Here is a 71,257-nt window from a genome sequence, read left to right on the forward strand (position 1 = left end):
CGTCCCTGTAAGCAGGCCCTTGGGACCCCCACTAAATGCACCCACACACACCTCCCAGAATTGCTTCCCTGTAGTTGGCAGCTCATGAGGCCAGATGCCTGCTGCTGCATCTCTCTAGATACATATGCACAGACACACACACACACACACACACACACACACACACCCAGGGCAGGCCCTGCAGGCAGCAGGAGGAAAAGCTAGAGCTGGGAATTAATGGAGGCCTCCTGCAGGCTTCAGAGTCAGCATCTGCGCAGCAGCCAGGAAAGCAGCAGGGGCTCCTGCAGGAATTTCCCCCGCCCCCTCCCTACCTGGTGGGTGAGGGCTGGGCAAGCAACTAGCCCAGATGTCCCTCCCAGGCTTGAGGGTGTCCCTCTCAGAGGCTCCTTCCCAGCCCACCGCCCCATGAGTGGGTCAGTCCCTTCCCCTCTCAGAGCTTCCCTTTCCTCATCTGTAAGATGGGCTCGGTGATGCTTGTTCTGAGAGTTGAGATAAAATGAAGACTAAAAACCACAAGATGACCCCAAAGGATTTGCAAACAATCGAGTGCAATGCCCTGCCCACGTCAGAGTACTGGTGATACCTGAGGGGTGGGAGGGGAGAGTCCCAGTCCTAGGCCTGGCTCTGTCTCTCGGCTCTGTCTCTCAGCAGACAGGTCCCCCTTCAGTCATTCATTAATTCACCAGTATACCCTACAGATTTTTATTAGGCACCTACTGTGTGCCATGCTTTGTGGAGGAGGTTAGGACACCATGCCAGACCCGGGTCCTCAGTTTCCTCCTCTGTGAAATGGGGCATCACCTGGGTGGTCCAAGGGCCTCTCCAGCCAGCCCCGAGCCTTTCTTCTAGAATTAGTCCCTGAGGCCAGGCTGAGGGTGCAGCTGGCAGAGCCAGAGCCTGGGCAGAGGGTTGAGAAGCGGTTGCAGTCTGCAAAGTGGCCAGAGGGACAAGGAGGGGGGACATGGCTCCTGAGCCCGTTTCACCCCTAGGACAATGAGAGTTTCCAGAAAAGACGAGACATGCTTCCTACCCCACCCCTCCTGCTCAGCTCAGTGACCTCTGGTCAGTGGCTGCTGTGACCTCACCCTCCTCTGGGAGCCCTGGGCTGGGAAGGAGCTCTGGGCCCTGACATGGACTTGGAGCCTGACGCCATGTCTGAGCAGGGAGCTCCCATATCCCTCTGTGCTCAGATGGGAAAACCGAGGACAGAGAAGAAAGCAGCTTTCCCAGGTCACACAGCAAATTAGTGATGATTAGTTCCCACTGATGTGTGTGCTTCTGATGAGGAAACTTAAAATACAATAACAACCATAATAATAAACAGTGCTGAGCGCTTTACAGGTGAGACTGCATTTCACCCTCACACCCTCCCCTTGGGGTGGATGCATGGCTGGCCCCATTTTACAGACAAGGAAACTGAGGTTTCACTCCCATGGCTGCCCCTCTCACCACCCCTGCACGGTCCCCAGTGGGTTTTCTATGCTGTGGTGGTTATTTATCCACGTCTGCCCTCCCTGCTCATCTCTGACCTCCAGGACGTTCAGGGCCTTCCATGTCTGTTTCACTCCCCACAATACCCCAGCAGGTGCCCAGCATGTAAGAGGGGCCCAACAGAGATGTGTGACAGGGCGGTAAAGTGAGAACCTAGGAAAACCAAGTCTCCCAGAGGAATTGTGCCCCCACCCTGACCCCCAGCAGCGGGCAGACCCCAACTCCTGGCTCCTGTTGGCACCGCCTGCCACGCCCCATGTACCCACGCCTAGCGCTGCCGAGACAGGCTGACTCAGAAGGAGTTAACAGCCCGAGTCTCGAGTCTCGGGTCTCGGGGTGGGATTCCTGGCCTGCCTGGTTGGCTGAGCCCCATGATTAAGCCCCGCACGGGGGAGAGCGGGCTGCTGACGGAGGCATGGCCGTGCACTCTGGGGAGAGTCAAAGCCAGCCCCTTCCCCTCCCGAAGCCCTGAGCACCGGTTCAAAGCAGCCCCACATCCCTCCCCTCTCCTCCCTTCATCTTCAAAGCAGCCCTGGAGCTGGAGCACACTGTTTACTCCTGAAAAAGAGGCCCTGTCGGGAGGTGAAAGGCCCAGGGTCACACAGCTATTGGTGGTGGACCTGGGGCCAACGGCCCCTCCTCTGATTCACTGGCATCTTTCCTCCTCCTTCCCAGCCCTGTGGGTGGTTGAATACCAGGCTCTGGCTTTCAAAGTCCCTGAGCATGTCCTGCCCTCTGGCCATCCTACAGGGCACTCTGCCTGCCCCCCAGCCCGGGGACATCAGTGAGGGACCCTCCAGGAGACAGACACCACACAGGAATGTGAACAGGGAAAGTTTAACACAAAGAATTTTAATTGCAACAGTGGATCAGAGTAACAAGGGCTTAGCTAGTAAGAAGTGAAGAGAATGCTATCAGTCTATGGAATCCAGAAATGCAAGTATAAGGACACCTACTACCTCAAGGACTGAGAGAGGGCACCCAAGGAAGAGCCCAGACCCTGTTGGAGAGAGCAGAGTTGTCGGGAAGTGGCAGGGAAGTCCCTGTGATGATGCCACATAGGTGGAACATCCTGAATTTGCCCTCCAGAGCTTGCCAGAAATCCACTCTTTAGGATGCCAAGAAAAGCTGTTTCTAGGGAGGTGACTCGCTGGGCGCACCTGCTATGAAATCACCTTCAGAGGTTGCTGGGAGAAACCTCTGGCCACTGGGTGCTGCCGACCACCGTCCACTACGGGGTCAGGTCCCAGGGAAGCCGCCTGCGCTGCAGGAGCAGGGTGCTGGGGACACTTGTGCTGCAGCGAGTGAGCGCTGGGGAAGCCACGTGTGCCCCGGGGCTGCTTGCTGCTAAAACACCCATGTGCCCTGTAGGACCTGGGTGCTGGGCAGGCCGCTGCCCTGAAATAGGCTGCTGAGCCAGGGTGCGCGCCAGAACTGGAATGGATGTGTCTCCACTGCCCCCTACTGACAAAGTTTAACACCACGCCAACTGGAAAAGGGAAAATCTTCAGAGTGATGCCCATTTCCATTCCCACAAATCAAGCAGCAAACGACCTAGAGGGGTGGGATAGGGAGTATGGGAGGGGAGATGGGGACATATGTATACTTATAGATGATTCCCTTTGTTGTACAACAGAAACTAACACAACATTGTAAAGCAATTACACTCCAACAAAGATTAAAAAAAAAAAGAGTGAATTGGAGCTGAGATGCAGTAACTCTGAAACCCGCATGGTGCCTCAGCTACTCATCTTCCATAAGCACACGTGTACACATCTTTTAATTTCCATTCAACAGCAAAAGAACTCTCTATATCTCCACCCAACAAGAGGCAGCGATGTATCTTATAAGTGAACGAGCTTTTTCTCTAAAACAAGGAGACCCACAGTCCCCAGACGCACTGTGTCCATTGGTAGCTATAACTTACTCCTTTGTTTAAGACACGCTTCGCTGACTGTTCTGTCACCAAAGACTAAATTTCTAAGTTAACTTGCAACCCCTTGTATATAAAATAAAAATGAGAAAAAAGAGAGGGAAGAAAGTGGCTAGCATCCATAGGTAACCACAGACATGTAGTAAGCAAACTGAAAATACGCAAAGCTACTTACCATAGTGATTTTCCCAGCTGATCACGAGGCCATAAATGGCAGCTATGGCTTCCTTCTTCCATGGCTCACTCCATGGCTCCCTACTCACCCCTTTCCTCAGCCAAATGCTCAGATGATCAGGGCTCTTTACCTGATGGAGTGACCAAACCTTCATTGCTAAAGAGTCTTGAGTCCTCAGTCATCTTGCCTTTACCTGGGGATGTGGGGTAGGCTGTACTTTTCCTTTAACCTTCGCTATGGAACATGAAGGCACTAAGAGGCGCCTTGCAGAATCTCCTGACCCAGATTCTCCTTCCCCCTCCCATGTAGCAGCACTCCAGTTTCCCTTTGGCAACTGAGATCAATCATTCCAGATAATCGAGTAGCCTCTTTCTTGACTGCTGGTTCAAGTCCAAAATGGCCAGGTGGCAGTCTTATCTTCCAATTCAGTGGAACCGTTGCTGTGTCCCCCGGTGGAAGCCTTATTCCCTTGGGAAAGAAGCCCTCCAAAGCAGCAGCATACGAAGTTGCCAGGATGGGACCAAACTCTGAGTCATTAGGCGTAATAGTGATGGGAGCCACTCCCACCTCCACCCCTGGTCTCCTGAACCCAGGTGTCCTGGCTGCAGGGGAGCCAGCACCCGATGATGGTCTTAGATTCAAAACATACTCTGCATCCTATGAGAGAAAACCCCATCTTTTCAGGGCATTGTCTCCCGATTGGCTCCACAACTGAGCCTTCTGTAGCCATTCCACCTTTCAATTAGACCAGCCACTTCCGGGTGTGTGGTAAGACCAGTTAATTCCACGGACACGAGCCGATGGCTGTGCTTCCCTTGCTGTGACATGAGTTCCCTGATCAGAAGCCGTGCTGTGAGGAATGCCGTGATGGCAGATAAGGCATTCTGGAGTTCACAGGTGATGATGCTGGAAGAGGAATTACGGGCAGGAAAGGCAAACCCAGATCCAGAATATGTATCTATTCCAATGACGGTGAACCTCTGCCCCCTTCATGATGAAGAGGTCCAATGTAATCAACTTCCACCAGGTGGCTGGCAGCTCCCGCTGGGAAGGGGTACCATGTCGGGGCCTCAGCGTTGGCCTCTGCTGTTGGTAGATCAGGTTCTTATCAGTAGCCTTAGCCAGGTCTGCCTTGATGAGGGACAGCCCCGGCTGATGAGCCCACGCATAGCCTCCACTCTGTCACCATGGCTACTTTGTTCACATGCCCATGGAACAAGCACTGGGGGGCCATGGGAAAAGCGGCTGTGTGGAAAGTGTCATTTTCTCCACCTGATTATTTGGGGTCTCATCCACAGTGGATTCCCTTTGTGTAACCATGTGAGAGGTCCAGCCACAAACCTCTTCCCCAGACCTTCTCATCACTGGCCTTCAGTCCTGCTCCTTCCACCTCCCTGATCATCTGCCAAAGCATTGGCCACGCATGTGAATCTACCGCTTTCTCTTACTCTAGACATGGTGGACTTCTAAACGTGCCACTCAAAATTCTGCCCCCTAGGAGGATTTCTGTCCACCACTGTCCTTCAGGGTCACCCCTGCATGGGTGCCGTTGTGGAGCAGCTGTCTACTTTCAGGAGATACCAGCCTACTGTGCAGACACATCTGTAAACCAGGCTCAAGTCCTCTCTTCTTCAGTCGGCTGGTCATAGAGAAGCCCCAGGAGGCCATACGTAGGGACCGAGGGGAGGACGTGATGTGGCAGCAGCTGGTTTTGAAGGAGTCCGAGCTGCCTGCCCACACGACTTGCTGGCGCCTTCCAGACCTGCCTGAGCTCATCTTCCATGACTCTTCCATTTGATAGATTACATACTCCCAACCTTAGGGCTAGAAAATACCAAGGTCGTGATGGAAAGCTCAGGCTATACAGTCATCTGATGTCCCCTGGTTAAATGTTTAGTTTCTACCAAGGCACTGTAGCAAGCCAGGAGCCATTTCTCAAAAGGAGTGCAGTCATCTGCAGCAGAAGGCAGAGACCAGCTCCAAAATCCAACAAAAATCTGTGTGGTGATTTCCCTGCCCATACCCCCAGAGGCTCTGTACTGCCCCCTCTCGGCCACAGACACTTCAAATGCCATTAGATCTGCTGGGTCACAGCCCCTTACAGCAGAGCAGCCTGCACTGCAGGCTGGACATGCTGCAGAACCTTCTCGTGCTCTGGTTTCCGCTCCAAACTGGCAGACACTGAGGTGGAGGGCCCCCAAATCTAGTTTGTCTGGCACGTGTCACTAGGGCATCTAAAGTACTTGTTACTCCCAGCTCCTCAGAGCCAGTGGGCACGATGCCTTCAATGCAGGGGCCAGGGTGTCATTCTGCGAAGACAATCGCATTCTCTGCAGACTTCGTCACATCAGGGGACTCCTCTGACTCCCCAGGCTCCAGCTGCACCCTCTCCCGGAGGCCTGCGAGACTGCAGAAAATTCCCCCAGGAGAGGCTGGCAAAGCCCACAAAGAAGACACGTGAACTCATAGTCCAGTCCTTTTATGTCACAATTTTTCATTAATTGACTCACTCACCCATCCACCTGTCCTCCCATCCCACTGGCATTTAATGAGCAGCTACTATGGGCTTGGCACTGGGGTGCAGCAGTGGGCAAAAGACACCCAGGCCCTCCCTCACAGGCCCACATGGTCATGGGGAGAGGTGACAGACATACTGACTGACCCACTTTATGACGGGTGGGTGGTCATGACAGGAAAGGAGACCGGTGAACAGGACAGGGACCCAGAACAGCGTGGAGGCGCAGGGGTGTGGGATTGAAGGTGGGGCCTGGACTTCAGACAGTGCTCAGCAGGGGGTCAGGGGAGGCAACATCCCAGCTGAGACCTGAAGTGGAGGAGCCTCCCTGTCCAGGCACCCTTTCACCCTGGGAAGTGTCCCATTGGGATAATAAATCACGCGGTAGTCTTGGTCAATAGGGTTAAACAATCTCCTGGGCCTGGCATACAAGTAGGTGCTCAGCACATAAGAGCCATGAGATCGTGATCACTGTTACTGTTACACTTTGGTTATTATTGTTTGAAGACACCGCCTGTTCTGAGGTCTCAGAAGCCACCAACGAGGGGTGTGGGGTGAACACTGCTTCCCCTGGATGAAGCTGCCCCCCCCCAGGGGCTGCCAGGAGCCACAGAGCACCCTGAGCACCCATGGGTAGGGGATGCACCCAGGTACGGGGTCAATCCTTCCCATCCCCCATCCTTGCAGACAAGGCAGGTGGCTCCTGCTGACAGACTGCAGTGCCAGGAATCTGGGGAAGGTCTAACTAATTATGACAATTGACACCTTCGCCAGATGTCCGCCGTGAGATGCCGGCTCTGATGATGAATGGTTTGGGTGATTCTGTTTGAACAGCACTTTCCAAGCAATATGTTTTTCATCTGGGTCACCAGGAAATGGGGTTTATTTTCCAGGATACCACCAGGGGAGGGTTGGTTGGCACTTGGGCCTACTTATTCCCATCCTGGGGGTCTCAGAGGGTGCCAGACCTAGGCAATGGCCATGTTGTCCCTGGGGCTGACCTCTGGGCAGGCGGCCTGTGCCCAGATGACAGGGAGGGCATTTACAGAGAGCGGCGACAGAGACGTTTACTGAGCACAGACTCAGGGGTGGGTCTAAGTGCAATCCTCACGCCATCCCCTGAGGGAGGGTTAGCATTACCTCTGATTTCTTTTTTTTTTTTTTTTTTTTTTTTTTAGCTGTACGCGGGCCTCTCACTGTTGTGGCCTCTCCCGTTGCGGAGCACAGGCTCCGGATGCGCAGGCTCAGCGGCCATGGCCCACGGGCCCAGCCGCTCCGCGGCATGTGGGATCTTCCCGGACCGGGGCACGAACCCGTGTCCCCGGCATCGGCAGGCGGAATCTCAACCACTGCGCCACCAGGGAAGCCCCCCTCTGATTTCTTAGATCAGGAAACCGAGATTCAGAGGGGCAGTGATTTGCCCTGGGTCACCCCTGCCCCCTGCCACCTTCATCCGTCACCTGCCGGAGGCCTGGCCCACTCAGTGTCCTCCAGTTCCTGCCCAAGCCCCGAGAAGACACCTCAGGGTCCCCAAAGTGTGGTCGGTAGCCTCCCGAATGGAGGAGGGGCTTGTGAACATGCAGATTTCCTGGACCCTCCCCAGACCCAGGCACCAGGACCTGTGGGATGGGGTGGGGTCTGGGAGTCTGTATTTAACCACACCCGGGGGTGAGTCTGCGCACTCCCACCTCTGGGAACGGCTGTCCCAGTTAGCGCACCCCTTTCCCACCACGCCCAGGCTCTCCCGGTGGTGCCAGCCCTCGCTGACCTCTGCGCACGTGACCCAGGCCGCCCCCCAGCAGCCCTGCGGCCCGAACCACCACCGCCCTTCTCCGGGGTGTCAGGCGAGGCTCAGGGGGGAATGACTCGTCCAGTCTCTGCCCTCGGCTCCACCCCCGCCCTGCTCCTCCCCCTGGACCCCATCCCTGGGCCGAGGACCCTGATAGGCGCAGCTTCCTGGGTGGGGAGGGCCCTGCTGACTCGCTCACACCGGCCCCCCAGGAGGACTGAGGGGCCCCGGCCTCAGCTTCAGAGTCCTGCGGCCGCAGGAAGAAATCGGGAAGCGCTCGGGCGTTTGTGACTCAGCCAACCCAGCAGTGCTCCACTGCGGAGGCCGCAGCCCCCGCTGGCCAGGCCGGGCCTCGATCCAGCCGCGGGAGCCCCGCCGACCCGCGGGAGCCCCGGTCAGTCAGGGCGGAGCCGCATCTCTCCTTTCTCCCGGTACAGTTCCCGGACCTCACCTCAGGGTCCAGGTTCGCGGTTCAGTGAGAGAGAGACAAAATTACTATCGGCTTCCTAACTTTCCGTCACCAGGCGATTGGGGTCTCATGGAAAGTTCTGGAAGCCAGGCACACAGACCTCATCTGCATCGCCTCACTGAACCCTGGCCACAGCCGCACGGGGTGTGCTTCTGTCCCCTGTCCTGGCTGGGACGTGAGGCCCGAAGAGGTGTGCCTCCCGGCCACAAGGCACGCGGCCACTCAGGGGACAGAGCAGGCGGTGGACCCCGAGCCCCCGCCCGCGGCGCTGCCCCCCGTCCAGCACCTCCGGCTCCGCCCGCGGCCCCCAGCAGCCCCTGCGCGGTGACGGTGCCCCGGGCTCAGCCCGCGCGGGAGAGAGGAATCACAGCCCCGCCCGATGCGGCTGTGTCCGCCGCCGGGGCCGCCGCTGCGGGAGGAGCCGGCAGAGACCGGGTGGGGGGGGAGCCGCCCGTCAGCCCCGCGAGCTCCGTCCTCCGAAGACCGTGTTGCGCTGGCTCCTCGTTCTGTAAATTCTGCAGTGGCCTTTGGGTAAAAGCAAGAAAATCCTGACCTAGAAAAGGTAAAAGGCCTTTGAATTTATGAGCCCGGAGCGCTGGCCTGATGTGTGGCCGGGGACAAGGTGGCTGAGGCGGCAGAAGGAAGAGGAAGAAAGGCGCGGCCGCAGTTCCCTCCCCGCGACTCCTCCAGGTTTGCGCTGACGGCCGCGGGCCCAGAGCCCCGACCTGACCTGCGGGTGGAGAGGAAACGAGGGGGTGGTGTTGGGGGGCGCCCAGTGTGGGGAGGGGCACGCGCAGGGTCACCTCGCCCTGAGGACCCCCAGGTCCTCCAGCCGGGACGACCGTGCAGCCATGAGCTCCGCAGTGAAGGGGCGGCTGCCCACCTGCCAAGGTCACGGGCTCCGAGCGCTGCTTCTTCATGCGCTGGGGCTTGCGTCACTGTGGAATTTACAGGAGTCCACTTGAAAGTATCCAGAGCCTCAAAGGCCACCAAGTCTTCCCCACGCCAGGGCTATGCTGGTGACATCGTTGACAGTGCCACCGTGTTTTGCCACGTCCACCAAAGAGACCAGTCCCTTGTAAGCGTGTTACCCTCTGCTCTGTGTTTTTCCTTTTTCTTTTTTTTTAACTTAAAACAATAGAAATTTATTGTCTCACAGTTCTGGAGCCCAGAAGTCCAAGATCAAGGTGTTAGCAGGACCACGCTCCCTCTGAGATTTCAGGAAGAACCCTTCCTTGGCTCCTGCTGACTGCTGGTGGTGTCTGTTGATCCTTGACTCCTGCTGACTCCTGGTGGTGTCTGTTGATCCTTGACTCCTGCTGACGTCTGGTGGTGTCTGTTGATCCTTGAGTCCTGCTGACTTCTGGTGGTGTCTTGATCCTTGAGTCTTGCTGACTTCTGGTGGTGTCTGTTGATCCTTGACTCTTGCTGACTTCTGGTGGTGTCTGTTGATCCTTGGCTCCTGCTGACTTCTGGTGGTGTCTGCTGATCCTTGGCTCCTGCTGACTTCTGGTGGTGTCTGTTGATCCTTGGCTCTTGCTGACTTCTCGTGGTGTCTGTTGATCCTTGGCTCTTGCTGACTTCTCGTGGTGTCTGTTGATCCTTGGCATTTCTCAGCTTGTCACTGCATCACTCCAATCTGTGCCTCTGTTGTCACACAGCCTTGTTATCTCTGTGTCTGGGTTGCTCTGTGTCTTGACTTGAGGGACCCCCTCCTGCCTGGACGGTGGCCCTTCTCTGCTCATGATGCATCACAGGCAGGGACAGGAAGTGGAAGAGAAGGTTGTGAGGGAGGGGATGTGTGACCCTGACGCCAGCGCCCATGCCCACTCAGAGCTGACAATGAACCCGATTAGCAATGTGTCCTCTACTGTGGGGTGTGGATGGCTAGGAAGGGGGTGAGAGAGATGGGTCTGGACTGGGAAGGAGAGAGAGGCCCCCTCTCCCTCCATCATCCCACTTTGTGCAGATGTGGTTGGTGCCTCGCCCACATCCCCTTGGTCTCACACTGCAGAGCATGCTGGTGGGCGTGGCTGTGAGCATGGGTGGTAGCCTCCACACGAGGGCCGGCTGGGAGTGCCAGGGCATTCATGAGCTGGGAGCAGCCTTCAACCACAGTGGGTTGGAGGATACATACCCAGCTTACTTGCCCCCCAAGGTGGGATGACTCCCCTTGGAGGTGCTCACCACTTCCCTGGGGGGTCTTTCTGGGTGTCAGAACTTCAAGCAAAGGGTTTTGGGATAAGCCATTCACGTCTGGGATATTGAACGTTAAGGAAACTGGTTTGAGGAAGTTTATGTGGGTTCTCAGTTTCCTCATTTGCTCGGGTCTAGATTTCACAGTACCTGGCAGAAATGCTTCAGTTTATGGATGGAGTTGTGGCTGATGACTGGTGGAAACAATAATGAAAACAAACCCTCCCCTCCCTATGTTTCTTTATATGCTGTCTTCCATTTGTTTAGAGAGAGGGGAGTTGTGACACTCCTTCATCATTTTCATCTAGATATGAAGTGCTTTCTCACCCCTGATCTCTTTCAGTCCCAGTGCTAACCCAGGGACATGGCAAGGCAGTGTCCCCATGGAGCAGAGAACTGGGGGACCCAGAGCCTGAGAGTAGAAGAAGACTGCACGGCCATCACAGGCAAGAGCAGGCAGCACTCACAGGTACCCTGTCCCACCTGACATGTGACCCAGTGGGTTTTGGCATGTGTGAGGTTTCAGCATGAATGGCAAATGCAGGCACTCATGTCCTACCTCTGTACTGCCGTGGCATCCATCCCAGCACTCTTTCTTTCTGACCTTGAATTCAGCCCCAAACTCCTTTCCAAGGCAACATATCAAGCAGATACAACCAACCGACTGGCATTGTTTTGTGAGATGAACCTGTTTGCCTGACCAGCACGAGAAACTCCAGCTACATAAAATGTTGGTAGTGGAGTCAGAGAGTCCTGAGTGTGAAGTCCAGTCTTATGAATGACTAACAGGGTGGCCTTGGACAAGCGTCTTTATCACTCTGAGCCTCAGTTTTCCCATCTGTAAAATGGAGATCGGTATCACATAGGGCTGTTGAGGGGATCACATGAGAAAACCCCTGACCCAGCACATAGCACAGGGCAGATGTTTAATGATAGGATCCAAACTGAAGACAGGCTCTTCTTTGGCCAACATGGGTGTTTCTTGATCACCTGATGACCATCTGGTGGCCATTTTTATCACCAAAGTTGAGGGGAACCAGGATTCCTTGGTGTGTTGGGGCCACTGGGCAGGGTATTGGAGGCCTGTGTCCTAGTCCTAGGTCTCCCATGGACCAGCTACAGTTGTAGGGCAGGTCCCCTCCTCCCTGGGGGTGGGAGGTGGGGGGAAGGGTGACAGTGGTAGAGAAATGTTGTCCCACCTGGAAAATGGGATTAGCCTAGATCTCCATTGTTCCTTTCAGATTTAACAAATCATTTTTTTTAATGCCCTGCCACCAAATCACCACCCCCACCCCCTCCACCTCCCCACCTTCCCCATTTCCTAAACAAACCCTCAAAGGTCACTGTTGGTCCCCATGAGTTAATGGGCACGAACCTGCCTCCTAATTTAATGCAAATCTAAGCCCACCTTATTGTGCGGGAGTTACAGTTCATTTGTACTTTCTTGGTGACACAGTTCATCTCTGTCTCCAGTGGAGTCTGTAATCCCAGCAATTTCCATAGTGCTAGTAATTATGAAAAAAAAAAAGTCTGAAGCACAGAAATTCTGCATCCTGTCTATGAGATTACACACTTTAATGGAGTTTATTAAATGTATTCTGCAGTTACTGAGGAGATTAAACTCACTGTGAGGCTCTGGAAGGCAAAACAAGGACCAACTGACAGAATCTTCCAGGAGTCAGGTAGGAATTCAAAAGGAAGCAGCACTTTCTGCTCTCAGAGCTGGTCAGCATCCAATGAGCCCCAGGAGGCTGGGAGAGAGGCCAGCAGGGTCCGGAACCTGGTGTGGTCACTGTGGGGGGCAGTGAAGATCGAGGACTGAGGGTCATACCTGGGTCCACTTTCCAATTCTCACCTCCAAACCCCTGGGAAGTGAGTTGATTTTTCTAAACCTCTGTTCTCCCATTTCTTCCTCTGTAAGATGATGACCACCCTGCTTAGCACAGAGCGATGTTCCATGAGTGGTCGTCCTATTATTTCGTTATTTAGAGCTGGGAGGAGGCTTCCTCCCACTCCTAGTGTCCTCCGGGAGGGGTGTCCCACAGACGCTCTGGCCTCCCCTTCCCACAGAGCTGGGGAGTTTGAGGAGGAGCAGGACCAATTCACAGGGCCCGACCCTTCTTGCTGTCTCTTTGGGAGCCTGGCTGTCTTCGGGGAGTTTGCCATCTGCCCTGCGTTCCCACTGCCGGAGGTTTTATAGCAATGGGCCCCAAAACCTGGACCTTGAGGAAGCCTTTGGGGGTCCAGTGGTGCCTCTGATGGTGGGGTGAACACCGTCTAATCCTGGAGCTTGCAGTAGGGGTCCACAGGCTCACAGGTATGAGCCCTATCCTCCAGCAACAGCTTTATCAGTGATAAAGGGGAGACCACTTCTCCATCCACCGTGCCCTGGATCCTCTGGTGGCTTTAGAATCAGGGCAGCAGATGCCTCTATGAGGCCCCCTAAAGCCCCAGCATTATCAGAAGGGCTGAGAGCTTAAGACACCACTGACAAAGCAGCTGAGAACTCTGTTTCTAGAACTTCCACTCCCCAAAGGCAGGAACCATGACACATGTCTTTATCACTAAGTCCAGCCCCAGCACAGTGCCCAGCACATAGGAGGTGTTCAGTAAATAATGCTGAGTTAATTTTACCACCACGTCAGGGATATGCAGTCTCTTTAAGAAAATAAAGAATGTCTGCGCAACACCTACATCTAACTTACTTAATGGTGAAACACTGAATGCTTTCTGACCAACATTAGGAACAAGGCAAGGATGTCTGCTCTTCTCTCTCCTATTTAATAAAGTACTGAAATTTATATCCACTGCAATAAGGTAAGAAAAAGAAATAAAAGACATACAGTTTGGAGAAGAAGAAATAAAACTATCTCTATTTGCATATGACGAGTTCCCTGTGTAGAAAATTCGAAGGAATCTGCAAAATACCTCCCAGAACTAAGTGTGTTCAGCAAGGTCTTGGGATACAAAATCAATGCACAAAAACCAATTATATTTCTATAAGCTAACAAAACACGCAGACACAAAAATTAAAAATACAATACTATTTACCATTGTATCAAAGAAAATGAAACATATAGCTATGCACTTAACAAAACGTGTCCTGAATCTGTATGCTGAAAATTATAAATTACTGATAAAAGAAATTTTAGAAGACCTAAATACATAAATGGAGAAACAGACTGTGCTCATGGATTTGAATACTCAACATAGTAAAGATATCAATTCTCACCAAACTGATACACAGGTTTAACACAGTTGTTATCAAAATCCTAGCAAGACCCACCCAAATGTGCTCAATTGCAATTCCATGGAGGAAGCAATTCCATGGAGGAAGGATAGCCCACTCAACAAGCAGACCTGCAGCAATTGCACATCTATAAACAACAAAATTAACCTCGATACATTTCATACAGAACTCAAAATGGATCATACACATAAAGGTAAGACATAAAACTTTTAGAAGAACTTTTAGGAGAAAGTCTTCATGATCTAAGGCTAGGCAAAGAATTCTTAGACTTGACACCAAAAGTGTGAACCATCAAAAGAAAACATTGATTAAGTTGAACCTCACTGGAATTTAAAAACTTTGCTTTTGTGAAAGCCCATGTGAGGAGGATTCAAGGAAACAAACTCAGGAGACATAAGAGTGGGAGCAGGGGAGCAGGACTCTCCAGGAAAGTGTCCATGGAACTTGGACCAGGCAAGACAGAGAAAGGCAGAAGATGTTTTCAAGCCGCACCTGGATGAAGGTTTTTCTTTCAATTGCTTAATGAAGAGAAATTGGAAATTTATGTAGAAACTTCAGTATTTCATGCATTCCTTCATCTGCTCATGCATCCTGGATTTATTGAATACCTTCTATGTACCTCCTACTTTTCTCTGTACTGGGACCAGAAATGGACAATGTAGACAAGGTCTGTCTCTCCCATCTGGGACCCTGTGGTCACCACTGCAAAGGAAGAGAGGAATGCAGGCATCACACCCACTCTTAACTACCTCAATCCGGGAACAAGTATATTACTTCTGCTCTCAGTCCATTGGCCAGAACTCGTCACATGGTGACAACCTAACTGCAAAGGATCCTGGGAAATACAGGAATACTTAGAGTCTCCTATCTTGAGCACAAGCTCCATTATTTTTCAAAGCTTATTACACTGAATTACCCATATGATCAATCGCCTATGGTTTTCATCTCAGAGGCTGACTTGACTTCATCTTTCTCAAGGAATTCAATGCATTTCCTAAATCTATGAATCAAGAAGCTGCTGCAGCTCATGCCACACACAGCCACAGGATGGGGAAGGCACCACACGATGACCACGGTTATGATTCCCTCAGAAAGCGCCACACCAGAAAGACAGCCCCTAGAGAATGTCACCTCAGCAAGGCACCAGTTTTCCTCTGGCTGACAGACGAACACCACCTTTTTCCTGGATGTGACAGAAAGGGCAAAGAGAAACAAGATTGGGGTGAGGACTGAGTCTCCGAGAAGAGCCTCATTAGCGGGAAGGACCCAGGTGCTAGCTCTGGAATGTTCCATGACAGTGACTGAGTGGCCAGGCTTGGAGCCTGCATTAAGCGTGACAGCAGGAGAATCAGGAGACACGGCCAATGCATCGCATCTCCTCACCTGAGCGGTGCTAACGTTTCTGAGTGACCAGGGCCCCCTTCTCAGGAGGCTGCAGGAAGCAGGAAATCAAAGGGCACAGAGTCATGGGCCCGGCAGGGACCCCAGAACAGTCGCCAGTCCAGGCTCCTCATCTTCTCAGTGGCCCACGATTGTGCTATGCTCTCACATTCATTTCCTAATTATCTCAAAAATCCAGATAAGTGGTATTATGGGTTTGTGTCCCTCAAAAAGGTAGAGGGAAGCCCTAAGCCCAGTACCTATGAATGAGACTTATTTGGAAATAGGGTCTTTACAGACGTAATCAGATTAAGATGAGGTCATTAGGGTAGGCTTAATCCAACAGGACTGATGTCCTTGTAAGAAGAGGGAAATTTGGACACAGAGATGCCCAGGGTGAATGCCATGTAAAGATGGAGGCATAGACTGGAGTAGGCATCTACAAGCCGAGGAACGCCCAGGCTACAGAAGCTGGAAGAGGCAAGGATGGCTGCTCCCCAGAGGCTTCGGGGGAGCATGGCTTTGCTGACACCTTGATTTTGGACCTCTAGCCTCCAGAACTGTGAGACAATAAGTTTCTGTTGCTTTTAGTCACCCAGTTTGTGGCACTTTGTTACAGCAACCCTAGGAAACTAAAACAGCAGGTTGTCACCCCCACTTGTCAGAAGGGTAAACTGAGCCACAGACAGGGCAATGCCTCGCCTAAGATCACACGGCCGTAAGCGGAAGAGCAGGCTGAGGAAGCCGGGCTCTGGCCGCCCTCCCTCCAGGGCTGCTCAGCAAAACCATGGCCTCCTCCAAGTGCCCAGGAGAGATTTTGTCCTTGCCAGAGTTCTCTTCACTGTGAGGAGTGGCTCTGTTTTCCCCTCCCAGATGCAAAAGAGAATTGTAACCCAGTTTTGAGGCTGACGTCTCATGGACTACTCAAGTGTGGATAGCAGGTGGGTGACTGAGAGTTCAAGGCTGAGCAAGGTGGGGCCACCTCACCGGTCAGTCAGTCCTCAGATTCCTGGAGCAGAGCCTGAGCTCGCAGAGGGAGGGAGTGGCTGGGATGACCTCACCTTTCTCGCTGGATGTGTCTTGTTTCAGTCTCCCTCCCCCCAGCCACTAACCAGTTCAAGCCCTAATCCTCTGCCTTCGGAACGTGTGCCAGAACCTCTGCACACCCCACTAACCATTTCCTCCTTCAGCAAACATTTATTGAGCACCTACTGTGTACCTGAGCCTGTGCTGAGGGCCAGTGGTGGGCAACACTGAGCTCCTACCTTCAATTTCATCACATTTACAGTGAAATGAGAATCAGCACATAAATCCATAATGATCACATGATACATGCCAAGAGAGAACGCAACAGGGACTCAGAGTAGGGGAGCCCGAAGCAGATTGGGGGATGGGGTGGGGCAAGCATCCATGAGGAGGGGGGCTGACCTTGGTTTTGGTGATTAGGAGATGCGGATGGGAAGATGAAGGAGAAGGGCACTCCAGGTGACAGCAACAGCACGTGCAAATGTGCAGAGTGCAGAGTCATGGTCAACATGGGAACCAGGCCACAGTAATGGGTTCAAGGGTAGACACATGACTCAGCCTTGACTAATGAGACTCCATCCGGGGACTCTGTGGGAATACTGAGTAAGCAGAGTGCTCTTTTCTCCTGAAGCTGCTGGGAACCTCCAGGAGGAGAGGGGCTATCTGGGAATGAAGCCTACTCAGAGGAAAGCAGAGCCAAAAGATGGGGTGTAATGGATGCCTGACAACCTTAGCTGAGCACCTTGATCCAGCTATACCTGAATTCCCTTAAAGTGCTCAGTTACATGAGCTTATAAATTCCTTTTTTTTTTTTTTTTGAGCTTTAAGTTTAAGCCAGTTTGGATGTGTGTTTCTTGTAACAGAAATGGAATGGACCCAATTAAAACAATTATTATTCCCATTTTCCTGCACCACCATTAGCCTGCTGGCAGTGGCACACCAGTTACCACCTGGATATTCAAGCCCAGACCTGCTGTCTCTAGTGGTGATGGTCTTGGAGAGAGCTGTAGGAGCTGAAGTCTGAGAGAAGCACAGTGACAGGCCTGCTGCGAGTCAGGGCAAGAAGAGCTCAAGATGCAATTTGCAGAGTCTGAAATCACTCACTGAGCCAGTCTGATTTGAGAAGGGCTGCGTGGCAGACAATCTCCACGATTTCCTGGACTCCTCACTGTTCACCTCCCACGGCTGGTCTGACCGTGGCAGTTCCACTGTCAGGTCTGACAGGACTGAGGTGTCCCAGTGCCCACCTGCTACATCAAACAAGGAGGTGGGAGAGAAGTAATTTCACTCCCTTAACATCCGGAGCAGCTCCTCGGCTGCCATCAGGACCGCCTGGTGGGGGATGGGAGAGTCTCTGGGAGACCACAGGCTCAAATGAACCTTGACAGGTAATCATTCCCCAGAGCAGCAGGTGAGTAGTGATTAGCGCTCCCAGGGAGAGAGAGGTGGCCGTGCCTCCGCCAGTTCCCTAAGACACCAGCCTGGAAGTTGCTGGAACCAGTGCAAGGGAGAGGAGGCTCCAGGTGCTGTGGGATCATCTTTCTGTGACAGCCCAGAATCCACCACCAAAAGGCCCTTCTAGATTGATCTTTGCTCAGCGGTTGAGGGTTAGAGGTCAAGGTGAAACAGATGTCTCTCCTTCTACACCAAGAGCTCCTAAGGGCAGGAATCAAATCTCATTCGTGTTGGATCCCCATGACTTAGTACAGTGCTGGCACACTGTAGGGTCTTATTACATGTTCCTTGTATGACTGGATAAATTATGTATATAAGTATAACTAATGAAGGGATAAGGTGACACATGGATCGTGGAGGCCCATTCAAGGTTTGAGAGTGCAGAATGGGGAGAGGGTGGGCTGTGAGTAGGATCCTCCAGAAAAGCCAGTGCTCTAGCTAGTCTTGAGACACCCTGAAGAAGGAGGATCTGAGCTGGGCTCCTGGAGGATGGGGAGGATTGGGGAACCAAAGGGGGGAATGCATTCTAGATGCATTCTGTGGCTGCATACATACGTGCCTGGTGTGTGTGCACATGTGCGTGCATATGTGTTTGCTCAGAGGCTGGTGGGGTTGACCTTGTCGGGGCAGAAATGAGATTCTGATTTCAAGGGACCCACTAGGTTTTCCTAACAGTCCTGGGAGAAAGGTGCTATTATACTCACTCTGCAGATGAGGGAACAGAGGCTCAGGGAGGTGGGGTGACCTGCTCTAAGTCACACAGTGGCAGAGCCATGATCTGAGCCAGGTCTGACCAAGGGCTGCCCACAGTCAGCCCAGCTCATCCAGGGAAGTCGGGTCCCTTCTCTGCAGAGGCCTGGAGTAGTCAGCTGCTGTGCGCCATGAGGGGGCAGGAGGGTCTGCAGGTGGAGCCCTGGGGGGCACAGACCTCTCCCAAGGGCATTTCTACTTCTGTCGCAAAGGGCCAAGAACAGCAGCTTTCAGGATCAGCTCATGGTGGAGGGGTGGAAGGCTGGGGTCCAGCAGGTGTATGCCCATGTTCCGTCCCTGAGTGCACACTTACCTGGAGAGGCAGAAGGCAAGGTTGGATGGTCTGTCAGAATCTGAGTCCTGGCTGGTTTCCACAGCCCCTGCCCACCCCACGTGAAACCGTGCACCTCAGATTGGGACTTGAACCCACGTGGCCGGGACTCAAACCCGCCAAAACCCTGAGTCTTCCAACTGAGATCACACACCTGGTTTCAGGACTTAATGAAGCTCAGGTTCTTGATGTCTCATCACAGAAAGAATTCAGTGAGAGGCAAAGCGATAGGTAACAAGTGGATTTATTGGGACTTCCCTGGTGGCACAGTGGTTAAGTCTGCCAATGGACACGGGTTTGAGCCCTAGTCCGGGAAGATCCCACGAGCCGTGGAGCAACCAGGCCTGTGCACCACAACTACTGAGCCTGCGCTCTACAGCCCACAAGCCACAACTACTGAGTCCACATACCACAACTACTGAAGCCCGTGTGCCTAGAGCCTGTGCTCCACATGAGAGAAGCCACCACAATGAGAAGCCCGTGCACCGCAACAAAGAGTAGCACCTGCTCACCATAACTAGAGAAAGCCCGCGTGTAGCAACGAAGACCCAATGCAGCCACAAAATAAATAAATAAATAAATTTTTTTAAAGTGGATTTATTTAGAGAGAAACACACTCCACAGACAGAGTGTGGGCCATCTCAGAAAGGGGGAAAGGCCTCAGGGTATGGGGTTGTCAGTTTTTATAGGGGTGGGTGATTTCATAGGCTAATGAGTGGGAGGAGTATTCCAGCTATTTCAGGAAGGGGCGGGGATTTCCAGGAATTGGGCCACCGCCCACTTTTTGATCCTGTGGTTGGCCTTGGAACTGTCATGGTGCCTGTGGGTGTGTCATTTAGCCTCCTGATGTGTCACAGTGAGTGGAAGTTGACTTGTCCGCCATCTTGGACCCATTTGATTCTAATCAGTTTATGTCATGTCCTCAGGCTATGTCATTCTTTCAGAGGTTGTGCCCTGCCCCCTTCCCTCCCGTTTCACAGGGACTCACCCACCAGGGCCAGGAGGCAGCTTGTGCTCTGCAGATGGGCATGGGGCCTTCCTATCCACAACCCCACCCTGCCCTTCCCCACGGAGGTGAGAGGGAGGGAGCAGAGGCATCAGAGTCTGTGATAAGGGTAGGGCAGCCACAAATCCCACTTGGCCTGGGACAGTCCCAGTTTATGCCTGTTGTCTGGGTGTGATTCATAGCGGTATCCTCTTGCTCTCTCAAATGTCCTGGCTTGGACAGTCATTAAAGGGTCACCTAAGGTGGGGTATTCTCTAAAGAAAAGGAGAACAAACACCAACTGGGCTCCCATCAGTGCCCAGGGGCCCTGACGCAATTTCCTTCATTTAATCCTCACAGGCATCCTAGAGCCTATAGGGCTCTTCCCACCCCAGCCACTGTCAGAGGATAGGTAACAGATGTTCCAGGAAAGATCATTTCCTGGGCCAAATACACCTTCATGGGGTGGGAGAAAACACTGCACACTGCCTGGGGGCCGCTCCAGCAGGGCAGGAGGAGGTGGATCTCTGTGGAGCTCTCTCTGCCTCACCCAGGCAGGTGGGGGAAAGCAGTGCATCCTGTTTGAGGCAAAACAACAACAAGAAGAATAACAGTAATAAATCTTCAATCATGTTTTGTGATACTGAAAATAGAAACTCAAAATAGATGGCCCTTTGTTTCGCCAGGCAGGAGAGAGGGTTTGGAGAATTCCAGCTTGGGCCCCAAGCTCAGTGTAGGGCAGGATGGAGAGAGACTTGCAGAGGGAGGAGAGGGGTAACATTGAGCAGAATCGGGGAAACAGAGGGAGCAGGGTCACAGGACCCTAAGCCCTGTGAGACTGGCCATCCCACAGTGCCCGAGAAACGGCTCAAGCCAGCTCACCTCATAGGAAGGGTAAGGAGTCGGGAGGACTTGGGGACCCCATAGAGACCCATGAGGCCTAGGGGGCTCCCTGACTCTGCACGAGGGGCCTAAGTCTGCAGTGTTAAGGTGGCAGGTGGGATTCGTTCCCAGTTCCCCCCTCCCTCCCTCAGCCACATGACCCTGGAGTGGGCAAAGCACATTTCCTGTTCCTTTGATGTTCCGTGTGGCCATGGAAATCACGGTGGCCAATGGAATGTGACACTTGCCAGTTCCGCGTCTCAGCCTTAAGAGACGCGGTTCGCTCATGCGCTCACCCTCCTCGCATGTTGGCCATGGGCCCCAAGAGGACGGGGAGCCCCTGGGTCCAGGAGAGGCCGAGGAACAGCCCTGGAGCTCACCCAAAGCCTGAAGCAAACCCCACCCCAGGCAGCCCACTGACTCACAAGCAAGAAAGATAAATGTTTGCAGCCATCAGCTCCTGAGGTTTTGAGGTTGTTACAGAAAAGAAACAAAGGCAAAAACAAAACACTAATGCAGTTACCCTCGCAGATTTCACAATGGATCCCTTTCCCTAGAAGCACCTGCTAGCATCTCTCAGCGCATCGCATCCCTCAGAAGGTTATTCTCCTGGAAGGTTATCCTCCTGGCAACAAGGATGCCTCAGCCTCCCCCACCTGCAAGAAATAAAGGGGGCCCGTTAACCAACAACCGCAGAACCTCACTTCCTGCTTGGGTCTCCCCTATTGGCTCTGAGCATCCACAGTGGGCAGGCTCAAGGCTCCGTCCATCCTCAGCGTCCACCTGGCCTCCTCCTGGACCACTGACCCCTGCAGGCCCTCGGCGGGCACCCCGACTTCTGCCACCAGTGCTGTCTCCGGGAGCCTGCGCCTCTGCTGAGGGCTGAGGTCTCTCCCTGCTCCAATAGGCAGTGACCCCAGAAGGCCCAGGAGGTGCTGGGCGGGTGGCCTGCTCTGGGGAGAATGCCCCATCTCTTCTCTCTGGATGCTACCTGGCCCCTGAGCTGCACTGCTCAGAAGCTGAGGCTCACACAGCGTGTCATGAATATAGCCAAGCTCCGGCCTTCGCCTGTCTCCCCATGGAACTGGAAACCTGTCCCTGAGGCTGGGAAGGGAAGGAACACGACGCAGGCAGCACCTCCCACCCCACATCATTACTTCCTTCTTTATCCCCAGGCACCCACCTCCAGAAACAAATTCTTCTCTTTTCCTTTAATCCAATGTATTTGGGTTCTACCTGCCAGGAGAACTTGGGTCCCAGTTCCTATTCATCCAAAGCACCTCTGCCCATTTAACAGATGAAGAAACTGAGGCCCAGGGAGGCAACACAAGTTACCCAAGTTTGTACGACTGCTAACCTGTAATGATGGGGATGAGCCCATAGCCCTGTGCTTCCAAAGATCTTTTCTCCACCCATGCTTCTTAACTTTTCCTAGGGAAAAACTCTTGAAGTCTTGTGTTTACCTTTAAAATTCATGTGACTTGCAATCTACTCCGTGATATTTCTATCTTTATTCTAATTCAAAAATATGTTTTACATTCCTTGTCACCTGAAACAAAAAAAAAAGTGCAGCTGCTTCTTCTGTAGTTTCATGTACCCTCTGGTGCAGTGCAAATCCCCAGGGATGAGGCACAGAACACACTGCCTAGAGGTGGGGGGGGAATGTGCCAGGGACAGGGGGTGAACCTGATTGACCTGCTATTAGACACTCAGGAGAATTAGGCTAAGGGGTGTCAACTTAAAAAAATGCACAGTATGAGAGTGGCTAGTTAAGCTTTATTGGGGGCAAAGTGAGGACTGCAGCCCGGGAGAGGGCACTTCAGATAGCTCTGAGAAACTGCTCCAAAGAGGTAGAGGGGGAAGTTCAATCTATGTGTGATTTTGCTGAAGGGGGAATACATGCAGTCAAGCACGTATTTTTGCAGAAGGTCTCATGAGGGTCACTGCTAGTCACGAGGAACAGATGTCACCGTGAAGGAATTTAGTGCTTTTCTAGATATGAGAAGATGCAAGAATTGGGCTCATGAAGTCAGCTCCTGAAAATATCTAACTATCTGAAGACCCGTTCTGCCAGTCTTTCTCAGAGCACAGAGTGCCTCATTCCTGATCTCCAGCCTGAACTCCTTTCAGGGGGTGTTGAAGGTCAGCGGCCTCGGTGGCATCTGATTTAATCCTGTAGAGTAGGTGACAAGTGCCAATCTGTAGTTGACAGGGGGAAGGAGGAGTGTCTGGGTGTCATCCGCCAGCACCAGGGGCAGAAACCAGGGACTTCAGCCCGGAAATCTAATGAACAGTCCTGGACTCTGATGTCTCCACTTTACAGATGTGTTTCCTCTCCTCCCCGGCTCTGACCAGCTGTGGCCGGAGGACTGCATCCCCAGGCCCTGTTCCCTCCTCTGAAGAATGAGGTGCTGGTCCGAGCCTCTCCTCCCTGGGCTGTGCTCCAGGGGCCCCAGGGGCCAGGAAGCAGTGCTTCTTTGTCTGATCCTCCATGAGAGCCCCGGCTCTGCCCCGCCAAGTTGGCCCCAATTTCCCGGCCAAGCAGTGTCATCCCAAACACCAGCTCAGGCAGGTGGCCTAGGGAGCTGCAGGCCAGCTAAGAGGTGGTCACCACTGGGCACATGCTACCTCAGCGAGCGGATAGGACCTCAGGCCAGCCTGGCAACCCCCTGCGGGGGTCCCAACACAGGGCCCTTCCATAGCCCTGCCAGCAGCGGGGGCGGGCGGGTGTGGGAGGGACAGCGCTCATTCCTGGAGGGGCGTTTGGGGGTGCATCACCAGGTTCATCACTTTCCTTAGCATCTTCGAGCCTCAGTTACACGTCTGTAAAATGGGATGAACATTTGTACCAATTCCACTGGGTAGTCGTAAGGATTAAATAGGAAACTAGCATAAGTGCCTGGCACTCAGTAGTAAGTGCTTAGTATACAGTGTCTGATATTAGCCGTAGTAGTAATAGTAGTGGTGGTATTCTCTGCCCCTCCTCCACGCTCACCCATTCACCCTGGTTCGGGCTTCATCTCTCCTCTGTCCTTGCCTAATGAGATGGCCTCCTCCCCAGGTCCCCTGCCTGAGGTGTCCCCTCCCACCCCGCCTCTCCTCGTCCATCTTGCTCACTGCTGCTGACCTTCCTCTCCTTCAAGACCTTCAGGGGCCCCCACTGCAGGGTCATAACCTGGCACTCGAGGCTCTGCCTCTTGACCCCATCGGCCACCACCTGCGTTGCAGCCTTGGCTCCCACCACTTCCTTTCTGGTGACCAGTGCACCAGGCCAACAAAGCTTGTCCTCAGGATCCCTGACCAAGGTGCCCCACTGCCAGCCCTTTGCTCAGACTCTTCCCTGGGCTAAGCGAGCCCTTGTGCTTATCTCCACATTCCACCAAACGTCAGGACCCAGCTTGAGTGCCTCCTCCTCCAAGAAGTTGGCCCTGATTCCTCAAAGTCCTCTTGGCCCTGCCCCGTGCTGGCTGGGTTAGGCCTCCCTCTGCCCTCACTTCCATAGCAGTCCAGGACTTTCTTCTCTTTGAATCTCCAATCAGAATGAATCCACACAATCAGTTTTCACACAGGCTGTTCCCCCAGCTTGGAGGCTCTCGTCCACACTTCCGGCAGGTCAGCTCCTTCCCACCCAGCGGCTCTGTGTGCTCATCATCCCCTGTGCTCCTCCATGACAGGGTGGAGATAGAGAGACAGAGGGAGACAGAGACAGAGACCAATGGAAAGAGGAAGCAAGTACAAGGAGAGATGAGGGAGAAAGAGAGGGCCACAAGCTGTGGGGAGAGAAAAAGGAAAGAGATTCACACAGAGAGGGGAAAACAAAAAAAGAAAGAGAAAGAAAAAGAAGGAAAGAAAGAAAGAAAAAGAAAGAAAGAAAGAAAGAAAGAAAGAAGGAAGGAAGGAAGGAAGGAAGGAAAGAAAAAAAGAAGGAAGGAAGGAAGGAAAGAAAAAGAAAAAAGACACGTAGAGGGAGGTAAAGGCAGAAAAATACATAAAAAGAGAAAGATACAGAAACACATACATGCAAACGCACACAGAGAGGAAGAAAGAGAGCCTTTGGGAACAGGTATAAAAATAAGAGTGTAACAGAGGCATAAAGAGAATGACAAAATATATTCACAGCCCCCCACCTCTGCCCTAGCGCACACATCCAGACAGAGATGGAGAGAGAGAGACAATTCAAACAGGCAGGGAGAACAAATGGAGTGTGGAGGCAGAGAAAAAAAAGGGCACAGATAGCAAGACAGAAAAAAGATAGGGAGAGATTAATATGCACAGAGAGAGAGAGAGAGAGTGATGGGGAGAGGCCGTGAGAGAAGCTGGAGAGGAAGGAGCTGGAGGGAGGCGGGAGCCAGTAGCGCCCAGAGTATCAGACACTCGGAGTCCAGCCCTCTCCTCCGCTGCCCTGCAGCCCTCTTTCCTCCACCACCTCCTGACTGGTTCACAGGAGCCTGAACTGTCAGTGGACTTCCAAAGGGGTAATACTTATTGGATTTGATTTCAGTGATAAAACACTTGCTGGCCCAGCCATTCGGGTGGGAGAGCTGGGAACAGCGGGGCCGGCTGCAGACACACGCATCAGTCTTGCTGCTGTCCCAACATGAGACCCCAGAGGTGCTGACTGGGGGCTTGGGGCCAGCGGCCCTGGGGTTGGACCCTCTACTTCCAGGCTGTGTGAGCCTGGGGACGTCTCTTCATCCCCCGGGAGCCTCAGCTTGCTTCCGTGTAAAGTGGGGCACCACCATGTACCCCGCAGGGGTTGTCGTGAGGACTGGAGATGCTGAGAAGTCAAGCACCACATGTGAATCAGCGTCTTCCCGGGCCTGGGGGTTACACTGTGGCAGCAGCTGCCCTGGTGCCGGCACGTGGTTGGCCATGAGGTCGTGAGACTGACTCAGCTTTGAAGGCCAGAGTCCCGGCACCAGCCACAGTCAGGGGGTGAAATGATCTGATTTATCATTTTTAAAGACCCCGCCCCCCGTAAACTCAGCCTCCCCTTGCCCTACACTGAGCCCTGACCTGGGGATCAGGGTGGGAGAGGCTCAGCCCCCACTGAAGAGGTGAGAGTAGGGCCTGGCAATAAAAAAATGCTGTGTGGCCTTGGGTGACCTCCTGACCTTTCCTGAGCCTCAGCTCCCACCTCAGGGAGACTCCCTAGTTTACAGGGCTTGGGTCAGGCAGCCAAGGCTCTCTGGGCCTCAGTCTTCTCATCTGTACAATAGGGTTGTTCTCATGTGACCACATGTATGGGGCTGTTGTGAGAACTCTAGGAGATGGTGTGGGTAAGGGGACCTTCCTTGCACCTTCATTTCATGCTCGGTAAATGGTAACTGTGGTGCTGGAATCTGGGACTTTCCCAGCCTGTCAGAGGCTCGGAGTGACCAAAGCCACCCCATGTGTGAGCCCCGGACTGGGAAGAAGCACTTGCTGTTCCCTCTGCCAGAAACATGCTTCCCTCTGCTGTAACCAGGGCTTGTCCCCTCACTTCATTCAGGTCTATGCTCAGATGTCCCCAAAAGTATCACCCAGCCCAGCCTATCACTGTCTGCCCCGATCCTGCTTTATTTTTCTGTAAAGCACTTATCCGCCCTGACATTATTTAGATATGTCTTTGTTTAGTGTTTGTCCCCTCCCCATCCCATACAGCAGAAGCTCCATGAGGCAGAGACTTGGCCTGTTCTGGTCCCAGCCCTGTCCCCAGGCCACAGGACAGCGCCTGGTGCATAGTAAATCCTCAGTAAATGAAGAGGCTGGGGCCAAGATCCCTGAGTTCAAGCCCCTTCACTCCCTCCTGCTGTGACCTTGAAAAGAATCTTTGATATCTCTGAGCCCAAATGTATCTCCTGTGTAAAACAGACCTAATAATCATGCCAAGCCCAGAAGGGTGTGTGACACGATGGTGGGTCTTGAGGAGTGAGTAAGAGCCTGCCAGGCCATCAGGGAGGAAAAATCATGCAGGCAGAGGAAAAGGCAGGTGCAAAAGCAGGGGCAGGTCCCTGCCTGGTGTGTACATGGCTGACGTCCGTGCCTCTGTGTGGCTGGCGCAGAGTCAAGGAGTTTGGCCCATGACCCGGGGACACTGTGGAGCCTGGGAAGGGTTTCCAGCAGGAGGGACCCAGTTGGTTTCGTGCAGCTGAGGATCACGCTGGGGCAGAGTGGAGGGTTGGATGAGTTTGAGGTCCAAGAGGCTGTCAGTGTGTGGAAGTGTGGCATGAGGGGGGCTTGGCCAGAGGACCAGTGAAGCCGAATGCGGCCTCTGCACCCCGACAACGAATGAAATCTAGGAGACAGAGTTTTGGGTGAAGTAGAAAAGAATAGCTTTATTGCTTTGCCTGGCAAAGGGAGCTGCAGCAGGCTAATGCCCTCAAAACTGTGTGTCCCAACGTGGAGAGGGTAGTGAGAAGTTTTATAGTAATGGTTTAAAGAGGGCGTGATCAGCTCGTGGACATTCTTCTGATTGGTTGGTGGTGAGGCAATTGGAAGTCAGCATCATCAACCTTTTGGTTCCAGCTGGTCTGGGGTCTACGTGCTCGTGGGCAACATACCATCGTTAACCATTTATTTCTTCCACCTAGTGGGGGTTTCAGTATCTGAAAAACAGCTCAAAAACAGCTGTTTTTGAGCTCAAAAACAGCTCAAAGATACTGTTGTGTGTGGGGAACCAGGACCTTGCCCCAAGGCTGACTATTGTTTCTCTTGACTGTTTGTTTCTCCCTTGTCTCCACATCCCTTCCCTTCCCTGATTAACAACCCCTTGAATCTGCCCGTTGGAACTCAGGGAAGGTCACGGAGGCTGAATGAAGCCTATTTCCTGTAATCGAAGAAAATGGGGGACACAGAAAGGCTTTTGTGCCCTGGAGCTCCACAGGGCCCTACTCGGTATCACCAGGGAGGGGCCTGGGGATCAGGACAGGCCCCAGGTCAGCTCAGAAGCAGCAGCCAGGCCAGAGAGATTGATGTGGAAATGTCTAAGCGACAGAACAAGGCTTCTTCCAACTCCCAACCAACTTTGGGATCTCCCCAGCAGGCAGAGCAGCGCTGATGTTTGGGCTTGAAAAGCTGGAATAAAGGAAAGGTCAGCAGGGCATTACCATGAGGCAGGGAGGAAAGGATGTGAGGAAGGAATGTTCGGTCAACCAGAACCAGCTCAAGGAAACCTGACAGGACTGGAGAGAAGTCTCCTCCCACCAGAAGGTCAAAGGGGAAACACATTTGTTTCCACTACACACGTGTTTTCAGGAGACCATGTGACTGTTTTTGCACTGGAAAGCCATGAATGGAAAATTCCACCTGCTGAGACAGCCGCTTCCTCCTCCAGGCACTAAACAATGGAGGAAGCTTCTGTCCTGAGTTTACTGGTGCCTGAAATTCAACCACTGGAGCCTTATTCCTATGGCCTTAGGCTTTGCCTTTTGTCAAAATGCAAACAACTTCACAGAAGTATTCAACACAGGCTTATTTTCATTAACTCAATAAATACTTTTTGACTTCCTGCTCTAAACCACGCAGTCCCTAGAGGCTGGGAATAGAAAAATTAAGGCTTGTCCACGTACAAGCCTTCAAGGAACTGGCAAGTTCTGTGAGTAGATACTGAGCAGACCCTGTGGGGCTCCTGGGCACAAAAGCCTTTCTGTGCCCACCATTTCTTGATTATAGGATATAGGCTTCATTCAGCCTCTATGACCTTCCCTGAGTTCCAACGAGCGATTTCAAACAGCTGCAAACTAGGGAAGGGATGTAACTAGGGAAGAGATGTAACTAGGGAAGGGATGTAACTAGGGAAGGGATGTAACTAGGGAAGGGAAGGGATGTGGAGACAAGGGAGGAACTGTCAAAAGAAACAACAGTGCAGCCTTGGGGCAGGGTCCTGGTTCCCCCTCAAGGGATATACAGAAAAATATTTTTGAGCTGTTTTGCAGAAACTGAAACTCCCACCTGGTGGGAGAAGTTAACGGTATGCTGCCCACAAGCACCCAACGTAGACCCCAGACCTGTTGGAACCAAAAGGTTGATGATGCTGACTCCCACTTACCTCACCACCAACCAATCAGAAGAATGTCCACGAGCTGATCACGCCCTCTTTGAACCATTACTATAAAACTTCTCACTACCCTCTCCACGTTGGGACACAGTTTTGAGGGCATTAGCCTGCTGCGGCTCCCTTTGCCTGGCAAAGCAATAAAGCTATTCTTTTCTACTTCACCCAAAACTCTGTCTCTGAGATTCAATTCAGCACCGGTGCACAGAGGCCAAGTGTTCAGCATCACTCCCACCAGGCAGGTTTGTATCCTGCCTCTATCTCGTACTAGCTGTGTGATCTCAGGCAAAGGACTCAACCTTTCTGAGCATTTTTCCCCATATGTGAACTAGACTTACCCATAACAACATACAGAGCCTATGCTATTGAGCGTAGCATAGTGGATTTCTTTCCCCCTTTACTCTCAACTAGACCCTATGAAGAGTGATTTTTTCCATCTCTGCCCTTCCACTGAGGCCCTCTAGAAAGCCCCACCCATGGCTAGTCAAAGCAATGAACAGAATCCAGGCTGAACTAAAACTAACTGGAGAGTGGTAAGTGTTTCCATGGCAATGAGCGCGTAGCAGGTTGTCCTGGGAACTTGCATGGATGCTCTTGGAGACATGAGAGGCTCACTCCCAGTGTGGCCCAGGGGACAAAAGTGACCTCCTCAGTTTGGGCTAAAGCAGGGATGGGGGCAGAGGGGACAGACAAGTCAAGAAAGGACAGATGGGGGGATTAGTTGAATGCCGTGTTCAGAGTCCGAGCTGGACAGGCCTTCCTTCCCAGCTCAAACTCCATTGTAAGATGGGAAAAATGAGGCTCCGTAGGGGGAAGGGACTCACGCCAGCCGTACTCCCATCGGGGCAGAGTGGCAGCAGCTCTGGCCGTCCTCCCTGTCTACTGCACCATCCTAAGAGTGGAGCTACGCCCCAGCTGATGATAGTAAGGTCCCATCTTCTGAGCACTTCCTAGGCAGCCAGCTCTGCCCCAGACATTTTGTGAGCAGTCACTCATGTGGTCCTCTACTAACTCCAGGAAGACAGTAATATTATCACCAGGTGAAGGGTGGTGACAACTGGATGTCTGAGGCTGGAGATGAGTGACCAGTGGACACGGAGTCCTCTGGCCAGAAAGGGGTGTTGGAGACGAAACTCACGACCCACCACGTGGACTAATAGGCAGAGGCCAGGAGCTCAGGTGCTTCTCAGACCTCATCTCATCCATCCTAACGCCAGTCTCCAAAGGTGGGGAGTGTTGTCTCCACTGTGAGGAGACTGAGGCTCATGACACTTAGGGGACTTACCTGAGGTTCATGATGCTTAGATGACGTACCTGAGGATACACAGCTGATGACCACATCTGAACCTCACAGGTGCTTACCTCAGGTCCGGCTCTCTTCCAAGTATGATTCGCATGTGTTAACTCAGTCCTCACAACCACCTAATGAGAGAAGGGCCATCATGATCCCCATTTTACAGATGCGCAAACACCAGCACAGAGAGGTTAAGCAACTTGCCCAAGGTCACAGAGCTTTCCAATGGCAAAGCCAGCAATCAACCAACCCTAGGCCATCTGACATCAGAGCCCATGCTGTAAGTCCAGGGCAGCAGCTGCCTTATAAGCTGGTAAATGATGGAGCAGGACCCAGACCTGGTCAGCCCAACTCCAGAGCTCATGCTCTCTCCACCACCAAAGGCTGGGGCTGAGGAGAGAAGCCCAGGCCCAGGCACCAGCCAGAGCCAGCCGGGCTGTGGTCGGCACCCTGTACAGACTCAGCACAGACCTCAGAGGAAGGCTGGAGGCAGGGAGGCCCCAAGGGGAGGGCCTTCCCAGAGCTGGCACCCCCAGGGTGGAAACCAAGTTGTTACTGACCAGGGTTCTTTGTCTCCTTAGTCAGTAGAAATTGATAAGAGGCCAGACAAGAAATTCAGACAAGGCTCTACTGGGACCCCTGCTGCAGCAGTGGGGAGGCAGAACAAGTAACAGTTTCCCTTGCTCGCTCCCTGAGGTGGGGCGAGCTAGTTCCTGTACGGGGTGAGGGTAGTGGTGGGTCCAGGGGTCAGGCTGGAGGGGTGGCTTAGATGTTCTGCCCACCCTCTTGGTGGTGCTGGGTGGGTTTTTGGTCTTTTTGTAACTTGTTCATAATTTGCCCCAACTGTGCATGCATGCAGTTATTTTTAGGCTCTTATAGCTTCTTTGCATTTTGTTGATGGAGGAGATGTTTGTCCAGGTGCAAGCACTGCAGCAAAGGGTCCCAGGTCCCAGCCTGTCTCAAAGCTAAACATGCTGAGAGTGAGACATTACAGACCCCTGGGCCTCAGTCAAGGCGGCCAACCTTCCCTGAGTCTCAGAATCTTCCCCAGACCCATCCCAGAGCAAGGAATCAGCTGCTCCTGGGATGGGGTTCAGGGCTATGCATTTCAGAAAGCCTCGCGGTGATTCTGGGGTGGCCATCAGACTCTGTCATTTGGGGTCCAGGGTTAAACTCCAGCTTGGAAATTCTGGGGTATCAGACACTAAAGAGAATAATAACAATAATGGCAACATACTGAACGTGCCAGGAGCTCAGCCTGTCCTTCCGTGTGCCTTATCTCCCAGTCCTCACTGTGACCCATAAATGACAGGACTCTTAAAAATCCCATTTCACAGATGAGGGGACTGAGGCTCAGAGAGGGAAGAAAGCTGCTTGAGTCATACAGCTGGTGAGGGGAGAGATGGGGCTCACGCTAAGCCTGTGTGATCTGCCTGGCCAGGCGTCCTTCCTCCTTCCCTCTCTGCAGAGGGTCTGCGCTGGGGGCCTGGGTACAGGCAGTGGCTCCTGCGAGGGCTTCCACCCAGAGAACTGCCTCTGCTGAACGCAGGAAACAGCCTTTGCCTGTCTCTTCGGTCCATTCCCAAGTGGGAATTAAATTTCAAAAAGACTTGATGGGGCTTCCCTGGTGGCGCAGTGGTTGAGAATCTGCCTGCTAATGCAGGGGACACGGGTTCGCGCCCTGGTTTGGGAAGATCCCACATGCCGCGGCGCAACTAGGCCCATGAGCCACAACTACTGAGCCTGCACGTCTGGAGCCTGTGCTCCGCAACAAGAGAGGCCGCCATAGTGAGAGGCCCGCGCACCGCGATGAAGAGTGGCCCCCGCTTGCCACAACTAGAGAAAGCCCTCGCACAGAAACGAAGACCCAACACAGCAAAAATTAATTAATTAATAAACTCCTACCCCCAACATCTAAAAAAAAAAAAAAAAAGACTTGATGGCCCAGAAGAGAAGATTTTTACATGAAAAAGCAGCTTTTCTTTAAGGTTAGTGTGAGCACAGCAGCATCTGGTAGTGAGGGAGGTGGGAGACGTATAAGAAATTCTGCTGGGCCCCAATAAACCTAAACAGCTTGGGGTGCAAACAACACACTCACAAGAGATGCGCAGGTGTCCCCTGGGCCCCAAAGGCCTTAGAAGTTACCAGAGCCTCCCCTCCCTGTCCAGCTGAGGCCGAGACCCCCTCCAGTGGTGAGATAATCATTAAACACTACCACAGAGGACGCTCATTCTATTAGTCTAAAATAATAGTTGAAAGGTTCTGCGACTTTGATTATTTCTCTTCAGCAAAAAAGTGGGGATGGGGCGAGGGAAGACCCACAGAATGTACAGGCAGCATCCCAGGCTGGCAACCCCCGCGCTGCGTGATGGGTGTCATATCTCTGGGACTCAGGTTCACTATCTTTAAAATGGACTTCAAAGGGTTGGTGAAAAGCTTAAGGGGGGAAGCACATGTATGGTGCGTAGCACAAGGTAGGTGCTCAATAAATGTTAGTTCTCTTCCCCCAACGCAAGGGGACTGCGTGGGTCTTTGTGCTGTGTCCAGGAAATGGTGAAAAATGGTGACTACTGCAGGGTTGTTTGAACAGTTGTTTGGGTGCACAGATGCATGTGTATACGTGCATTTGTGTGTATTATGTGTACCGTGGTGTGTGTGTGCAATGCGTATGTTGTGGACACACATGTCATGTTTGAGATCTGTGGGTGAAGCTAAGAGGAATGAGGTGACGTGGCGGATGGTGACATGGGGAAGTTAGGGGCCTGCTCAGAAAAGCCTGGGGCTTCTGCAACCCTAGGGAATTGTCAGCACAATCTCTTCGTGATTGCTTTAATATGAAATAAGACCTTTCCTGACCTTGGAGTAAAGTTGACATACAGGAAGATGTCCCAATACTATCGTCTAACTCCTGGTCTCACTGGGGAATGCATAGCAGTGAGCCATGGAGTAGGCACAGGCCATCTTCCCAGAGTGTCATTTTTATTCCAAGACCAGGGGAAATGCCCATTATTTGATATTAAAGCACTACAGATAAATTATAAAGGATAAAATATGCATAGAGGGACTTCCCTGGTGACGCAGTGGTTAAGAATCCACCTGCCAATGCAGGGAACACGGGTTCGAGCCCTGGCCCAGGAAGATGCCGCAGAGCAACTAAGCCCATGAGCCACAAGTACTGAGCCTGCACTCTAGAGCCTGTGAACCACAACTACTGAAGCCCACGTACCACAACTACTGAGCCTGAGCTCTAGATCCTGCAAGCCATAACTACTGAAGCCCACATGCCCATAGCCCGTGCTCTGCAACAAGAGAAGCCACCGCAATGACAAGCCCGCACATCGCAACGAAGATTAGCCCCCGCACAACGCAACTAGAGAAAGCCCACACGCAGCAACCAAGACCCAACACAGCCAAAATTAAAAATAAGTAAATAAATATGCATAGATTTGAAATATGCACAGATTTGAAATATTAAATTGAGGAGTTCAAAGAACAAGTACGCTGGTGGCTTCAGCCTCTGCTTCCAGACACCCTGAGGACACAGGAGCTCTCCCTCAATAAGAGGAGTGCCCCAGTAGACTCATTTTGGAATCCCTGCATTTCAGGAAATGGAACATCAGTGAAGAAGACTGAGAAGAGCTGTGATTTGCTCTCACGGGGGTTTTAAAAACTGTCTCTGCAGAGAGACTGGAAATGAGAAAAACTAGAGGCCTGAGAGGAAGCTGTTGCAATAATACAGATGGGGGATGAGTAGGGCCTGGGGGCAGGATGGGGCAGAGGGAACAGAGAAGAGGGTTTACTGGAAAAATATGCCATAAAAATAACTCCTGGACTTGAGGATGGAGGAATGTGGAGACAGGAGAGGTAGGAGTTTGATCTGACTGGGGTATTTAGCCCTGTGTGCCCAGCTATGTGTTGAGTAACCAAGCAAGAATGAATATTCTTCAGAGAGTAAAGGATAGAAGTGTGGACAAGGCCCCAGTTGTTGTAAACCTCCAATCTTTTATTCAACTAGGGCAAATTGTATTGATGAAATAGAAGAGGGGGGAACTCTCCCCAATTCATTCTATGAGGACAGTATTACCCTGATACCAAAACCAGTCAGAGATATCATACATAAGGAAAACTACAGAACTTTTATGAAAATAGGTGCAAAAATCCTCAGCAGAACACTAACAAACTGGATATAAATAAGATTATTCACCATGACCAAGTGGGACTTATCCCAAGAATGCAAAGTTGGTTTAACATATGAAAATCAACATGATACAGCATATTAATAGAATAAAGGACAATCATCTCAATAGATGCATGAAAAGCATTTGGTAAAATCCAACATCTTCTTATGATAAAAACACTCAACAACAACAACAATAAAAAAAGAATTTCTTCACTCAAAGTTCATCTACAAAAACCCCACAGCTAACATTAGACATAACAGTGAAAGACTGAAAGCTTTTTCTTGAGATCAGGAGCAGGACTAGGATATCAGCTCTCACTACTTCTATTCAACATTGCACTAGAGGTCTTAGCCATGGCAATAAGGCAAGAAAAGAAATAAAAGGCATCTAAATAATAAAAGAAAAATTAACACTAATTGCAGAGGGCATGATATCACAGATGGAAAATTCTAAGGAATCCACACAGACACACACAAAAAACTATTAATTTAATGAACAAGCTCAGCAAAGTTGAAGTAAACAAGATCAATATACAAAAATCAAGTGTATTTTTATACACTAACAATGAACAGTCTGAGATGAAATTAAGAAAATAATTCCATTAACAATAGCATCAAACAGAATAAAATACTTTGGAATAAATTTAACAAAATAAGTGCAAAACACTCTGAAGCCTACAAAACATTGTTGAAATAAATTAAAGATCTAAATAAATGGAAAGATCTAAGTAAATGGAAAGTTTGTAGACTGGAAGACTAAATATTGCTGAGATAGAGATCCTCCCCAAATTGATCTACAGAGTCAATGCAATCCTTACCAAAATTCAGCTGTCTTTTTTTTTTTTTTCAGAACTTAGCAAGTTTATCCTAAAATTCATATGGAAATGCAAGGGATACAGACTGGCCAAAATAATCTTGAAAAAGAAAATAAAGTTGGAGGGCTTTTACTTCCTGATTTCAAAGTTTACTACAAAGCTACAGTAACTAAAATAGTGTGGTATTGGCATGAGGAAAAATATATAGATCAATTAAATAGAATTTAGAGTCCAGATACAGCACTATCTTTATGGTGACTGGATTTTCAAAAAGGATAAGATAATTCAGTGGGGAAAGAGTAGTCTTTTCAACAAATGATGCTGAGACAATTGGCTATTCATATGCAAAAGAATGAAATTAGACCCCTATCTCACTCTCTATATAAAAATTAACTCAAAATAGATGATAAAGGCTTCTCTGGTGGCGCAGGCGTTGAGAGTCCGCCTGCCGATGCAGGGAACACGGGTTCGTGCCCCGGTCCGGGAAGATCCCACATGCCACGAAGCAGCTGGGCCCGTGAGCCATGGCCGCAGGGCCTGCGCATCCGGAGGATGTAAACCTACAAGGATTACATAAACCCAGGGAGCTGGAAAGCCCACAGCTCAGTGCATCCATCCTTCTGGCTTTGAAGACAAGGTCCCTGCTGATAATTCCTGTCCAGCCCATCAGGACTGCAGGGAAGCTCCCCTCACCCCAGCCCCTCAGTCCCCAGCTACTCTGTCCCCCAATCTTTCTGGGCCTGCGAGGCCTGGGAAGCTCCAGCCTGAAGATGTGGCACTGGCCAACTCTGGTGGGTGGTCAGAGCCTTGGCTTCAGACATCTGGGGTGGAGTCTGGGCTGCACTCACCACTGTGGGATTTGGGGGACGTTGTTTCACCTGCTGCACCTCATTTGATATCAATGCCGACCCCAGGGAGTACCCAGGTGTCTGCACATGGTCAGTGCCCCATCATCCCCTCTCCCATCTCTCTAACATCATGCCTATTGTTTATACATGTGACAGTCATTTGATCATGGTTGACATTGGCATTTCTTCCCGACTGACGTATTGACATGAACTTTTGTCTTTAGCTTACTGTTACAATGATTATTATAATCACCACTAGTCAACGAACTCATGTCTGTAATCTCCACTACTATAATTGCTATTAGACAGATACAAATAATCCCTGCTCTCATGAACATTACCAGAAGTAGGCAGATGCAGTCTGTTACCTCTGTGCTCTGGGAATCTTCCTTCAGATCTTTGTCGGCTTGGACAAGCCCTTCCACAGCTCTCCATGAACAAGCCCCTTCGTCCTCCTGCCTCCACAGTCAGCAGGGTGGGCTCTGCAGTCCCTCTTAAAGACCACCTCACGCTGCAGATGTGCAGGGACTGGTCCTGCTTTCCTGCTGGCTGCTGTGTATTGAGAACCTACCCTGGGCCGGACGTGATACTAAGTGTCTTGCCAGCCTTAGCCTCAAGATCATTCTCATTTCCATTTAACAGATGTGAGAATTGGGGTTAGAACCATAGAACTGTTGAATGATTTGACCAAAATCCTGCAAATACTGATAAGCCAGCCATTGACCTCAGGTCTTTCAGATTCTAGAGCCCACCTTTTCCACCAGTGTATACAGCCTCCCTCTCCTTTTCCTCATCCTCTCCCAGCTTTGTGCCCAAACCCATCACATGCCAAGTCCCCTTTGGACAGGCATCTTGAGATCTGAGGTTCCACCTTATAGGGAGGGGGTCTGGGACCCCCTGAATCTACAGCCCAGTTCGAGAACTACCTCCTGGGAGACGACACATTGTTTTCCCCTTCACTCCTTCTAGCAGCTCAGATGTGGAACTAGCTCTGCCCTCAGCATCACCTTGCTGCAGACGTGGGAGTGATGACAACGCTGTTCCTAAGGTTACCGTCACACAGTTGCTCCAAGGAGCTTCTTCTGGACATCATGTGATTCTCACAGCATCCTAGGAAGTGGAGCATTTTACCCCCTTGAATGGGGGAACAGAGACCCATAGATTTTGGGGGCCTGAGATGCCCCTTAAGAATCATCAACCTCTTCATTTTGTAGATAAAGAAACTGAAGCCCAGAGAAGGGAACAGACTTGCCCAATGTCCACAGCAAATGAGGGGCAGAGCCACACCAGACCCCAGTGCCCCTAATTTCCAGACCAGTACAACCTGTGAGTCATCCAGGGTGTTGGTTGGTGTGTCTTTTTCTTTTTTTTTTTTTTTTTGGTTTTGGTTTGTTTTTAGTTTCAGCATGATTCCCAGCCTGCCTGCTCTTCTGAGAAGTGGGGGATTGTTGGGGACAGATCTGTTTGGATTCAGACATAAGATTCCAAGATCTGCCACTCACTCACTGTGCTCACTCGCTTGGGCAGCCTCTCCTCTGCCTCTACACACCTCAGTTTTCTTATGTGTACAGCAATCTTTCACAGGACCAGGTAGCTGATTTCGACTCCCCCAGACATTCTGGATGTGTTCAGAGTGTCCCATTCCCTCAGGAGTCTCAAAACTGGACATGGTCTCCATGACCTCTTGGCTTGGGAACGTCTGCTTCACTTCCCCAGCAATGATTTTATCTCCTCCTGCTGGAAACTCGGCTCCAGGTACTTGGGCTGAATAAGTTGACTTATAGAAATTATCATTTCCTGAAGCACGCACATCAGAAGCAACAAGTGGTTGTTCTGAGTGCTTCTAAATGAGTCCCGGAGTCCATCTGGACAAATCCAGCCCTCCAAAGCAACATCTGCTGGCTGGTGGCATTGAATTATGTCACACTATAATAGCATCTCCCTGGGCTCCTGTAACCTTTATTTAACTGAAGTTGGAATCTCCCACCAAGAGACCCACTTCCCTGTCTGGGGACTTTTCCTGGCAGGAGGCGTCCTGGGAGCCAACTGCGACGGTGTTATAGAGGGCAGAACAGGTATCGATGGCAGAGGGAGGTGCCTCAGGTCCTGGCAGGGGAGTCAGGAGTAGGTCCCCAGATAGGAGAGGAGGAGGCAGGGGTTCAGAGGGCCACACAGATGGGATAATTCAGTTCACAGGGTCTGTCACCCAGCGTAGGTGCCCTGGAGATTCATGTCATCATTAACCCATTTACTTTCTCACTCCCTCACTCAGCAAACACTTCTTGGCCGGTGATGGGCTGGGTAATGTGCCAGGTGAAGGGGACACAGGGGTGATGAAGAGCTTGCCTTTACCCTCGAGGGGCTCACAGTCTGGAACAGGAGACAGAGGGTCTGCCTCAAGAAGTGCAAGAAGAGACACCAGGAGCAGGTGGAGGGAGCGCGGAACTGCCTCAGGGGCAGGTGGGGCGGGCATGGGCCTTAGGGTGGGGCCCCCAAAGCGGACCCTGAGACAAGGGCTCTGGTGCCGGTAGTTCATCTGGGGGCTGAGCCCAGGGAGCACGAGTGAGGACATGGAGAGACTGAGCAGGGCAGGGAGGAGAGCCAGTGAAGCCTGGGCTCATGAGTGGGTTACAGCGGTGGGCACTGGGGCTCAGTCCTGCTGGGGACGCTCTGAGGACCGCGTGGAGGACGCCTCAGCACCACCCTGCTGGGGGATGGGCGTTTACCCACTGACTCTCGAGGCATAACTGCCCCCTACACTCCCAGGGAACAGCGTGTGGATGGGTAGGAGGACATGGATTCGGGGGGGGCTGGGAGATTTGAAGCGAAGGATTTATTTCAGGATCATGTGTAGGGAGAGTCGAGCAGCTGATATTCAGGGAAGCCTGGGCTGACGGAGCTGGACGAGCTGAGGCAATGGGAGAGAGAGGGGAGGTGCTGCTGTGGACAGGCCCCCACAGAGGCAGAAGGAGATGGATCCAGGGGGCGGGAAGGAATTGGCCTCCTGCAGGGGAGGAGCAGTTCTGCTTCTGAAATGACTGAGAATGTATAGAAACACTCACTGAGAGAGAGAAGGCGTGCGTGTCTCAGGGCTGTACTTTCCCGCAGGGGGAAGGAGTCAGGTCAATTGCTGGGCAGGGGGTTTCAAGAGGGTGGTGGTCTAAAACAGCATTTGAGGACTAGAGTAGTGGGTACAGACTACAGGAAGGTCAGAGGAAGGACGGATGATGCTGGTGCCAGCTGAGGTTGGCAGTGTCACAGTCATTACCAAACCAGCCCCTCCGTATCTCAGGACCAGAATGGCAAAGGAGAATGGTCACCTCGGTCCTTTGCTAGGCTTGGCAAGACAGGGGTGGCGCAAAGAGAGCGTCAGCCAATGGCGTGTGCTCCCTGGTCTTCCACGTTCCTAATGCTGAGGGTTGGTCTTCGTTCATCCACTCTCTCTACTCTGGAGCCCGTGGCGGTCTCATCCATCCTGCAGTTTTAAACACTGTCTCTGCACTGACAGCTCACAAGTGTGTAACTTCAGCCCAGCCCGCCTCCGTTCCTCCAGGGCCTGCCCATGCCCACTCTCGGCTCTCTGACTGACATCACAGCGCCCGCATGGCCCGAAGCAAACCACACCGTTTCTCCCCAAGTCTGCTCTCAGTTCGCGCCCCCCATCTCAGTTGCTCAGGCCAAAACCTTGGTGTCACTTTCTGTCCTCCTTCTGTCACACCCCATGTGGGACACCCCACACCCAGTCTTCTAGCAGAGCAGACCAACTCTACCTCCAAAATCCATCCAGAATCTGACTGCTTCTCCCCACCGTCGCTAGGTACAGGCGGCCCACGCCTCCGTCATCCCTCACCTGGAGGAGCGCTGCAGCCCGTAGTGCATGTGTCATGTGCTCACATCGCAATATCTCAACACATGTAAGCCACCCAGCTGTGAGATGGGGAAGGCTAGGAAATGTTCTCTATTCGGCAAAGCTACGTGCTCACTGCACACCACGTTTCCTAGGGAAGAAGGAGAGGATGAATAATGGGGGTGACGAGGGTGTCACCAAGGAATCCACTTAGGTAGGAGGATGAGAGATGTCAGGAGGTGGCATTTAAACTAAAATCGAAAGGATAAGAAGTAACTAGCCGTGGAAACAGACTTCTGTGTAAAGGCCCTGAGGCAGGCAAGAGCTGGGCTTGTGTGAGGCACAGACCAAGGGCCTCTGTGGCTTGAGGGTAGATGGCCCTGAAATAACTCCCATCCACAGGCTCTGCTTGCAATGTGACGAGACACTCCTGCCATGGGGCAGTGGGGTCTCCGTGCCCTCGCCTTGAATCTGGGCGGGCTGGTGACTTCTGTGGAAGTGACGCTACGTCACTCCCAAGGCTGCATTGTAAAGGTGATACACCCTCCACCTCGCTCTCTGGGGCTGCCCCATCATGGATCACACCTCCACAGTTTGAGGAATCCAGAGCCACCCAGAGAAAGGCTACCTGGAGAGGACGGAGGCCCCGGCTGCAGCCCGAACTCACAGCTGACTGACAGTGCCACCGATTTTCCAGCCACGTGAGTGAGCCACTAGAAAACGATCTGTAGTCCCAGGTGAACCACGGCCCCAGTACAACAGGGAGCACAAGATAAGCCATCCCCACCGAGCTTTGACACCTTTTGGGGTGTTGTTTGTTAAGCTATGCCTTTTGGAGGGGAGGTTGTTACATAGCACGAGAGAAGGAAGGAAACCCCTTCCTGGCTGTGGGGCCTTGGACCAGACACAGTCTGCCTGATCCCCGTTTTCCCACTGCCAGGATGGAGAAACAGCAGTCGTCCTGGTGGAGGTATGACCAGGTGAGACCATCATGGGAAGCGTACAGCCCAGCGCCTGCACGTCGTAGGTGCTCAGGAAAAGCTGCGGAGGCTCATGTCAGGCAGTTCTGTGCTTGTGTTTCTCCAGCTGCTCCCTGAGCCCCTCCGGGGCTCGGACCTCAGAGCCAGCACAAGCATTTCCTGGATGGACTCAGGAAGGAGGAGTTGGGGTGTGTATCAGGTGACCCAGAGATTTTCCCTGAGGGCAGGGGATGAGCAGAAAGGTACCCTCAGACCACCCCCCCATCCCTCACACCACAAAGCAGGGAGGTGCCTCACACCCACCGGCCAGCTAACAGGATTTGTCCCCTCATATTTGGAAGACAATCCCAAAGCCCCTCACGTGCGAGGGAAGGGCAGAGCCAACCTCTGCCTACTCCTGCCTCTGCACACGGCTGACAACCCTGGTCACCGGTCTGTGCAGAACAGCCCCCTCAGGGTCCCCTGCCTGCATGGCCCACAGGAGCCCCTGTGCTCTGCGAGCCCCACACCTACAGGTACCTCCTGTTTCTGCTGGGCGGAAGGATCTGAGACATCGTGTTTTTCCAAAATCCCTTGGACATTCTAGTGTCATGAAAAAAAAAAACCAGCTCATTTCAGTGTTCACCATGTCCTGTTATGGAGGTCTGTGCATACCTGCTGTCTGTCTCTGTCTCTGTCTCTCTCTGCCTCTGTCTCTCTCTGTCTTCATCTCTCTCTCTCTGTGTCACTCCCCCTTTCCCCCCACCAACAATATGTTAGGACAATCTGTGCCCTTACAGAGGGACCATCAAGCCACATCAGGCAACATCTCAACACATGTAACCAGATTGCCTGGCCTGGGTACATAAACAAGGACCATCAAAAAAGCTGCGTGTGACCGAGCCCTGCTTGGTTCAACGCTTGTCCGAAAGCTCTGCATTTGCTCTGCTAAGAACAAGGTCTCTTAATGACGGGCATTTCGTCTTTGCCGGAGGACGTGGCAGCGGGAGGGGACGCACAGGCAGGTTTGCAGGAGGCTGGGCTGTGTCCTGGCCGGGCCACTCATGGCCGTGGACTTGAGGTGTGCATCTCACCCGGCAAAGCCTCCTCATCTGCAGAGGGAACAGTGACAGCACCTTCCTTGCTTGGAGGATTCAGAGAAAGGTACGAATTGTCAATGCAGGAAATGATGGTTCTGTGATGGAAGCGACAGCATCTTCCTGTTTTGTCCTCAGGGCAGCCTGGGAGGCAGGCGTCCTGAACTTGGGACCTGGCAAATGGGACCTGGGGGTTAGTGAGATTAGCTAGGGGCCTGGGCACACTTCTTTTTTTTTTTTAAGATTTTTTTGATATGGACCACTTTTAAAGTCTTTATTGAATTTGTCACAATACTGCTCCTGTTTTATGCTTTGGTTTTTTTGGCCACGAGGCATGTGGGATCTTAGTTCCCCAACCAGGGGTCGAACCTGCACCCCCTGCATTGGAACGCGAAGTCTTAACCACTGGACCGTTAGGGAAGTCCCTAGGGCACACTTTTTTTTTGGGGGGGGCACACTTCATAGTGACAGAGGTGCTGAGACTCCAGTGTGCTGTGTTCACCTCCAAAGACCGACCGAACAGCCTGAGTGTGTCCATGAAGGGGAAACCGGGCCCCTGGGGCCGGTCAGCTGCCAGGGGCTCCTGGGCCGCCGTGAAGTGAGCGCGGCTGCTCCTCTCTGCCCGAGCCCAGGGGGGGGCTGCAGACCTTGGCAGAGGGTGGCCCCCCATACCCGCTCTGAGGGGCAGAGTCAGGGGCTCGAAGCTGCAGGGAGCTGGGCTACAGGTCCTGGAGCTGCTCCCAAGTCCAAGGGGCCTGGGTACGAGCTGCCAGAGCCCAGAGCCGCCGTGCACCCCCGGATGACCGACCTCCTGCATAGCACGTGCTGTGCTCACCTCCAATGGTGAGCCTTCCAGGCCCGCAAGTCCCTGAGTTTATCTGTCCTGGGTCTGTTTCAAGTTTCAGGAGTGGCCGTGCCTCTGCTCCACCACCTGCTTCTCAGCAGACCCTGACTCTTGGGCCTGAGTCCTGGAGTCTGACCCACACCCTGACCAAAGGCTTCCTGACCTCTCTGCCACTTACTGGATGTTTCCCTCTGAAAGCTCGTTCCATAGTGGGTCTGAAGCCTGGATTAATTAGCTGCGTGAGTGGTCACTTCTAGATACTACAGTCCTTGGGAAAAATCTGGGTCCCGCGCCTCCTTGACCCTCTCGTGGCACAGAGCCCAGCGCAGGGCATGTGTGTTCAAAAGACTCTGTGGAATGGATGGAATATTTGAGGGGCTCAGAGGTCACATCCTTGGAAGCAACATAGGGGAGGAGTAAAAAGAAACAGAGAGGAGAACAATTTTCTGGGCTCAGCTCCACCTCTGGCTCAAAACATGACCTTGAACAAGTCCCTTTCCCTCTCTGGCCTCAGTTTCCTGCCCTGGACCATGAAAGGATTGGAGAAGATGGTCCCCCGTGTTGACGGACCTAAGAGTCTGCTGGGATCTGACTCCAGGCACACAGACAGGAGCTGATGCCACGTATGGTTAAAGCCACAAGCTCTGGAGTCATTTAGCCCTAATTCCAGTCCCCACCAGCTGGCTCCTTAGAGGCTTCACAATCTTGGGCAAGTCATTTGGTTTCTCAGAGCCTGTTTCCTTAGCTATAAATTGGGTACAATAACAGTGACTATTCAGTGAGAAGAAGAAAGCAAGGTTCTTCGCACTGTCTCGTACATAGGAAGCATTCAGTAGGTGGCTCTTCCTAGTGATGATGATGATGTTGAAGATGAAGGTAATGATAACGGTGGTGGTGGTGATGATGGTGGTGACGATGGTGAAGATGACGATGGTGGTGATGATGGTGGTGGTGGTGGTGCTGGTGATGATGGTGGTGACGATGGTGAAGATGACGATGGTGGTGATGATGGTGGTGGTGATGATGGTGAAGATGATGATGGTGATGATGATGATGAAGACTTCTGCCCCCCAGTTTTACCTGTTGCCATATTCCCCAATTGATGTGGTCACAGAGCAGGACAGGACCGCAGGGATTATCTTTTCAAACCCTTCATTTTATAGCTGGACCTCTGGGGAAACAGAGGTCCAGAGAGGCAGAGGGGCTGGTCCAAGGTCACACCTCCAAGTAAGGACAGTGGGGATGTTGCCCCAGCCCCAGACCTGGCCTCTGCACCACCTCCAGCTGGAAGATTCCTTCTTGCTGTCCTGGGTGCTTCCCTTCCCTTCCCTTCCCTTCCCTTCCCTTCCCTTACCTCCCCTTCCCAGACAGGCTGCAGCAGCACCGGGCCCTTGGTTTTCTTGCTTGTCCCAGAAGACTGATTATGAGTCTTCATCACTGGGTTTTAATCATCCTGGAAGGCCCCAAGCACTTACCAGGGCCAGGTGTCTGTTCTATCTTCCTCACAGCAAACAGTTTCAGCTTCTTTAGTCTCTGTTCACAGGAAAACCCCAGGCTCCTGGCAGGGTCCACACCCTCTTACCTCTCGGAGGACTCCTGCATTCAGGAGGAAGAAAGGTCCTTGAGAGGTCAGGGGAGCACCCCCTGCACAGGATGGGGAAACTGAGACCCGGGGTGGGGGGGCGGGACCTGCTCGAGGTCACACAGCAGGTCGGAGGCTCCCAGCCCACTTGTTACCGCAGCACTGTTGCACACGCTGAGCCTCAACGAGCCCTGTTTCCCAAAAGGGGTCACAAGGTCAAGTTCACCTGTTCCTCACCCACATTCTGCCCCTGAGTGTGGAGGCATCATGGGGTTTCTGTATGGCTCCCCAGGTTCCCCTTTCTGGTCACTTAAAATAAATAACTTCAATGTTGAAAAGTGGTTTGACCTTGTTACAAAAATGACACCAAACTATAAAGAGTCTAAAATCTCCAAAAGTAACACCGCTAACGCTGTCAGGAATGCTCTGTGGCTGCTGCTCCTCCTTCACCCCTCCCCACCCCCTGAACCATTGTCCCCGGCCCCTCCCCTGCTCTGTGCTGCTCTGTGTCAGGAGGCCGACCTGTGTGGACTATATCGGGGTTTCTTTGAAGATGGACTTTGATGGGTTTGGACCAGTGGGAGGCCCCACAGGAGCCCAGAGGGCGGGAGGAGGGGGTAGCGGGGAGAGGGAGTCAGGGTCTCTGCTCCCTGCTCCATCTCTGCCTCCACCTGGGGTCTCTGAGTGGCTGTGCCTTCCCTGACACCACAGCTCACTCACCTTCCCCAGGATCACATGACTAACTATGGTCTGGGAGGTGACTCCCAAGGAGAAAGCAATGTACTGTTGCCACAAGAAGAATGGATACTAAAAGCTGAAACAATAGATGTCATTAGAAGAGGGGATAACTCTGTTGGGTTTTGAAGGATGAATAGGAGTTCATTAGATGGATAAAGGGGAAGGCATTACAGGCAAAAGGAAGGAAATCAGCAGGAGAGTCTCAGCATGAATGAACTCAGAGTAAATGGTTCAGTATCATCCTCAGAACAAGCCTGTGAGAGAAGGTGAATTATTACCCACATGTCACAGATGGGGAAACAGAGGCTCAGGAAGGTGAAGCTTCTTGTCTCAGGATCACACAGTGAGTAGCTAAGCCAGGGTGTGTGCCCCCCGAGCCTGTGCTTGCTCTTTCTCCTGCTCCATTTGCCTCTGTCATTGTCACAAGGGGGCTCATGACCCTGCCTGGTTGGTTCCATGTGATGGTCAGCCCTGTGTGCACGCTGAGCGTGTGTTCTCCAGGTGAGAAGGTTAGTGGTCAGGCCTGACTGAACACTGAGCGTGTGTGTTCTCCAGGTGAGCTGGGTCAGTGGTCAGGCCTGTCTGCATGCTGAGCGTGTGTGTTCTCCAGGTGAGCTGGGTCAGTGGTCAGGCCTGTGTGCACGCTGAGCGTGTGTGTTTCCGGGTGAGCTGGGTCAGTGGTCAGGCCTGTGTGCACGCTGAGCGTGTGTGTTCTCCAGGTGAGCTGGGTCAGTGGTCAGGCCTGTGTGCACGTTGAGCGTGTGTGTTTCCAGGTGAGCTGGGTCAGTGGTCAGGCCTGTGTGCACGCTGAGCGTGTGTGTTTCCGGGTGAGCTGGGTCAGTGGTCAGGCCTGTGTGCACGCTGAGCGTGTGTGTTCTCCAGGTGAGCTGGGTCAGTGGTCAGGCCTGTGTGCACGCTGAGCGTGTGTGTTTCCAGGTGAGCTGGGTCAGTGGTCAGGCCTGTGTGCACGCTGAGCGTGTGTGTTTCCGGGTGAGCTGGGTCAGTGGTCAGGCCTGTGTGCACGCTGAGCGTGTGTGTTTCCGGGTGAGCTGGGTCAGTGGTCAGGCCTGTGTGCACGCTGAGCGTGTGTGTTCTCCAGGTGAGCTGGGTCAGTGGTCAGGCCTGTGTGCACGCTGAGCGTGTGTGTTCTCCAGGTGAGCTGGGTCAGTGGTCAGGCCTGTGTGCACGCTGAGCGTGTGTGTTCTCCAGGTGAGCTGGGTCAGTGGTCAGGCCTGTGTGCACGCTGAGCGTGTGTGTTCTCCAGGTGAGCTGGGTCAGTGGTCAGGCCTGTGTGCACGCTGAGCGTGTGTGTTTCCGGGTGAGCTGGGTCAGTGGTCAGGCCTGTGTGCACGTTGAGCGTGTGTGTTTCCGGGTGAGCTGGGTCAGTGGTCAGGCCTGTGTGCACGCTGAGCGTGTGTGTTTCCGGGTGAGCTGGGTCAGTGGTCAGGCCTGTGTGCACGCTGAGCGTGTGTGTTTCCGGGTGAGCTGGGTCAGTGGTCAGGCCTGTGTGCACGCTGAGCGTGTGTGTTTCCGGGTGAGCTGGGTCAGTGGTCAGGCCTGTGTGCACGCTGAGCGTGTGTGTTTCCGAGTGAGCTGGCCTAGTGGGGTGGCAGGGCCAGCACGCCCCTCAACGTGACTCATTAACTAATTATCCTGCTGCAGAATATCGGGCTCACGGGCTGTGACCTGGGCGGCAGGCTGCTCCCTGGCCCTGGAGACTGAGCCCAGGCCCCTGAAGTCTCATGTTCTATAGCTGGAACTGGGGGTGGGAGGGACCCGGAGGTGCCAGCAGGACAGGATCTGCTGGGAACTGGGACCTGGGTCTTTTCCTGCTGGCAGGGCCAGGGAGAGACCCCATGCACCCTCAAGTCAGCCCTTCTCTCCTTTCGCCCTTCCCCTGCTCATCACCCTCTGCCTGGATCCCTCGGACCCAGGAAAGGACACCGTGGCTGCCTCTTCCAAAGCTGCCTGCCAGTGCCTGGACCAGAACGAGCAGTGAACACACAACAGGAACGATGCCTACAGTCTCCAAGTCCCTGCCCTCCGGGTTCTTTGTAGGCCGTGGACACCCTGGATGGATCCTGAGGGGGAGGGGCAAGGACCAGGTTAGTTCCTAAGAAAGGTGTCCCCAAAAAGTCTGAGCTGACCTGGCTGCCAGCCAGGTCGCTGCCTGGGCCCCGCCTGCAACACGGCTTCCTCACCCTTGCACCCTGGCTCTGCCTGCCCAGGTCCTGGGAACAGGGCTGCTGCTGTCTCCCCAGCTCCAGTGCCCCACCTTCACTTCCCTCGGGACTCTGCTTCCCACCTCCAGGGCCTCCCAACACAGCTTGTGCAGGGGGCAGAGGGTCATGGTGGGAGGGTGATGACAAAGACGGGGTCCCCTTCACTCTCCAGCTCCTTCCCGACCTGCCACATCCTCCCCTTCCCCTTCATGTCGCTCCCCGGCATCATGGGACAGTCTCTTCCTTCGTTTGTCAGCCTCTAGAACGGAAGCGCCATGAGGTGAGGCAGGGTTTGGATCATTTTTCTGTTCACTTCGGTACTTGTGAACAGTGCCTTGAACAGAGCCTGGCACGTAGTAGGTCCACAATAAACATTTTTGTGACGAATGAATGAGTAAAAGTAAAGATCTCCCAGTCAGGTGGGGGGCGCTGGGGGACGGGGTCGAGGGAAGAGTAGCAAGTCCCTCACTGTGGTTACAGGGATGGTTTGAGGAGGCATCCTGGAGCCGGGGACCCACCCAGGCAGCGCCACAGAGGAGGAGGGCTTGGATAAACACTCACTGGCCCACTCGCCCATCCCCTCTGTTCATCAGACCTTCCCTGAGCACCTCCTGTGCACCGGGCCCTGGGACAGAAGTCAGCGCTAGGCCCAGCAGAGCCTGTCCCTCCCAAGAAGCTCCCCCCCAGGGGAGGGAGACAGGCCTGCCCCCCCGCACCTGGGATCAGGGAGATACATGCCAAGGCAACACAGGCAGTGACGCCCACTGAGCCCCAGTGGGTTATAACTGACGTTTCATTTCATGATTACTGGGGGTGGGGTGATTGTTTCCATCTGACAGGTGGGGGAACTGAGGCTCAGGCCCTGATGCCAAACTCCACAACCCCCTCCAAAATCTGTTCCTCTTTGGGTTCTCGATTCACCATCGCTTACTGACAGCAGTGCTGGGCCCTGGAGTCACAGAAATGGATGGCATGGGTGTGGCCATGATGAGCTCCCAGTCAGGGGAGGAGATAAACCTGCCTTTCCCAGCACAGCCCAGATGAGACAGGGAGATGTGACCTCACAGACACAGAAGACAGTGGGGCTCAGAGGACCAGCCTGGGGACCCTGGATATGGGCCCCTTTCTGTCTTTACCACCTCAGTAGAAGCTCGGTTATAACGGCAGGAAGGAAGGAAGGAAAGAAGGAAGGGAGGGAGGGAGGGAGGGAGGGAGGGACAAATGAATGAGTGGAGAGATTGATAAATTCTGACTTGGGCCAGGGGAAGAGACCACAAGAAAGCTAGGAACCTTAATGACTGTGCCCTTGCCCTCTCTGGGCCTCAGTTTCCCCTTCCGTAGAACAAGTGAGTTGGTCCTGAAGGACCATGGTCACTCGCCCTTCTGAGCCTCCTCCACTTGAGGCAAGAGGAGGAGCTGAGAGACGCCGGCTGGTTCCTGCCCTGACTGCAGCCGTCAGCCTGGGCGCCATCCAGGATCTGAGGAGGGTCATGACACTGCACCCTGGAATGGAGCTGCTGGGACAGCTCTGATGAGGATGCATGATGTGAACAGCAGGGCCCCCGGGGAGGCCAGGCTGACACAGCTCAGCTGTAATCCCGCGCTCCAGACAGACACATGAACGACTGTGACGAGGGCAATTATAAAAGCTGGTGTTGGGCTTCCCTGGTGGCGCAGTGGTTGAGAGTCCGCCTGCCGATGCAGGGGACACGGGTTCGTGCCCCGGTCTGGGAAGATCCCACATGCAGCGGAGCGGCTGGGCCCGTGAGCCATGGCCGCTGGGCCTGCGTGTCCGGAGCCTGTGCTCCGCAGCGGTAGAGGCCACAGCGGTGAGAGGCCCGCGTACCGCAAAAAAAAAAAAAAAAAAAAAAAAAAGCTGGTGTTACAGAGCACTCATTTAATCCTAGCAACAGCCCAGATAAGTAAGTCTTTTAGGACTATTTTGTCAGAGACAAAATCCAAAGTGCTCAAACTGAAGAGGGGGTTCAGTGTCCCACAGAACTGGGACGAGCAGAGACAGACCTGCCTCAGGCATGGCTGGATCCAGCGGCTCAAATAAAAGCACTGGACCTCTTGTTTCTTAACGTCTTTATTGTGCTTCTCTCTGTCTGTGATGGGAGTTGGAATGGACCTTCCTTTCTCTTTACTGCTAGAATTCTTCACAGGGAGGGGAAGGAAGGGGAGGGAGGAGTCGAAACCCTCGGCAGCTCCAAGCTTGCAACACCCAATCTGGGACTCCATAGACAAGAAAGAGCTTGCCTCTCCCAGCAGCCAGATGTCGAATCCTGGCAAGGATTCTGATTGGCCTGATTTGGGTCACAGGCCCATTCCTTAGAGCAGTCACTGTTTCCAGAGGCCGGGATACTAGAATTGGTCTGGCTGGGCCTTTAGCCGTCTCTAAGTGTAGGAGATGGGGTGGGAGCTGTGATTAGTAACCCTGTCTGAATCTCATGGCCTGGGGAGTGCAAGAGGCTTGGTTTCCTAAAGGAATGGGGGCTAAACAGAGAGGAGAGGGAACAACAAGGTAACAAAACAGCACGCGTCAATTACAGTGGACAGTATTAATCCTGCTTTACAAAGGAGGAAACTCAGTCTTAAAGGATCGAAGTAACCCTAGTAGGCTAGTAGGTGGCAGAACAGGAACCCAAAAGGCCCTTCACTGCTAACCACTAAGCTAGTGTTTCCCGTGGACCCCACCTCTGTCACATCTCCAGCTCCCCGCAAACCTGGGTTCCAAAAGGTTTAAACTCATAATTCCAGGCAGAACGGAACAATTCTCAGAGCTCAGGCACTCAGGCCCCTGGAAGGCCCTGAGGCTTCAGATCTAATCTTCATGATGAATTTGATCTGAAGTTCCCTTTTCCCCCTCTGACAGAGCATGCTCGCTGCCCCTGGCAATTCCTTGACGACTAAGCAGTGCTGAGAGGAGGCGCATCAAAGAGAATAGACACCAGGTCAGCGTTGCCGGGGGCACTGTTAGCAGGGAGATACGGGGAGCATTAAGACAGCTGAAGTGTGAGCTCTCTGGTGTTCAAGCACATTCTCCAGCAAGGCACACAGCTCACAGCACTTAGACACAACTGGGGCCTCCCCAACGCCCCCTTCCCGCCCCAACCTGCCGGTTTCATTTAAGGGATGTTCCACAGCACATCACAGTTGAAGCTCAGTCCAAACCCCTTCATTTTACAGATGAGAAAACACAGCTCTGAAACACCCAGACACTCATTCAAAGTCAGAGAGTGAGTTAAGGGTGAAGTAAGAACCACCCAGGAGGGATTTCCCTGGTGGCGCAGTGGTTAAGAATCCGCCTGCCAATGTAGGGGACTTGGGTTCGAGCCCTGGTCCAGGAAGATCCCACATGCCACAGAGCAACTGAGCCCGTGCACCAAAACTACTGAGCCCACATGCCACAACTACTGAAGCCCGTGCGCCTAGAGCCTGAGGTCCGCAGCAAGAGAAGCCACCACAACGAGAAGCCTGCGCACCGCAACGAGGAGTAGCCCCTGCTCGCCGCAACTAGAGAAAGCCTGCACACAGCAACAGAGACCCAATGCAGCCAAAAATAAATTAATTAATTAAAAGAAAAAAAAAGAACCGCCCAGGAAGTGCACATTGGGTGCCAGGCACTACGATAGTCACTTTGATACTTGACTTAATCCAATCATCAATCGTGATGATTCCCATTTCATTCATGGGGAAACTGAGTCTCCAAAAGGTTACCTGCCTCTCTCAGCATCACACAACTATGAAGTAACAGAGCTGATTCTGAACGGATTTGTTTGGTATAAAAGTCAAGTCCTGACCCACTGTGCTGGTCATTTGTCCAGTCACCTCTCTGCTCTCCCCTTGGTGACCATCATCTGTGTGATGCTGGACCCCTGCAAGTGGCATTTCCCAGCATCCCTAGACCACTGGTCCCAGAGAGCTTCAGACAATGAGAGGTGCTAAGCCTGGGAGGTTGGTGGTGAGAGACCCTGTTCATCTCTCCTTCTGTCATGTCAGCAGCAGCAGCTGCAGTGGCCCCGTCTCCAGCAGAGGCAGCAGCAGAGGCAGTCCTTCTCCCACGGTTCCTCCAGCCCTGGCGGCAGCTGATCCCCACTTCCTAAGCCCTGGGTTCCCTTCTCTTCCCTTTTTGTGCCTTCACCCTGTCAACCCTTCCACGACCAGTGTCCATAAGAGCCAACCCCTCTGTGCAATTACTAGTGGAGCTTCTGTTTTCCTAAATGAACCTTGGGTTTGCCTGAGATGCAACGTCAACTGAAGGCAAGACTTGAGCAGACCAAGTGGCCGCTGCACTTGACCATAAGTGTTGGTGCCAATGACAAGAAGTATGGGGTGTGATGGCTACCTCTAACTGTTTGGGAAAGAAAACGACAAGCTCAGGACTTTAAATTCTCAGATCAAAGTATCCTCAGAGAACCAGAGATTTAGGAAGGCCCAAAAGAAACGTCTTATCTCTTGTAACCACAGGCAAGACACAGCTGAAAATCAGGCCCCAAATTTAATCCACAGCACATTGCAATCCAGTCCTGCGGATGGTGGAATTACAGTAGAAGTTGAACTTACTCATAGCCTTGGCAAATCCCATATGTGAAATCAATAAGGCATTGAATGAAAAAGAGAGGGATCCTGAGAACAGTAAGGAAAACTCAGATGAAACTGAGAACCCTGAACCCCAAGTCTCCCCAAGCCTCCTTTGCTATTTATGGCAGACGCTGCTCTCGTTTAGGAAAGTAATGTCCCCTTGTTTGGAGACCCTGTAACCCTAAAAGATGTTGAGGTGGGGGCTCTTATCATACTCTTTACATTTTCCATTTGACTTGCCTGTGTGTCCTGTGCAGAAGGCAGATAGATCTTGGAGAATGGCCATGAGCTGCTATAAACTTACTCCAAATGCATCTGCTATTCCAGATGTGGTATCGCTCCTGAAGGAGAAAATCCCCTAGCTCCTGGTGCCGTCCACAGCCAGTGTTCTGGCAACTACCAAAAGGAGTTTGCTTTAGTTCAGCAGGGACAGCAGGAGACCCTGTCTTGCCTCAGGGCTGCACCAACTCTCCTGCTAGGACTGATCTAGACAAGAGGGACTCAATGACTCAGCATTTCATGAAATATCATGCTGACTCACCAGACTGATGACATTATGTGTAACAGACCTGCTGGGCAGGAAGTGGACAGCACCCTAGAAGCTTTAATAAGACATATGCGAGGCAGATGGTGGGAGTATACACCATTCAGTTCAGGGGTCTGACACCTAGGTGAAGTTTCTGAGGTCCAATATTGTGGGCCATGTTTGGATGTTGCCTCTATAGGGACAGACAACTTGCTTCTTGTACTGCCTTCCACCAAGGAAGACACACAGCACTTGGTGGACTTATCTGGCTTTGGAAGCAACATCTCCCACCTGTAGTGTGTGCTGCTCCAAACATTTTTACTGATTTTGAGTAGGGTCCAGGGCAAAAAAGACTGCAGAAAGTCTAGGCTGCTGTGTGGCTAAGGCCTCACCATCAAACCTCTGATGATTCCCCAAATTGCCTGTGACAGATGGAGTAGCTACGGAACCTGCTGCAAGTCCCAGCAGCCCAGAGCCCCAGGGTACTGGAGTAAATCTTTGCATCCTTCCAAAAATATCCTACACAGAGCATCAGGTGACCATAAGACATTTTAATCCCATGGTGAGGCAGGTGTTATCTGATCCACTGAGCCATAAAGTTGGACATGCATGACAGTAAGTCGTCACCAAATAGAAATGGTGTGTTCAAGTTCATACTCCAGTAGACCTTGAAAGCATAAGTAGGTTGCCTGTGCAAGCAGTTCATACTCTCCCAGCACCTGCTCCTTCACTGCCCCAGTTCCCTTCACCCACGCCAGTGACCCTACGTGAGGCTCCCGATGACCAGTCAAATGACGGAGAGCCGCTAAGTCCTGATTGCTAGATGCTTCCACCTGATACTCTGCACAGTTGTGGACGTGGATTTCTGCAGCATTTCAGCCCCACTCAGGAGTATCCCTGAAAAACTGCAAGGAAGGAAACTCCTCCCAATGGCCAGAATTTGGAGCAGCCTGAGCAGACAGAGGGCCGGAGGTGATGATCTCCAGTGGTTCACAGGCCACATCTAGAGATTGGGGGGATGATGGAGATCACAGAAAGAACAGGATTGGAAACTGGAGGAAGTACAGATATATCAGACACATCTCAGCCCTTGCCCCGAGGGGGGCCCCGGGCTCAGCTGAGAACACGAGGCATGGTGATCTGTCCAGGCAATGCTCTAGGAGGGACAGTGCATCAGTGAACACAACTGACCGAGCCCCACCCTCCGGGAGCTACACACGGTAAACGTCAAGCAGTAGCTGTGCCTACTTTTTGTGCATGATATCATGTAATCCTCCATGTGGTACCTCCAAGGAGGAACTATGATGATGCTACATTACAGATGAGAAACGGAGGCTCAGGGGGCTAAGCGGGTGGTCCCAGGAGCAGGTAGGATTTGCACTCATTTCCACCTGACTCCGATCCCGTGTCCTTCGCTCCTGTGACACATGTGGGAAATGACATTTCCTGGGGCTGTGGGTATCACCTTTCCATGCACGCCTGATGGATGAACTTGACCCTTTTGACCCATTGCCTCTCAATTCCTATGGAATCAGTGCCTATGGGCTGTGTGATGCACCCTTCTCTCACCCTCGCAGCAGCTCTGCCGGGGGGTGTCATTATCTCCATTTTCAGCAGAGGAAACCAAGGCTCAGAGGATGCCTGAGCAGAGACAGCAGCCGAGGGGGCAGAGACAGAGACAGAGCTGCAAGGATTGGACTCTCCTCCATGCAGGTCACCCTCTGGACAGGAGGCCCCTGAGTCCCTTACATTCCACAGGCCTGGACTAGACTCTCAGGTCCCTGGCACCACCTACAAGCCCTGCAGTACTATGCTCCCACCTGTCACCTTCTCCCCTGCCCACCTGCCCACCTGCCCCGGTCACTGGGCTCTTTGCTCCTCCTCAAATACACCACACCTGCCCCTCGCTCTCCCTTCGGCCTGCAGTGCCCCCCACCCTGCCCCAGCATCTCCACTGTCTCAGTTTCTCACTTTATTCGGGTCTCTACTCAAATATGCATCCCCCGAGAGCCTGCCCTGAACACTGTCTCAAATACAGCCCTCCCTCCAAGGGCTCTCTGAACCCTCGCCCTGCCTTATTTTTGGTAGCGTTTATCATCACGTGCTTGTGTTCCTTGTCTGGTTTTCACTGTCCTAGATTGGATTCCCCCAGAAGCAGAACTTGAGAGGAGGATACTAGGGCAAGTATTTATTTAGGAGGTGAGGCAGCTCTACTAGAGGTGCCAGGAAGTGAGACAAGGAAGAGAAGGGAGCACGGTTAAACCAGCTGCCACTGCGGGTTCCTGGAGTTAATCCCCAGGGGACCCTGGCAGTGGTCCAATCCAGCCTAAAGATTATCCCACCTGAAGGGTGAGGGAGCTGGGGCGTTTATACCCCAACCCTGGAGAGTCGTTGACTGAGAGCTGCTGTCAGGGGCTGTCAATTCCCTGGCACATCTGGCCTGCCAACTATTCAGGCAAAGTGGCATTCCTGGGAAGAGCCTTCCTTCTTGGACTCCAAGACCTGGCTGTCCCACGGTAGCCTTTCCCAGGACTCTTGGGCAAAATCAGGTACAATGGGAGGAAGCCACAGGGAGCACCTGGGAACTGGGTGGAGGTGCCAGGAGGCCAAGGATTGGGAGAGGGAGACACTGGCATGAGCCAGACCGACACCGTCAAGCGGTTCTGAGGGTCACTCCTCTGACAGATGATGACAGCTCCTGCTCTCCCACCTGTCATCAGGAGGCTGTGTGACCTTGTGCAGAGCCCCCACTGGAAATCAGTGGGGGGATTTGAACAGACAACCCTAGGAACTCCTCCCCCTAGTTCCCAGTATCCACTGTGGCTCTGGACATGCTCAGAGCTCTCCTGGATGCTGGCATCTTGCGTCCCCCCAGGCCAGGGTCTCCTCCAGCGCAGGCCTGAGTCTTGCAGCTCTCATTTCCCTTCCGTCCAAACTGCACTGCAGCTTGGGCCTGACCCCACTTGGAGGTCACCAGGAGCTGTGACCCTTTCAGAATCATGAAAGCAGAGTCCCCAGGACTTCAGGTTGTGTGTGTGACAGAGGACGACATATCGGGAAGTCACGGCCACAGTGTCCATCAGCCAATGGGAACCAATCGGTCACCCCTACGCTCACTCGGGACCAGATCCAGCAAATGTCAGAGCCGGCAGGGAGTCCAGACCACCAGCCGTGCCCCTCCTTGTTCTGAGCTCTGGAGTTGAAAATGCACAGAGGTGGGGTGAGCACCCCAAGGTCACAGGCCAGGCAGTGCCAAGCTTCAGACCAGAACCCAGGGCTCCAGACTCCCGTCCTGGGCACTTCCACCGCCCCTGCTGCCCCGCGGTCTCTGCTCTCCGGCTGCCCTGGACCCGCCCACCGCGGCATCTTCAGCACTAACTCTGCACCTCCTGGAGCCCGTCTGCATCTGATTAAATAACCACCAGGGGTGGGGGGCAAGCGACACCACGGTCACTAAGAGGAGACCAGAGATGAGGAGTGACAGCCCCACAATCCCGTCAGCGCTCAACCTCCACACGAGGGAACTTCAAGTTCACAGAGGTCTCTTTTTATGCTTCAAGAACGTTTTCTACGAGAACCAACTGGCATTTTCTATACTTAATGCATGATAACTGGTCGTATAAACCTAAACTGTCCCTGTAAATCTACATTAAATGCCCAGGTTTCAAAGTATTTAGGACACTTAATTAATGAAGTATTAGCATAAAACCACTACTAATCTGTTCACTTCATGTCCTCCCCCTCCCCAGCCCACCCTCCAGACAACAGCCGCATGATCTTTCTAAAATGCACATCCCACCAAATCTTTCCAGGGTTTCCTGTCCCCCGGGGCTCCCACTGCACTCGGGGTCAAGGTCAAGTCCCTTCTCGCAGCCCCTGAGGCCCCTTGGGACCCAGCCCCCACTGCCCCCTTCATCGTCTCAATCCTTCGTCACCCGCCACGACCTGCCTCTGGCCACACAGACCCACTTGCCACCCTGCTAACTTGTGTCTCTCCCCTACTCTCTCCCGGGCCTTTGCACAAGCCAGTCCCTCTGCCCTGAGAGCCCCCCTTCACTGATCACCTCCCCCGGGGCCTCCAGGTCTCTGCAGCGATGGCCCTTCTCAAGGGAGGCCTGCCCTGCCTGCCCTGAGTTCCCACAGCCCCACATGCCCATCCTCATGCAACTGACCACCCAGAATGGAACCACCCAATTGTCCATCTGCCTCCCCCATCTGACTGGGAGCAACCTGAGGGCAGAGGCACAGCTCAAAATCACTCTGCAGCCCCAGCCCCTGGCTTCAGGCCTGGCCCAGTCCGGGGCTTCGTTGCACGTTGACTGAGGGGTAAAGAATGTCAGGCTGGCAGCGTGTCCCACGGTTAGACTGTATGTCTGACCCCATTCATCACTTACCAGTATACCCTCATCTGCTCAGGCTGTGGCCGGCAGAGGCAGGGATCCCTTGTAACCAGAGAGGGTGTTCCCAGCTCACCTCTGAGGAATGGTTTTGATTGGCCTAAACCAGCTATGGTGATCTCATCTCCTTGGCCAATAATTGGTCTAGGAGTTGCTATCTTCCACCCAATGAAATAGAAGCAAATCCTAGATGAGGCTTCTAGGAAAGAATTCTTTTTCTAAATAAAAGAGACAGTCTCAGTTGATACAACTCTCTTGCTCTTTGCCTGAAACCTTCCTCCTGCCTGCTATCCAGACATGATGTCTGGCTGGAGCTACAGCAGTCATTTCATGACCATGAGGCTACCAACTGAAGGACAAGAAGCCACATATACTAAAGATGGCAGAGCAGAAAGAACCTGGGTCCTGTGTGGCATGTTGAACAGCTGAACCAGGGCCAGTGGTCACCCACATCTGGACCTTTTTTCAGGTGAGAAAAACAAGCCACTGTTTTTTCAAGCCACTGTTAGACAAAGTCCCTGTTACTTACAGTTAAACACAGTTATAACTGATAGAGACAGACTTGGACTCAAATCCCTTCTCTGACACTGATTAGCTGTGACCTTGGGTAAGACAGTAAGACCTATCCAACCTTTTCAAGTTTCTCAAAATGCAATTTATTCATCTGTTAAAATGAAGTTCATGGTCCCTAACCCATAGGTGTGCTCCAAGAGGGGAGGGATTGAGGCTGGTTTGTTCAGTGCAGGGCCTGTGACAATATGAAAAATTGCTAAATGTATCAAGGGCTCACCATGTGCAGACATGGATCTAAACAGTTTGCATGAATCATCTCCCTCAATTCTTATCACATTCCTGTAAGATTAGTACTAATATTAACATCACTTTTTTTTTTTTTGGGGGCAAATGAGAAAACTGAGGCACAGAGAGGCTGAGTCACTTGCCCTGGGACACACAGCTTGCAAATGGCAGAGATGAGATGTGAGCCCAGGCAGTCAGATCCCAGAGCTCACACTCTTAACCATTGTGCTATGCTGACCTGGCATATAGCAGGTGCTCAATAGATGCCTACTGACCAGATGAATGAATACATTGAGACAGGTGCTGGAGGACACATGGGCTTCTGATTCAGTTCCTTCCACCACTGCCTCGGCTTGTGAGGGGCTCCTGAGGAGACCCTGGACCCGGTGGGCAGTGGGTAGAGCCCCTGAGCCCACTCTCCACCCCCCCCACACACCCGTACCCACACTCACACTCATCCCCACCCTGACCAACACACCCCCAAGGCTGAGTCTCCCCCAGGCTCACAGGCCCTTACGTGTGTCACTGGCGCATCTCAGTCCTCAGACACCTCCTCAATTCCTTCTGTGATTGAAACAACACATTTGCTCCCATGTTAACTTTTATTTCTTATTGATTTTCTCTGCCCTGTCTCATCCATGTCCATTTTTATCTCCTTAAAGTAGAAGAAGCCATTCAGCGGGAGAAGCAAGAGAGTGTTCAAACAAGGACCTCTATTAATGGGGCCATCGCCCTTTTTGGGGGCAGAAGGGGTCCACCCATCACTCTGGCCACACTTGCTGGGCTGGGAGAGCCTGGGGAGACGGCTGCCATCCAATCTCCCATTGAGGGGGCGGGGTGAGCTTGGCTTCTGGCGAGCTATCCGGTGAAGTCCCAGGTCTGGGATGGGGGTGTCACTTGGGGTGACAGAGGAGAAGGCCCTGACGGTGGCTGCAGGGGCATATCTGAGTGGAGGTCGGGGGAAGGTTGGGGTGGGAGCCTCAGCAGGGGTCAGACCAGGTGGGTAGTTACAGGGAAGGAAACAGAGGTGAAGCCAGAGGCTGGGCCCCAATGGAGGCAGAGACTCTGAGCTGCGTTCACAGGGCCTGGCCCGGGGCCTTGTTGACCCTCCCGCACCCCTCCCCCCGCCGAGGAATGTGTCCCAGCTCCTCTGAGTCGCTGTCCCCAACAGTCCTCCTGAGGTGGGGCTGTTGGGTGGTCGACCTCTGTGCACCCCCAGAGGGAGGTCCTGGGGGAAAGAGCTCTGTGCTGGAGCGTGGGAGCCTGGGCCCACCTCTGGGTCCCCCATCTCACCTCCCTGAACTGCATTTCCTCCTCTGCAAAGGGAGAATAATAGTACCTGCCTTTGGGGGTGTTGGAGGAGGGCAGGTCATGAGGTCTTGTCAGAAGCACTTCACACAGTGCCTGGTGCACACAGGACTCAACGAGGGCAACTGTGACAATGATGGTGATGATGGTTGTGTTAAGTCAGGGTTCCCCAGAGAAACAGAACCAATTGTGTGTGTGTGTGTGTGTGTGTGTGCACGCGCGCGCATGCGCACACATGTGCACACAGAGAGAGAGAGAGAAAGATTTTAAGGGCTTAGCTCACAGAGTCGTGGAGGCTGGCAAGTCCACGATCTGCAGGGCAGGCTGGCAGACTGGAGACCCGGGGAAGAGCTGATGTCATAGCTCAGATCTGAAGGCCCCTCTGCTGGCAGGATTCCTTCCTCTTTGGAGAAGGTCAGTCTTCTTTCTCTCAAGGCCTCCAGCTGATTGTACGAGACCCATCACGTTATGGAGGTTGACCTTCTTTACTCAGAGTCTACTGATTTAAATGTAAATCTCATCAACAATCTCCTAGACTAGCGCTTGATCAAATATCTGGGGACCATGGCCCAGCCAATTGACACATCAAATGAACTACTGCAATGGTGATGATGACAGTCACGGCAATGACAACAGTGCTGATGATGACGACTGAGGAGAAGGAAGAGGATCACGAGCTCTGCCCAGTGGCTGGAGGGGAAGGCAGAGAAGCAGGAACCCGCCCCTCCTGGTCTCCATCCCTGCAGATCCACGAGCTGTTCTTTCACTGCCCCTCACTCAGCATCCCGATTCCCAGGTCTCAGAAGACACCAAGAGGGCTTGGAAACCAGGACTCAGGAGTCTCCTTCTCAGGGTTTGGCCTTCCAGCCCCCTGCCTGCTCTGCTTGGTGGCAGCCCTTGCTCCAAGGCCGTGAGTGAACCCTTGCTTCATGGTGACATTGCTAGAGGGTGGCTACCGGGCTGGGAGCCAATTCCACTCTGCCTCTCTACTTAGGGACATATCTTGTTCCCACCAGGATAGCAGATGGGGCTGACAATCTAGAGATGCCGCAACTGTCCCCCCAACGTGTACTGCTACCCCCTATTGCCTTCTATGTAGGAGAGGATACAGGAAGCCCCTGGCTCTTCTGATATTCCTTCGAGAAGGACTTGGGGGCACAGGTGGCTGATTCTATATCTAGGTATCGGCCGCAGTTCTGCTTTCCAGGGAAAGTCTTGGAGCGGAGACTGGGGAGATGAGGGTAGGCAGAGTGCTTCAGGTAAGGCTCATCCTCCTTGCTTGTAGTGGGAGACCACAGCAGCTCTGCCCTGAGATCAGTTGGCTTCTCTGATCTAATTAGCAGTGTGGATAATTAAACCCTACACACTAACATGAGCCTGCTCCCCTGAGAGCACTTCAGCTCTCCTACTGCTTAAATATGAGATGGTTCCTCTTCTCAGAGGCCAGGGTCAGGGATGCAAAAACCAGAGACGGAACTGTGATTACCAGTCTGATTACTCAGCAGGAGTTAATAAAAAATAAAATAGAAGCCATCCGCCCCAACAAATAAAAATAATTGACAACACTCTGAGTAATTTCTTTATTTCTCCTCTATTTAAAGAAACAAGGGCATTTTAATTTTTTACTCCTTTTCTATTCTCATGGTTCCACTTATTCATTCAGGTCCTTTGCTGAGAACCTACTTGTGACAGGCACGTGCTGGGTGCAGTGAATAGAAATAAACAAGTCAGACAAAGTACCCGCCCTCCTGGGGCTCATAGCTCTTGAAGGACATGGCAACAGTCATACAGACAAATGTGTCGGGCTGGGGCCAAGCATGCCATGTACAGGAGGCAACATGGGAGGATCATGAGTGGGACTAACTCAGATGGGGGTCTTAGGAGCTGATATTTAAGTTGAGACCTGAAGGAGCTGGTTACCTGAAGAGTTGAGGGCAGAGTGATCTATGGAGCGGGAACAGCATGTGCAAAGGCCCTGGGGTGGGAAGGAGGGTGTCAGAGGGACGAAAGAAGGGCACTGGGGCAGAGTGTGATGAGGAGGGAGCATGAGGAGGGGAGGAGAGGAGCCAGACCCTGCGGGGCTCATGGCCTTGGCCAGCAGGACTGAGTTCATTCAAGTTTCTTCAGGTGATATTAAAGGGTTTTAAGCAAGGGGGTGGCCTGGTCAATTTGGGGCTACCGCTAACCCTGATTGACACGGTGGTGGTGGTGGGGTGCCTAACTGCCTCCTCCCAACCCCATCATCAGGAAGGTCCGAAGCCTTTGCGTGGAGCAGTCTGGGGCCATCTAGAAGAGGCATCACAATGTAATGTGGGGCAGAGGCGGAAGGTGGACCTACAGCTACAAAAGCCACTAGGGATCCACGGACATCGTGAAAGAGATTTGGACTCCCCTGGGGTTCAACCCAAGAGTATTGAGGTCCTAAGGGCCTCCTGGATGTCTAGCCTCACTCCAAGGAGGCTCCCAGTGCAAGTCACATGTATGGCTGACCTGACCCTCTGTGTTTGACACAAAGGATGTGCCTTCTCCCTGAGCAAATCCATCTGTCCTGGGGAGCTCAGAGAGGGCAAATTGCTCTCCCAGACTGAGCTGGCACAGCATGGACAGGGCAGCAGAGGGAGAACAGCGTCAGACAGATCTGGGCTAGGTCCCACCATCACATCCTAACTGTGCAGATGTGGACAAAGCTCTCCCCTCCCTTGAGCCTCAGTTTCTGCATCTGTGAAATGGATACAACATCTAACCACCACCTGGTGGCATTGCCCGATTCAAAGCACAAACTCGCGCACACACACACACACACACACACACACGCACAAAACCACATAATAAAAAATACAATAAAACCAAAAAGGTACCTTATGATCCTCTAGATTGCCTACCCTGCTCTCTGGGTGCCCAGCACCAGGGCTAGGGGTGGGGGGTAGAGAGTGGAGAAGCTGGCTATTTTCAGCCTGGAGGAAAGTTTGTCCACAAAAGACATTCCTCATTCTTAAAAATATTTCTGTGGCAGCCAGGATGTTGGATATTTTGATCTAGTATCTGGAATTAAGACTTCATGGGATGCCCCTCAGCTTTCTTCCCCAGACCCAACCCGGAGTTCAAAGGGAGGCTTGCATGAGACCTCATGCTTCCTCCTGCCCTGGCTTCACCGTGGCTGGGTCTGCAGAGCTGACTCCTGCTGGCTGCAGGCAGGCAGAGACGGGAAGTGAAAGGAGAGAGCTGGTCCAGCACCATCACCTTCCATGCCCTGACCCTGCCCACTAGTGAGCGTGGCCCAATCAGTGTCCCGCCTCTGACCAATCAGATCTGCATATCTTCCTTCCTTGGGGAGAATGGAGGGGGCTGAGAAGGACCATGGAGCGAAGGGCAGTTTCTCCCCAACAATAATGAGTCAGACTGTAATAGTGGCTATAGTACAGACTTAAAATGCACTGGAAACAGAGGTGAAGAATATTCATTTCATTTGGAAATTGAAGGAAGTTACATGGAAGGTCTGCCTTTGACCTTGGCCTTAATCATGTGGTAGGATTTCAATAGGCAGAGATGGGGTTCAGTATGGAGGCATGAGGGGGGCAGTGCAGGGCACAATTCAGGAACACTGAGGGTCTGGCATGTCTGGGGGAAGGGTACAATAGATCGGGCTGGATTTAGGAAAAAGACTCCAGTGGAATAGCAAGGGCAGGTGGGAGTAAAGAAAGAACACGTGAACAGGGGAGGGACAGAAACAAATGCTCGTACTCCAGCAGCAGCCCGGGACAAGCACTGATGTGTGGGGGAGGGGCTAGAGTGGGGTTCAGAGCGTACTCTCTGGAGCAGCTTCCGATTACTAATAAGCTCTAGACAAGTAGAATCACAAAATCATATTTTTAATACTGAGGTATCACTGATACAATCAATTGCACATATTTAAACTGTACTCTTTGATAAATGTTGACACGTCTGCACCGTTGAAACTATCACCGCAATCAACATGATATCCATCACCTCCAAAGTTTCCTTGTACCACTTCCTCCCCTCCCCCAGCCTCACCCTGTCCCCAGGTAATCACTCATCTGCTTTCTGTGATAGATAGATACATAGATACAAATAGATGATAGATTAGCTTTTATTTTCTAGAGTTTTATACAAATGAAATTATATAGTACGTGCTCTTTTTTTGTCTGGCTTTTTTCACTCAGCATAGGTATTTGAGATTCATCCATGTGGTTGTATGCAATAGTTCATTCCTTTTCATTACTGAACAGTGTTCCGTTGTATAGACAGACCACATTTTTTTTATCCATCTACCTGTTGATGGATATTTGAGTGTCTCTATGTTTGAGTTATTTAAAATAAAATTGCTATTACTATCTGTGTGCAGTGTAGAGATATGCTTTCTTCTCTCTTGGATAAATACCTACTACTGAGATGGATGGATCATAACGGTAGGTAGGCATGTGTGTTTAACTTTTTAATATACCACCAAACTTTTCCAAAGTAGTTGTGTTATTTTACATTCCTAACCCCGTTGTATTAGAGTTTAGTAGCTCCACGTCTTCAACACTTGGTATATTCAGTGCTTTTAATTTTGGCCATTCTAATGGGTATGTAATGGTAGCTCATTGTGGTTTCAATTTACATTTCCCTAATGGCTAATGACATTGAACATCCTTTCATGTACTTATTTGCCATAAATATGTCTCATTTAGTGAAATGTCCCTTCAAATCTTTTGCCCGCTTTTTAATTTAATTTAATTTACTTATTACTGTTTTGATAGTTTTTTTAATAGTATATGTAAAAGTCCTTTGTAATTTATATGCTTTGCAAGTATTTTCTTGCAGTCTGTGGCTCGTATTTTTTTCATTTACCTAACAGTGTAGTTCAAAGAAGAGAAGTTGTCATTTTGACATAATCCAATATACTATTTTTTTTCCTATGCTTTTCATGTCATGTCTAAGAAACGTTTACCTGATCCAAGGCCACAAGGGTTTTTTTTTCTCATGTTTTCTTCTAGATTTATAGTTTTAGTTTTATATTTAGGTCTCTAATCCATGTTGAGTTAATTTTTGCGTAGGGGGAAAAGTATGGATGGAATCTTTGTTTTTGTTGCTTGTTGCATATGCATATCCAAATGTTCCAACACCCTTTGTTGAAAAATTTCCTTTCTCTAATTAATTACCTCTGAACTTTTATCAAAAAACAATTGTCCATATATTGTGGGTCTATTTCTGGCATCTCTGTTTCGTCCCATTGATCTATGTATCTATTATACTTTGATGACAACATCACATTTTTGCTATTGCTGTAGCTTTATCATAAGTAATGAAGTTAGGTAGTGTTAGCCCTCCAACTTCTTTTTTTTCTAAGTCATGTTTGCTATTCTAGATCTTTTACATTTCCACATGAGTTTTAGAATCTATTTGTCATTTCTATTAAAAATCCTCCTGGTATTTTGGTTGAGAATGCATTGAATCTATAGATCAATTGGGGGAGAAATGACATCTTAACAATATTGAGTCTCTCAACCCATGATCACATTTAGTATTTGGGTCTTCTTTAATTTGTCTCAACAACATTTTGTAGTTTTCAGAGCATGAGACTTGCACATATTTTATCAGATTTATCTCAAATAATTTTTAATTTTTGGTGCAATTGTAAATGGTATTTTTTTATCCAGTTGTCCACTTCCAGTATACAGATTTTTGTATATTGATCTCATAGACTATAACCTTACCAAACTCATGAATTTTAGTAGCTTTTATTTATTTATTTTTTCTTGTAGATTCTATCAGATTCTCTACTTAATCATGTCATCTGAGGATAAAGAGAGTTTTACTTCTTTTTTTCCAGTCTGGATGCCCTCTAGGCTTTTATTAATTTTCCATGTCTTATTGCACTGGCTAGAACCTCCAGTATAATGTTGAATAGAAGTGGTGCAACCTGACATCTTTGTTTTTTCCCTGATCTTAAGTGGAAAGGATTCTGTTTTTTATCATTAAGTCCCATGCTAGATGTAAGTTTTTTCATAGATGCTCTTTATTAGGATGAGAACATGCCCATATTTCATCTTTGATAGAACTTTTAATCAGAAATGAATGTTTGATTTTATCAAAATTTTCTGATTATATACTTTTTCCTTTTGGTTTATTAATATGGTGAATTATATTCATTGATTTTCAACTGTTAGAGCAACCTTGCATTCCTGGGAAAAACCTCTGCTGGTCATGATGTAGTATCCTTTTTTATATTGTTGAATTTCGTTGTTAAAATTTTGTTCAGAATTTTTGCATCTGTGTTCATGAGGAATACTGACCTGTAGTTTTTTGGTTTCATTTTTTCTTGTAATGTTTTGGTCTGGTTTTGGCATCGGAAAAACACTGGCTTCATAGAATGAGTTGGAAAGTATTTCCTCTTCTTCTGTTCTCTGAGAGATTTGTGTAATTGGTATTATTTCATTTCTGAATGCTATGTAGAATTCTCCAGTAAAGGCATTTGGGCCTAGAGATTTCCTGGAAATTCTGGAAGATATTTAACTACAAATTCAGTTTCTTTTATTGATAGACGGCTATTAAGGTTATCTATCTTTTCTTGAGTCCGTTTTGGTATATCTGTCTTTTAAGTAATTTGTCTATTTCATCTAAGGTATTGAGTTTATCAACATAAAGTTATTTGTGATATTCCTTTCATATCACTTTAATGTTTGTAAAACCTGTAGTGATATCACCACTCTCATTCGCAATACTGTAACTTTGTTTTATCTTTCTTTTTATCCTGATTGGTTGGGCTAGATGTTTATCAATTTTATTGATATTTTCCAAAAAAAATAGTTTCTGGTTTTATTGAATTTCTACCCCTCTCTTTTCTATTTTACTGATTTCCAACCTGATTTTATTTTTACTTTTCTTTTTCTTGCTTTAGGTTTAAACTTTCTCCTTTCTCTGGTTTTACAGTGAAAGAAGTTAAAGTCATTGATTTGTGTCCTCTCTCATTAAATTCCAATATAGACAGAGTATGTATCATGTATGACATTGAATGCATTCAAAAATTCTATTACTGTTTTATGGCCCAGAATATGTTCTGTCTTTATAAATGTTCCACATACACTTGAAAAGACTATGTATTCTGCTGTTATTGGGTGGAGTGTTTTATAACTGTCATTTAGGTCAAGTTGGTTGATGGAGCTGTTCAAATCTTAGATATCCTAATTGACAATTGGTCTACTTGTTCCACTAATTATTGAAAGAGAGTATTGTAATCTCTGACTGTAGTTGTGGATTTGTCTATTTCTCTTGAAAGTTCTATCAGTTTTTGCTTCATGTATTTCTACGCTTTTTTATTAGGTGCTTAAACATATGGGATTGTTATGTCCTTTGGAAGAACTGACCCCTTTTTCATTATGAAATGCCCTTCTTTGCTCGGACATTTACATTGTCTAATATTAATATAACTATTCCAGTTCCCTTTTAATTAGTGTTTGCATGATATATTTTCCTTCTTTTTTTGTTTAACCTATTTATGTATTTATATTTAAAGTACGTTTCCTTGTAGGCAGCATATAATTCTTTTGAAATTAAAAAAAATACAATTTGACAATCTCTGCCCCTTTTTTTGGTAGAGTTCAGACCACTTATATTTAATGTGATTATTGATATGGTTATGTTTAAGTCTGTCAGTTTTTTATTCATTATCTATGTGTCCCATCTTTCTTTGTTCCCTCTTTCTCTTTTCTGCCTTCCTTTCAATATTTTTTATTATTCCATTTTATCTCCTCTTTTGGCTTATTTTCTATAACCTCCATTTTGTTATTTTTTGCTTGCCTTATGGCCTATATGATATAGCTTTAACATGTAACAGACTGATTTCAAGTAAAATTATACCATTTGCATATAAGAATTTTATGATAGTATACATCCATTTCCCTCCTCTCAGTCTTAACACAATTGTCATATACTTTACTTATACAGATGTTATAAATGTATGCACATTGGAACAATATAAATACATTGTTATAATTATTTAACAGTCAATTGTCTCTTTAAAAGAGTTAAACAATAAGGAATGTATATTTACCAATGTAGTTATCATTTTTGCTCTTTATTCTTTTTTTAATCATTTTTGTTATGTGATGTGATTATTTCTTTCAGCTTTTGTATGTCTGAAAGTCTTTATTTTGCCTTCACTTTATTGGAAGGTATTTTTGCTGGGTAAAGAAATCTAGGTTAACAATTTTTCTTTCAGTACATTGAAGATGTCATCACTCCCCTATCTTCAAATTTACATAGTTTATGAGAAGAAATTGGCTGTTATCATAATCCACATTCCTCTATGTGTTATAGCTTTATTCTCTGGCTGTTTTTGCTGTGTCTTGATGTAATGTCCTTCATATTTCTTGCACCTGGATCTGTAGGATTGTAGTTTTCATCAAATGTGGAAAAATATTTAGCTATTAATACATCAAATAAACTTTTGTACACTTCCCCCTCCTTTGGGAACTCCAGTTGTATGTACATTAGGTTTCATGAAGTTGCCCCAAATCATTAATAATCTTCATTCTTTTTCTATTCTTTTTTTTCTCTGTGTATTTCATTTTGGATAGCTTCTATTCCTATGTCTTCATAATCAGTCATTTTTTCCTTCTGTAATGTCTAGGCTGCTGTTAATCTTACCCAGTGGATTTTACATCTCAGACATTATAGTTTTCATCTCTAGAATTCAATTTGGAATTTTTATTATGCATTCTGTGTCTCTACTTTCTAAACATCTGGAATACAGTTTAATGATTATTTTAACATCCTTGTCTTCAACTTCTAATATTTGTGTCAGTTCTGGATTGGTTTCAGTTGATTGATTATTTTCATCATTATGGGTTGTGCCTTCTTGCCTCATTTTATGCCTGATAATCTTTGTTTGGGTGTCAGACATTGTGAATTTTCCCCAGTGCATATTGGGTATTTTTGTATTCCTATAAATATCCTAGAGCTTTGTTTGGGGACATAGCTAAATTACTTGGAAACAGTTTGATCCTTCTGGGTCTTGCTTTTAAGTTATTGTAATGGGTTGAATAGTGTCCCCCAAAAAACTCATGCCCATTTGCAACCTCAGAATGTGACTTTATTTGAAAATATAGTGTTTGCAGGTAAAATTAGTTAAGATGAGGCTATACTGGATTAGAGTGGGCCCTAAATCCTATGACTGGTGTCCTTATAAGGCTCTGAAGACACACAAACAAGAATGTCTTGTGAAGATGGAGGTAGAGATTGGAGTAATGCATCTATAAACCAAGGAATGCCAGGGATTGCCAGCAACCATCAGAAGCTAGGAGAGCAACATGGACCGGGTTCTCCCTCACAGCCTCCACAAGAAGCTAACTCTGCCAACACTTTGATTTCAACTTTCTATCCTCCTGAACTTCAAGAGAATAAATTCCTGTTGTTTTAAGGCCCCTAGCTTGTGGTCATTTGTTATGGTAGCCCTAGGAAACTAATGCATACGTATTAGGCAGATCCAGTGCGCCTTCTAGTCTAGGACTAATTCTTCCCACTGAAGCAAGACCCTTTGGAGTATTCTACCCAGTGCTCCATGAATTCTGAGGTTTTTCAGTCTAGCTGGTGGGCACAAATGTTATTCCTGGTCCTGTTCACCCTAATACTCTCGCATGGCTCTTTCCCTGGCACTTCTCTCACACACGTGCTCTGATCACATACTCAAGGCCAAGCCTCTGCACAGCCCTGGAGTTCTCTCCCTTTGTGCAGCTCTCTCCTCTCTGGTACTCTGTTCGTGCAACTCCAGCTGCCTTGCCTCCCCTGACTTTGTCCCTCTCCTCAATTCAGAGTCAGCCAGGCTCCACCTGGGCTCCTCCTCCCTGTACTGACTGAAAGCTCTCCTAAGGCAGTGAGTTGGGGCAATCACAGGACTCACCTCACTGGTTTCCCTTCTTCTCAGGAACCACTATCCTTCATTGCCTGACATCCAGTGTCTTAAAAACCAGTGTTCCGTATACATTTCTTTTTTTGGTTGTTCAGGTGGGAGGATAAATTTGTTCCCTGTTTATCCATCTTGGGCATGAGCACAAGTCCCAAAATCATAATATCTTAAAGCCCTAAAATAAAGGAGTCTTATAATATAGGGATAGTTAACCAGAATCTCAGAGTCTTAAGCGTTTAAAGCTACAGCAATTTGAATCTTAGCTTGCTCAAGGCACTGGATACTTTCTGAATGATCACCTCCAATAGTTAACAAGTATAAATTGTTCCACGGACTGGGCTCAGTACTTTGCACAAATTCTGTCCTTTTGTCTCCATGACAACCCTAGGGAGTGGGAACTATTATTTTGTCTGATTTTCCAGATGTTTAGTGAGTGTAAGTCATTGCTGAAGGTCAGACACCTTGTAATCAACAGGGTCTGGACTCAGCCCAGCTCTCTTGGCCTCCAAAGCGCATGAGCTCAGCCTCTCTGCTGGTTTGCCTCCTGCGAGGCCTCTCTGCTGAATGCTCACCCTTCCTCTGTGCACACCTCCAGTGACAGGGAGCTCATTACCCCTTCCCAAGGCTGCCTATCCATCCCAACTATGGACACATCTCTCCTGCTGTTCCTAAATCTGCCCTGGAAGACCCCACAAAAGAACATAACCTTCACCTGGGGCTCCTGTAAGGAGGGGAGCAGCTGCCTGAGGTGGGATAACGGTCACACAGGAGGGGGGAGTCAGGTTAGGGAAGCCCCAGCTGCAGCCCCTCCCTGGCGATAGAGAGGGGGGTTCATCCTGAGGGAGGGAATCAGCCAGAGACATTGGGAGCAGGACGTCTCAAAGACAAGTGAAGACAGAGCCCAGAACACTGGGCCCTGGGGGTGAGGGGTGGATTATAATACAGAAACGCAATTCTCCAGCAGTCAGAGGCATGCGGCCTAGTCAGATTGGACTCGGAAGTGCTGTGCCTTTAATTTCTTGGCTCTTCCCCCTGAAAACTTATTCTACAAAATGTGCCTTTGCGCCATCCATCCTCCCAGATGGCTTTTTAAGTGAAGCTGTTTGTTAAGTGGGAGAAGAAAAGGGAGGGGTGGGGGAGCAGGAAGGGGGCGGTGGAGCCACCGCAGCCCCCAGGGCTGGAGACAAAGTGGGAACAGCAGCGAGTGGGAGGGCGGGGCAGGGAGAGCCGGGGTGGTCCAGGAAGGGGCGGAGCAGGCCTCCCTGGATGGGACCTCGGCACAGCGGAGTCACGTGACCAGAGTCCCAGGGACAGTCGCTGGCAGTGTCCCGGCCCCACTGTGTGCCCAGCTCTGGGTGAGCACTCGGGACTCATTGACCCAACAGGTCCTCACACAGCCTGTGTACCAGGTCCTAGGACCATCCTCATTTCACGCAGGAGGGGCTCAGAGAGGTACAGGCCTTCACCCAAAGTCACACAGCTGGTGAGAGGCAGACTCGGGATTCGAGCCCAGGACTGTGGGACTCCAGAGCCCCAGCTCTTAACTGAGATGTCACACAGCCCCTCCCAGACTGTCAGCTGGAAGAGCCTTAGAGATCAACCCCACCGCAGTGCTATCACCCTCGGTGCCTCAGTTTCTCCATCTGTACAGTGAGGCGGTTGGTGCAACTCCCTGATTCTCAAGCCTGACTCCACATCAGAATCTCCTGGGGCTTTTCAGCAATACTGAGGCCTGGGCCCCACCTCAATATCTGGATTTTTTAAAGCTCCACCGTATCCCAGGACATTCTAACTTGCACAGGGTCACACTGCACCCACTCAGGTGAATTCTCAAGGTGAGTGTTTCTGGAGCCGATTACAGGAGAAGGTTGAGGAGATAGGATTGGCTGTGACCCCACACCTGAGGCAGCCCAGTGGGAGGGTCTGTGATGGATTCCATTTCCACCTCCACATCTGGAGACCTCTTTTGTCCCCTCCTCCTTTCTCATTGCAGCCCACTCCTCTCTAAGCCAGGCGTCAAGAAGCCATGATGGATCACCGCTGTCCCTGGCCGCAGATGGCTCCTCCACCGCCCGGCGCCAGCTGCCCCAGCCCGGTGTCTACAGCAGGGGCTCAGTGAATGGTTATGGATGAGAAGAAGAAGGGAGTGCCTGGGGACGGGGGTGCCAAGATGAGGATGTCACAGCAGAAATGCCAAACTGGCTTTCCTCATGTGGCCCTGTTATAGGCCTGGCCTGCATTTTCCCAATTATGAAATGAATACACACACACACACACACACTTTTGTGGCCTTTTCCTCCCTAAGGACAAGCTGGATCTGTCAGGTTCCTTAGCAATCCCCAGATGAAGGCGGGAAAGGTAGGAATGGCGGGGAAAGGGCAGTGGCGGCGAGGCAGGCACATCACTCACAAACGGGGGCTCTGTCTCTCCAGCGGAAGCGGCGTCTGCCCATTTCCCAGAGGGGCAGAGCAAGGCAAGGTGTGAGGCCACGGCCAGAAACTCTCAAGGTAGAGGGAGAAGCCTCCCTCCTGCCCACCTGGACCAGGGGCCTCAGAGCTCAGTCTGCCCCCACCCCTAGCATGTTCCTCCCTAGGGTTTCCTAACCCAGAAAAGCACTTGGAAGCCCTGAGAAGCCCCATCCCCTTCATC

General features: G+C 51.2%; 2 long non-coding RNA genes across 2 annotated transcripts; one reads left to right on the forward strand and one right to left on the reverse strand.

Annotated features, from left to right (window-relative positions):
- Window positions 1-8,873: 8,873 nt before the first annotated feature.
- On the forward strand, window positions 8,874-19,312 carry LOC132419404 (uncharacterized). The gene is made up of 4 exons (XR_009518187.1): window positions 8,874-9,062; window positions 10,912-11,037; window positions 12,173-12,250; window positions 17,146-19,312. It is a non-coding gene; the product is annotated as an uncharacterized lncRNA (long non-coding RNA).
- A 49-nt stretch (window positions 19,313-19,361) lies between these two features.
- Window positions 19,362-56,663, reverse strand: LOC132419413 (uncharacterized). Its single transcript, XR_009518199.1, has 4 exons — window positions 56,593-56,663; window positions 30,025-30,084; window positions 21,151-21,283; window positions 19,362-20,323 (listed from the first exon to the last, which is right to left on the reverse strand). It is a non-coding gene; the product is annotated as an uncharacterized lncRNA (long non-coding RNA).
- Window positions 56,664-71,257: the final 14,594 nt, after the last annotated feature.

The sequence above is a fragment of the Delphinus delphis genome, chromosome 1, assembly GCF_949987515.2.
Source record: "Delphinus delphis chromosome 1, mDelDel1.2, whole genome shotgun sequence".
Classification (NCBI taxonomy): domain Eukaryota; kingdom Metazoa; phylum Chordata; class Mammalia; order Artiodactyla; family Delphinidae; genus Delphinus; species Delphinus delphis.